Source organism: Ixodes scapularis, unplaced genomic scaffold (assembly GCF_016920785.2).
Source record: "Ixodes scapularis isolate PalLabHiFi unplaced genomic scaffold, ASM1692078v2 PGA_scaffold2__306_contigs__length_199485367, whole genome shotgun sequence".
Lineage (NCBI taxonomy): Eukaryota > Metazoa > Arthropoda > Arachnida > Ixodida > Ixodidae > Ixodes > Ixodes scapularis.
The window spans coordinates 113763113-113834996 of NW_024609857.1; the positions used below are offsets into that span (position 1 = coordinate 113763113).

The 71884-nt window shown below is 47.3% G+C and overlaps 2 protein-coding genes across 2 annotated transcripts; both read left to right on the forward strand.

Annotated features, from left to right (window-relative positions):
• The first annotated feature begins 1493 nt into the window (after positions 1-1493).
• Positions 1494-22157, forward strand: LOC121836574 (long-chain-fatty-acid--CoA ligase-like). The gene is made up of 5 exons (XM_042291509.1): positions 1494-1622; positions 4107-4308; positions 10470-10573; positions 21336-21538; positions 22094-22157. Exons 1-5 carry the CDS (start codon positions 1494-1496, stop codon positions 22155-22157), a joined length of 702 nt encoding a protein of 233 aa, XP_042147443.1.
• A 4707-nt stretch (positions 22158-26864) lies between these two features.
• LOC115309253 (4-coumarate--CoA ligase-like 6) lies at positions 26865-33711 on the forward strand. Its single transcript, XM_040499422.2, has 4 exons — positions 26865-27026; positions 30890-31162; positions 31591-31735; positions 33434-33711. The coding sequence occupies exons 1-4, from the start codon at positions 26865-26867 to the stop codon at positions 33709-33711; spliced, it is 858 nt and encodes a 285-aa protein (XP_040355356.2).
• The last annotated feature ends 38173 nt before the right edge of the window (positions 33712-71884 follow it).

Sequence of the window (71884 nt, forward strand, 5' to 3'; positions counted from 1 at the left end):
CATTCAAGTTGATCGAAAAACGATTTCTCAGCCCCTGAAGCATGACTTCCAGCTGAGTGAATATCCACTCTACAGAGATTAATTCAAAACTGCAATTGAAGTCGTGCGCGAACACAAATAGAAAAACAAACACTACAATAGAAATACAGGCTACGACGCGCCGTGCGGGGAAACAAATTCATGGCTTCGAACTGCACTGGAGCGGCTTGATTCATTGGCTTTCAAATAATTACGGCATGATCGAGCGTTTACCTTTTAATAAGAGGTTCATCCCCTGAGCCATTCCAAATACTCTCAGGGGTATGGTATTGCTGGAAAAAAGGCCGAAGTTGTTTGTTGCCTCGCCGGGTGGGCCCCGAAGGGATTAACAAAGCCTACCCCGGGCTTAGTTCAACAACTAGGATGCCCTTTTATAGCGATACCTGGCATGGGATCTTTCCACCACTAGAATTTACATTCGTTGTTGATATAGTAGTAGTTGTTGTTGACATTGTACATGGCGTATCAGGGCGTAGGCTGTCCGTCGTCGAGGTTTCCAAATCTTTGAAAAAGAACGTCCGCCTCCAGCGGGATTCGAACCTCGGTCCGCTGCGAGCGAAGCGGAGGCGTTCACACAGAGCCGGTTTTTGCAGTACCCGACGCCCACTTCACGCGTTGTCTGAAGAAAAAAAAAAAGAAAAAAAAAAAGCTGATAACGAAACGCCGTTGTTGCACTGTCGATGCCAAGAGCTCGGCCAGGGAGTCGCGCTTTCATGCGCTTTGAAACAAAAGCGTTCGGAAGAAATTGGTAAGATGTCTATTTCATTTGAACGCTTTTGTTGACGCACCCCACGTTGCGTGAACCCGACGCCGATTGTCCAACAACTTTGCCGAGACGTGTCGCAGCTACTGCTGGGACTGTACGGCGAATTAACACAGCGCTGCTAAATTTTTTTCCCGGACACGGGAAAGTCGCGCGCAGCCAGATGTAGGTGGGTAAACCCACATCGTTTGGAATCCGCGGTGAAGTCGCTTAGCAAACACCTACACATGGAGGTGCCACCTGCGGGGTTTTGCGCAGAGAAATGCTATGGAATTTAAAACGCCACAGAAAGCGGATTTTAGTTTCAGATCTGCGGGCCGTGCGTCACAAAGCACTCTACTCAAGGGCTATCAGTTTTGGGATAAACTGCTGCGTACTTGTGACTGGTGAACTAACAACGGTACATTAGAAAGGTAAATATTATTTTGAAAATAGCGCAGTACCAAGCGTCTCATGCAGTGAATTAAAACAGGATACGGCGGCTGTAGAAATAGGAAAAATGATCTTCCTCCGAGGAGTATAAATATAGACTCGTGAGTTGGCAAGCCTTTGAATAACAGACCTTTGACCTGACAAACAGGCATGGTTTCTAAATTGGTGGATGTCTTGTCATGCTTTCATCTTTTTGGTCTTCCTTTCAGATTAGAGTCGCTAAACATAATAACCGGAGGAACCCTAAGATATCAGAGGAATGTCGCTGAAAGCCCGCATCGAAGACGGCATTGTACATTCACCCTATCCCGGTGGTTCTGTACCAAAGATTTCAGTCTGTCAGGCCATAAAAGAAAGGCTGCTTCTACAAGGTGAACGGACTGCATTAGTAAGTATGCAGCATCAAGCGCAGTGCAGGAGCTGTTATGTTTACCTCTGTATGCATACCCCAGCAATCAATGATGGTGCACTCTCTTACGTGTGTTTGAAACCGAGCACATTACAACTTCTCGTGGTATTTTACGATGAGAGAACACCCTGGCGCCATCTATCGGGTAGCGGAGGAACACTTGAGATTACCTTGCACATTTCCTATTTTGTCGGGCATCATATACTCTTTTCAGGCTTGAAAACTTCACAATGTTATGAACGACCATTTCTATCGATAGTGGGCACATTTTATCTCGCAAATACTGCAAAACCTTAACTCTAGTGAAATGCAGTTACGAGGTCATATTTTGGATGATGGCGCCAGAGTGCCAATCTGTTCTCTCGTCCTGAGAGATCCCAAGGCTGCACAGCGCACTCGGTTGCAACTAAACTCACTGTGTAAACCAGCTTTGAGCCAGAAGCCTGCTGAGAAGGCTTGCGGTTGCCGTGATATACGTAATATATACTCGATCGTTATCACCATCATCTTGATTGTGTAACCAAGACGATAGAGGCAAGTTACGATGCTAGCATGATCCTGATTAAAGGGCTCAAAGGTGCAATAATTTTTCAACAAGTAATTTGTATTGCAATCGATAGGAAATGCCAAAAAAGGGATAGCTTTTGTAGAGGTGCTCGCATTTTTGCGCGCCGCCGAGACGGCTTTTTCTTTAAAGATTTCGTGTAACGTCCCGATACGTACTATCGCTATAGTTTTTCCACCACGGGCGGGGCTGTGCCTCTCCCGCGGCGCGTCATGGCCGGGGGTCTTCCTCTCACCCGGGGCAGGGGGCCTCCGACAACACAAATCTACGCGGGCGCTCGGGGCGCTGGAGTGCTGCTATCAACGACTGGCGCGCCTTTTCGAAAACTTGGCAACGTCTCGAGCTCGAACGACTTCGTCGAAAGCCTCGGTTCAGGTTCCAGTGGTTCGTGACGTTGGCTGGAGGGGCAACGGGCGCGGCAGGTGTGTACGCGCCGGCGTGGACCCAGCATCCTGGGGTTTTCCGCCGAAACGGTTTCCCCGGACGCCCAAATTTATCTGGCGCGCCTTCGTTGAGACTCCTACCCGCGCTCTCTGGTGATGGAACGTTTGCTGGTGAGGCACGTATCGGCGATTCTCGGCGAAATCGAGAATAAGTATATCTTCCCTAGAACATAAATATGTCGGGGGTTTAGACTCTCAACCACTGTGCCCGGTCTTAGTGCCCCCCTCGGCAACAGCAATGGCCTCTGGTTTAATTGTTTGAGAATGCTTCGGGGCCTGTACCCAACGGGGTTGGAACTAGACCCTTAATGGATGGGACAGGTTTCGGCGCACTGTCATAACCCCGACCGGACGAAAATTGGTCGAGTTTGAACGGGCCCCTGTGGCCCGTTAGTTCTCTCCCGCGGCTCGCCGCGTTACCTCTGTCGTGTGCGACAGCCCCTGCTCTGCGGCTTCGCCGCCGCCCTCACCGTGCGCGGGAGGCCACTTGACGCCAAGGCGTCCGTTTTTGTAACCGTCTAACTACGTAGGCCGTGCGCGGCCGTTAGTTGCAGTGTGTCATTTCATTTTCCGTAAGTGTTTTTTTTTTTTTTCAAGTAAATTTTTTTTATCAGTTGTATTCATTTCAACTTCGCCTCCGAGCCTATTGACTCTCCGCCGTCGGCCACAACAAGAAGAAGCAAGAAGTCTTCTTCAACTCCAACCCGCATTTGGACCATATCTTCCACGATCTCCTCTCTCGGTTCCTGACGGTAGCTAGGGTGCTCCATCGAGGTCCGGGAACAAAAACAACCTGATATCTACTGCTTCTTAAACGTTTTTATTGCTTGTGCTCATCCACAAAGAAACTGAAACGCAACGGTTCCTACGACATATAAAACGAGGGTTATCTTCTAATAATAAAAAATGCTTAGGTGAAAGAAACTGACCTTGTTGTAAAGAAGAAAACATCTCCAAAAGTTTTCAATATCACGGATTCATATCCTTCGAACAAGATAAAAATTGTTTCGGCAGCTGTTTTGATTTGTTGAGTGACGGCGAGTAAGAGACAGCACAATTCCGGTCGCCAAAATGTCCACGACAAATCATACTGAATTGTACGGTAGAATACAAATACCCATCTCTTCTCGTCAGCAGGACAATTCGCAAGTCCCTGGGCAACTTTCACGGAAGGTAGGAACTAAAAACTCGGATGCCATTCGAAGTAAACATGCATTTGCAGGGGTGGACATACTGGTAACTCCAAAGCCGCCAGAAATATACTCGTACATTCCCCTTCTGGGCACTTAACCTGCATCTAGAGTAGAGACTAGATTGTGAGACGCCACGCATGGCGTCCTGAGTCACAGTATTACACATGCTCATAACCGGCTTTTGGTAGTTCCAAAATAGGCTTCCTGCCATTACGGTTATGACAATTAAAAATAATAATTATTCAACCTTCTGCCGTTGTAGATCTACAAAGCAAATAAAGTAACGAGTTCAGAGATGCTGAAGATGCTTCATCAATACGCCGCCTGTTTCCAAAGCCACGGCGTAAAGCCAGGCGACAAAGTGCTCGTACATGTGGACGATTCGCTGGCAAGTTTCATTGCCATGTACGGAGTCGTGTTTGCTGGAGGAGTCGTCATACCATCTGAGCTGGCATCAGAACAAGGTACGCAGGTTCAATCAGCCTTTGCTAAGCTTTTTATTTACAAAGCATCGATACGTATACTGAATAAGGTCAGCGTGCATCGCTACTTTCCCAAAAAACATAAGTCTGATGTTGGTGCTGCTTAACCGAATGTCCCGCTCTTCCGCAAGCAGAAGACGACAATGACCCTTTCGCCGTTCGTTGTTTAAGATACGAAGACAACTCTCACCGAGGACGACGGCGGGTCACCCTCTTTCAAGGTGCAGTGGCGGACGGCGGGGTGTTGTATCACTGGGCCGCGTGTTAACCCAGCCGACCCCCCTCCTCCACGCCGCTTCGCGGCAACAGTCTGCGGCGCCACATTACAAGGCGACACTAGCGGTGCGGTTGAGCGATAGGTATTTGGCGATAAACAAGAAGCTCGCTGGGGGCACGAGTTAACTCACAATGTGACACGATGGGGCACAGCGCGTGATAAATATTTGGCGACAAACGAAAGGTGGCTTGTTGTGGGGAGATACAAAGCCCCAACACAATCTCTTCCCACGTAAATCTTTTCCACCTTGGGGACTTCCCCTAATGTAATTAATTATATTTAGCATTTACGTCTGGTCTGACCCTGGGAAATGCATAACATCCGTTTGCTCCCCTGACTGCTAGCTTCTGGTCAGCTCAGTTGCTGAGGGTTCCCCTCTCTTGAAGAAGTCCCGGGATGAAATCTCAGACCAGGCTGATCTCTTTTCAGCAGCTCACTCGCCTAGAGGGCGCGAGATGGGGCTTCATTTGCGGTGGAAGTCACCTTATTTTCACGCAAATTCTCTTAAAATTATTTAATTACTCCTTGAAAACACAACATTTTCTTCCATCACTGCCTATTCCCTTTTCTTCCTTTTTTTTTCTTCAAATTTCCGTGCTGCTGGAGTTCGTGTCATCAGGTCCTAACAATTCTAGGTATTGGGAGCGTGCTTGTTTATTGAAGATTTTACAATACAGGATTTCCTTGGAGCAGAGGCAAAAGGCGACAGCAAATATCGCCTGACTGGCCTCTAGCACCAGACTACACTCGCAACACAAGCAAAAACTACAACACAGCAACATAAATACAACACAAAACCTGCAAATACACTAGTATATACAAAACATGTAACGCATCAACACAATATGATATAGAAAAAACATTAAAGACACTAAAAGCCATTAAATGCAATTCAGTAAGATTTAAGAAATGCATCTTCGATTGATTCCTGAGGGTCTGTGGAGAGGAAGTGTGTTCCAATATATCAATTAGGGTAAATGTTCAGGAAGTTTGGAATTTGCCGATTCAATAGTTGTGTGCCGCAGTTAGTTCTGGTTCTAGTTTTTTTACAAAAATGTCTGTGTCTAAGATTGTCATGCGAATAAGAGCTTGTATATATATGCGACACCTATACTCAGTTCACCCCTATGCTGAGACCGCAGTGGAGGCTACGTCCTCGTTGGACCAGTCATACGCCTCTCTTTCGCCACGTCATCGCGCTCCCGGCCATACCCACGCGCGAATAGCCGGGTCAGGTGATAAGAGGGAGGCGGCTCATTGGTCCGGCGGCAACGTAGCTCCGACCGTAGTCTAGCATAAGGGTCAACGGAGTATATAAGGCTCGCGCCGGCCTAGCTTCACATAAAGTTCCTACATAGGCTCCCGGTAGGGAAATTGGGAGCCAAAGTAGCGCGTCTGTTTTCCACGTGCCGCCGCGCCGCAATAAGTTGCATTTGACCACGTTACAAACAAAAATCCAGTGCTGTGCAGGAAACCCTCCGCTACGGCCGCTCCGCAGCTACGATAGCCATTGGCCGCTAACTAGCCACTAGCAAACTGTGCTCATGTTCTTTGCTTTTGAATGAGGCCGTTTATCATCAAGTTCTCTGATGTTCGTGTTCGTAATTCAAAAATATATACAATAAACACTCAAGAGCACATCTGCTTCCAGCGCCTGATTTAGCTAGCGTACGAACACAATCACGCGAAAACAATGTCCCCATAAAAAAGCACTCACAACCTGGTTCGCTTTCACTTCCGCTGGCATTAGAGCATAGAATCATGGTATCCAAGCTAATTTATTACATAAACTATTTTTAATGCGTTAGCATCAGGACGCTCGTTTTGGCGGAAACCCTGCAGCGTCTTTCATTTGTCAGTCCTCGCGTGCGACGCTTCCATTAGTCCGTAGCGCTGACGTGAGCACGCGTGAAACCCCGGCACTGACAAACAGACAGACATCGCCAGGGTCTCGTCAAAACGAGTCCTTTCGTATTCGGCAAAGTCTCGCGCACAGTTGCCACGTTGCCAGAGATGAAACGGTGCCGCGCAACACCTAGATAACCAAGCCGACGTGCTGAGTAAGATAGCTTAATCAGAAAAGGCCAACGATGGACACAAATTGGGAATGAGTGCTGCGTCAAGACTCGGCTTCGAATCAAGTATGAGCCGAACGTTGACGGAATCGTCGTGTCCAATCTGTGTCCAGCGTTTGCCTTCTCTGATGACGACATATCATTCAGCACAACGCTTTGTTGTCTAGAAGGTGTTGCGACGCGACGCGATGGAATGCGGGCGTGCTTAGTTGCCGCCATGCTGTCGTCGGTTTTCCGTCGCTCTGGGTTTCCGTAGAAGCAATGAGTAAGCTGTGCTCTGTTCGTGCACTTACAACGATGGTTTCAGTTCACTCCACGAGTGATATGGATCTGGTTCTTCCATGAGTGGTATGGGTGTGGTTCTTTCCGCGACGGATATAGATGACCGTATCCATGGGCGTCGACGCATTCTCGCAGACAGAGTACAAAAGAATGTTGAAAAAAAAATACAGGAAGATATATTGGTGAATTCTTGGGAGATCCGTTAGCATGACCCTTGGGAAACGCCACACACGTTCGTGCTTGTGTAACGCTAACACTGACCCCGTAACGAGGTCAAAGAGATGCAGCAAAAAAATAAAGGAAGTGAAAACGAAAGCTAAAAGTGTTTGAAGTTTTCAAGGGTCATGCTAACGCCTTTCCGAAGAATTCACCAATGGATCTTCATGTATTTGTTTTCTTTCGGCTGGTGGAAAAACTTGTTACGAAGTGTTCATAAATTCGCTGATACTTCAAAAAATAAAAATAAATAAACTAAACAACCAGAGGTCTTTATGTACAGAATTTAGGCACTCAACTTTTTTTTTTTAAGCAGACGACTAGTAACACGTTTACATATATCCGATTAACAAACCTTTGTAAATGCCAAACGGCACATTAGTTAGCATTCAACGTACACTGGGGCACCAATGTCACAACACCGACATTTGTGTGCATAGTGTAATAAAAAGTTTCTGATAATTGGTTAGCGTCGGCAGCCCAAAACAATACGCGGGCACTTTTTCATGAAACTGAATTCGTCGAGAAAAAGTTACTTGAAAGTTTCTTTGCATGCCGTGTCGCCTGGCGCCTGTGGTTTCTTTGCATGCCGTGTCGCCCGTGGTTTCGCCTGGCGGCGAAACCACGGGCCTGAAGTTAGGTGGAGCTACACGCTTCAAACTTCAGTGCGCTATTTTGGAATTGTTCTTCAGTGACAGAGATGGGAAAATTACCTTTGAAAAGTAATTAAATTACATTACAAATTATTTTCTGAAACGGCAAAAATGTAATTAAATTATATTACAAATCCCCGCAGACTAAAAGTAATGACCTCCCATTACAATTACTTTCCAAAAGTAATGAAATTACTCTGACATAACTTTTCAATACCTTGAGGCAGCAATCCTGCTAATTTCGTTTACAGTATACCTACCAAAACACAGATCTTCTTGTTTACACCGCAACAGCCTGATGCGCCTCAAGTGTACATACTGAAAAGTCGTCTTTCTGGCGCACACGACCTAAGTGTTAAACATGATAAATAGCTTCTTCTTTAGATGCAACTCAAAAAGAGTCGACTCACTGGTTTCGCTGATCATTCAACGTTGAAAGTCCTTAGTAAAAAGGTGATATGTTTTTGTCTTCCTGATTTAGAAGGTTATAATCCCTGCTAGTCTGTTAAGTCGGGACATGGGAGCTCGTTCTTACAAGGATTCGTCACGTTAAACATTTCCCTTCGGACTCGGACGCAATCTAATCATATTTTCCCAAGTGCACTAGCTGACGTATTCCGATCATTCCTCTCGAAGAGTATTGCTCCCAAACAACCTAAGAGCCCAGGTTATAGCGCGTTGTTACAAAAAGGGGCTGGATATTTTTTAGGCAGAAGCGTCTCCAGGTGAGGAAAGGGATGGCGCAAGCTTCCTAAAATGTGTACTTTCCCAACGAGCGTGTGGAAATAATGAAGACTTTTAGGGAACCCTTTTTGCGCACACCGGTACGGTACGATAAGCCCTCCGATATAAACTACGCATGCGCTATCGCAGACGTCTCCAATATGCGCAGTGCATACCGGAGTGCCCATCGTGTCGTATCAGGTGCTCAATAACGGTTCCCTAAAACTGTCTCTTTGCCCGTTGGCTTATTCCTGCATAAACTTCCGAAGGAAAGGCAGCGAGGCGTACCGCGAGCGGCACTTGCTTTGCTCCATTCCTATCTATCGTGACTACAAAAATCGGGTTTACTTAACAAGGTCAAGGCTATGCTCGAAACGTTCTGGGGTCCTGACAAGGTATTTGGGATGCACTATTTACGCCGGTCGTTTGTTGTTCACAATGGTCAAACCTTACGGTTTGCCCTTGCTTGACGAAAGAGAGAAGGCAGAAGATCTTTTTGTACTGTACTTTCAGGTTTTAAAATGTGGTGACTTCACTGGTGATGTGCCCTTCGCCTTGTTGCATATAAGCGTTCATCCCTAAGCTGCCACTGCGGTGGAAGCTACATGCTCCTTGGAACAGTAACACGCCTATGTTTTGCCACGTAACCACGCTCTACTTCCCACACGCACAGAAAGGGGCGGGTAAGGTGATCAAGGGAAGGTGGTTAATTGGTTCCGGTGAGCTCGTAGCTCCCACCGCACTGTCAGCTCAGGGATGAATGAAGTATAGTATCGTCCTGATGGCGTGACGTCATGAATCTTTCTTGTCTGGAGTTCATGGGCAGTGGCCTTTCAGCGATGTCTTTATACGTAAGCTTTTCTCCGCTTTTCGAATCCGCCTTTGTGTGTCTGTCGAGTCGAGTTCTTCGTACGAGGTCTCGCGGTCAGATGGCCATCGTTTATTTGCTCTGTCTTTTTCTCGACAATTCACTATTCAAATCACTTTTTTTCTATTTTTTTAAAGCTCGCGTTAACGGTATTTTTAATTTAGGACAAAGTAATTTCAAATGTAGTGATTAATTTTCTTGAGATTACTGCCTGAAAGTAAGTCATAATATTACTAGGTTACCAGCGTAAAAAAAAAGTAAATCATTAGATTACTCATCATCACAGAGTAATTTAATTACTGTAATTTCATTTCAGTAATGTCATTACTGCCCCATCTGTTCAGTAACCACAAGGCGCTGTTAGTTCGTGTTCAATAGCATTGCATAAGACGTTCAGGCAGCCACACCAACGACAGGAACGGTTCATGCATATACATGCAGTTTTGTCGTTTCTTCGATTTCAAATTCGGCGGCGCGATTTTCGAAGTGTACTTCAATAACCCCAAGGCAGTCCTAGTTTGTGTCCAGTAAGGTTGTTAACATGTTCACGAAATTCTCTCTAGTTAATACACCCATTGGTTCCAAAAAGCCACGGATTTTTCGTCCGTTGTGTTACTCGGTTTAACACGGAACGGCCTATGCTGGCTCCATGGTGCGCGCTTGCACTCTTACCGCTCATTCAGCCCATCTGCTCCGAAATGACACCATTGCGGCCCCAACGTCACACCGCAGCTGTTGCAGTGCTTCACCTTACGGGTAGCGTAAAAGTTCTACATGCTTAATTAGAGAGTTAAACAAGGTATTTGTACCTATTTTGCTTTAATTCCTTTGGTCATTACCTCCTTCGCGTGCCAATTTTGATTTAGTCCCAGAGCAAGCGTGTAATACCAGGCCTCCGGCGGTGTTTGCCTTTTTCATACGCAACTGTTACATTTTAAAGTAGTTTGAGGAGAGTACTTAGATCTAATTAACCGAGTGCAGTCTTCACGTTTGAAATTGGTTTGCGTAAAAAAAGAAGAAATCTTTGGCATTTTTCAAAACTCTCACAGGCGAACTGCTGATGAAAATAAAGGAAGGAAAGGCCAGTCACGTGCTCACCACACCCAACGAAGCCGACCTGCTGAAAGAGTTAACTCAAGACACGGATATTCGGGTAAGTATACGTATATTAATACTGTAATATCACGATAGATGTCCCACCCCCGAAAGATGAAAGAAAACCCACGCCTAGTCATCGTAGAGTTCGGATCAATGATGGCGTCGGCGTTAATGCGGCTAGGTAGCTATGACAAGTTATAAGCGAACATTGCTGACTGGAAAATAGAGTCGTCGTTGCTTTATTGTCCCTCACCGCGATAACATGTTTGGCAGGAAAACATATTCTAAGCAAATAGCGTTTTTTTTTCTCCAACTTTTCTTGTTTGTACATTAAGAGTTCACCCACTCCATATTTTCACCCTACACACTAAACATCATTACACCCTTCAAGGCCTAAATGACTTGTACTGTAACTAACACCCTCTTTGGTGTAGCAAAACGACCTTAAAGGAAGGCGCTATTCCGAACACCCTTAAATTAAGGTTACACCTCTTTATTATGGTGTGATGACTGCGCAGCAGGCCCTCTAAGTTGGGTGTACCACCGCCAGAAAGAGAAGTAAAAAAGGCGCAATGACGAACACCCATAAGATAGGGTGTAATAACCCAAAAGACTGCACGAAGAAATAACTGCGAATGAGTCAAAACATGCCTGGTTCACCTTTTATTTTTCGATCAAGATTCTACTAGGTTCTACTAAATTCTTTATAGACGACTGCCAAGACTGAAAGAAATAGTTCCCTTTGATCCTCGCAATTTCACCACAACCATGACGCTTCTGAGTCAGTGCGAGTATTCTTAGGCTAGACTAGGACCAGTACGCCTCTGTAAGGTCCTGAACATTTCAACTGGATATTGTTTTACGGCCCCTTTAAATTGTACAACCGAAGACCCTATTTAAATCTCCAACTTTAATTTTCGTGCAGCATTTATTCTTTCTGGAACTGGTGACGTAACCAAAACTCGGCAGGCTTTCCAAGACGGAACGAGCGGGAGTTGCTTGGGACGTAAGCGACATTTCATGTTTGTAAACAGCAAAATGGTTTATTGAGACGGAAACAGGACGACTATCAGAGGCACGCTTGCAGAGTACTTACCAATAAGAGAGCGATATCAAGTAATCCGTGATAGATGCATAATTCGATTCGGGCAGCACAGAACAATCCGCCAACATAATGTCGAGGATGAAGGCGGTCGCTTACATTCAACGGAAGTCTCGCACTCACCGATGAGCAGTTCTCTGTCGTGATAGATGCATAACCCGATTCGGGCAGCACAAAACAACACAAACACAATGCCGAGGATGAAGGCGGTCGATCACTATCAACGGAAGTCTCGCGGCCGCCAATGAGCAGCTCTTTGTCGAAACGCGTACAACAAACACAGCACAATAATTCTATAGATCTGACAAAATAAACGGCCATTACTAGAAAGTTGGCATGGCTGTATTCCGGCCGTTCACGGCGAAAAGCTACCGCCGCCTGGACGAGAAACCACAGTCGCAAAATGGGACTCGTCAGGACCTGCTTGCACGAAAAACAGGAGAACACTGACGAGCGCTTTTTGGAAACGGGACCTACGTGGTCCCTACAACTCACGATAACTTGGCAAACGGCAGTTTAAAGCGAGAAAACGGCACCTAGTTTCCCCGATCCTAAAGGTTCCATTGGCTGGCGCGCGTCGCCGGGGCTCCCATTGGCCGCTGCGCTCGTCAGTTTCCACGACCGCTCACCCCATAGCACAGCGTGTCCATCAGCGCGCCGTTAACACGGAGTGTCCAAGGTCAGCGTGCCCGGGGGAGCACGCGCGCTGACCGGCGACGAAAAGTACGCAGCAGACGAAAAAGGGAGCGGACCAGCGGCTTGCTTGCTTTCGCATTCACAACTCATACGAAGTGCTTAGGTGTACCTCGAGCTTTTTTGTCCTGCGGAGAGCGGTCACGTGTTTCGCTCCACCCCTCTATTTCGCTAAAAGTGGCCTTCGCACTCCCACACAGCCACACGAAGACACAAGAGAAGGTGTGGAGGCTCATCAGAAGACGAGATCAGAGGGGGTTGGACAAAGCAGCTAATCTCCCTCAGCAGCTTTGTATGACCACCTGCACTGCCCAGGGAGGGTCGCGAGAAAATCGTGTCTGCTCTGGTGCGGACCGCGAGATCACAAGATAAATACAAAAACAAATTCGAACGCCGTCAAAGCATGGGTCAAAGCTAAGACGCTGAGAGCATGAAACAAGAGACGAGGTTTCACGGGTTCAAAAGAAAATCCTAAAAAAAAGAAAGCGTCGGGGCGCAGGATATTTTGGTGTCTAAACGCAGAGATATGGATCGCGTACCCTAACGGGAATGTGATGACTCCGGCACTTGCGGTTGCCTTGCGGCGTTGTTTTTTCAAAACTACACAGAAAGATAAAATCTCAATGAAGGTGCTATAAGTAGTGCAAGGTCCAGTCACGTGAGCTTGTACTACCCGAAATGAGGGCACCACAGTTTGTACAAAGCTTCGGAGCAGGAGGTCTTTCTCGGGCTAAAAGAAAGCAGATTCCGTTTTGTTTAGTCTTGTTTTGTTTTTCTTTTTTAGCTTTCTTAATTTTGGAGGTCAAGAATTTGAAATGCCTCGCAGGCATAGGCGATTCACGCAGGACACTATTGACACTCAATCAAAAACGACGTCGCATACGGTATCTTGGGATGGTGTTGGCGGGACCCATCCCATTCGTGATCTATTCGCTGGACCAAAATGGTATGAGCACGATCTTTCTGATTAGTTCAAACATCAGCGCAATACGGTGTGCTGCCTGGGCTGTATATTTAAACGTCTTCGTTAACCTTTTGCGAGCGGAGATGGTTTATCAAGTCGAAGTTAGACTGATAAAACGCGAAAATTACACGTGACACGTCATTTTCGGCTCGGGTCGGACGGAGAGTTCGATCCGAGTTGCAAAAATTGTTCTCTAGACCTTTCTAATCATACGCACCTGCGTGTGGCGGTTAATTATACTCGTTGTTTGTACCACCGTACATCAGCAACAGTTTCACCGAGGAAATAAACATGAACGCCTATGAGATCAGGGGGGTATACTGCAGCATCAACATTACGCCCCCTTTACACCGCGTGAATGAAGGGCGTAAAATCTGCCTATACAACCTTTTTTACTCAATTTCAGACACCATATCTACAAGTGGGGCACAAAAAGGGCGTGTAGGGGGTGAAAGACGCCAGCACACCAGTCAACTTTCCGAGGGAGGGCCTGGACCTGGTGGTGTAGGGATGGGCGCGTCCTGGTCCGGATGGTGACGACCGATGACGGTGCTCGCCCGCGATGACAGCCCCCGGGAAGTTGATAATAAAAAAAGAAATACTAAAAGTTGTTCGATCCCGCTGAACACATTGCGACGTTGGTTGGCTTTACGGTGGCCAGTGTGGCCACGCTTATTATGAAACAAAACAACTCAACAGTGAGTAAAAAAATCCCAAAATTAAAACCCCATACTTTAGTCCCCAGTCTCAAGAGCCGAATTCCCCGAGAACCCTCTCGGCAGTCCTTTTCTAACCTCGTAAATGCCTCCTTTCCCTCCAGAGATGGACCAATCACTTCAAATTTCACCACTCCCACGTGGTACACTGTCGTCCAATGGTCGGCGAGCTGTCATCCTGTCGCTGTAACCGCCAAACCTAAATTCCTTGTAGGGTTGTTCTCTGCAATTTTTCCAGTCTGACTGGCGCCAACCGCTAAGTTATTGCATCGGGCAAAAAGCGACAATTTTACACTAAGCGGCGAAGCCCTCTATATACAGGCGCATTCGGCTAAAAGCCACAACCAGCTGCAAGAAGGGATCTGTCCGAGCAGACTACCGAAACCCGAGACGTTTCTTAACGACCGCGGGGAAGCCGCTCCCCAATCCCGGCCGCTCTGCCCCCGCAAATGCTCCCTCCAAAACGCCGACCCTCACAAAGAAAGCTAAAAAAAAAAATAAAACGATGCCGACGCAATTGTAGAAAGATAGACTTTTCTAAAACAAATCTTACTTATTTGTAACAAAATCCTTCGTTACTTAACACCTCCCCACCAAGAATGTTGCAAGTACACTTGCTGTTCGCGCAACATCTGTCCCCCTTTTCGAGACAGACGCGTAGCATACGAAAACAAAACAACAACAGAGGAGCTATACCCCCTGACAAAAAAAAATAATCTGTTGGGCGACAGGGAAAATTAACAACACAAAAAAAAAACACAAGCAAACACAGTCCGGTGAGACCCAAACCCGTACGTTCCATATTCCACCATGACCAGTATTTACCTAAAGGAAACCGTAGACGCAGGCAGCCAATTCGGGACCGCTAACCGAAAAACAAAAATCCACAATACCTTTACAACACTGAAAAGTCAGAATTCGCCGTACTCAATGCGGTCGAGCCTCGACAAGGCATCTGCGCAAGTATTCAGAGACCCTTTGATGTGGGATATTTCAACATCGTATTTCTGTAACTCCAGAGTCCACTTCGTCAGACGAGCACTCGAGGGGGCCGAGTAAGTCAAATAGGTTAGCGGGTTATGATCTGTCCTCACCTTTACCTTTGAACCGAACAGCCACGTGTCCAAACGTCCCAATGCCCACACCACAGCGAACGCTTCTCTCTCGACAGCTGACCATTTCGACTGAGCGGCAGTAAGCTTCTTGCTCAAAAACGCTATTGGTTTCTCCCCTTCCTGCGACTCCTGGGAGAGACATGCCCCCACGGCGTGTTCGGATGCGTCGGTCGTGAGGATAAACTCCTTGCTCATGTCCGGGGCGGCCAGAGTCGGCACAGTAGCCAGCGTTTCCTTTACCGAGTTAAACGCCCGTTCTGCTTCTGTGCTCCACGGTATCGTGTTGGGAACCCCGCGGTTCGTGAGGTCAGTCAATGGGCGCACTACTTCCGAATATCCTGGAACGTATTCTCGATAATAGTTGAATAAGCCCAGGACACTTCTTAGTTCCCTCTTTGCCTTAGGCGCCTTGAGTGCTGCAATGGCGCTCATCCTCTCCGGGTCTGGAGCATGTGACGATGACCCCACCACGTGGCCAAGATACTTTACCTTCGGCTGTGCGAACCTACACTTTGTCGGGCTTACAGTAAGCCCCACAACCTGAATTGTCTCCAGAACCTTCTGGAGATGTTCCATGTGCTCCTCCCAAGTCTCGAATATACCGCCACATCACCAACGTACGCAGAAGCGTACCCCTGGTGTTCTTTTAGTACCTCATTCATGACGCGTTGAAATGTCGCAGCGGAATTTTTGAGCCCGTACGGCATCACTTTCCACGCACACAGCCCGCGCGGGGTCGCAAAGGCTGTGTACCTCTGCGAGTCCTCGTCTACCGGTACCTGCCAATAGCCTCGCGTCATGTCCAACACCGATATGTATCTGGCTTTTGCCACGTCGTAAAGAAGTTCTGTGACATTCCCCATCGGGAAGCTGTCTGCCTCTGATATTGCGTTCAAACGTCTGTAGTCTATACACATTCGGATCGACCCGTCTTTCTTGGCGACACACACGACAGGGTGCGCGAAGCTGCTATCCACAGGGTAGATAAAGTCCCACTCGAGCAGCTGTGCTACCTGATCTTCGACCGCTTTTCTGACGGCGATCGGCACCCTGTACGGATATGACTTCACGGGTTTCGCTTTGGCAACCAGCGCTATCTTATGTACCCCTACCACACTTCTCCCTGGTTTTTCAGAGAATACTTTCCTGAACTTCCTCAGCAATGTCGCGAGTTCCACCCGCTGGTCCGCACCAAGATGTGACGAGTCATGGGTGATCTCCTCGATGGTCGCGTGATGCGCATTGTTTGCCGGAACGCTCTCTACATCTCCGAATTCTTCATCGGATTCAAAGATAACCCCAACATTCTGTGCCCGTGCGACATACCTGCGCAACTTGTTAGCGTGTACCCACCTGTCACCCCTCTCCGGACAGTCAACGATGTAACTGTCCGCGCGTTTTCGCTCCTTGATCACTGCGGGCCCCGACCATTTCGGCTGGAGTTTACCGGAAACCCCGTCTCGAGAACAAGCACCCTCTCGCCCACCGTGAACTCTTTCGGGCGTGCCCTCAAATTGTACCAGTGGGCATATGCCTGTTGTTTCGCCTTAGCATGCTCGTCAACAACGCGGGCTGAGTCTACCATTCTTTCTCTCAAATCTTTCAGGTACTTGGCCGCTGGCCTGTTTAGTCCTAAAGGCGGCGTCCATTGCCCCGTCCATGTTCTTTTCAGTATAGACAGCGGGCCCTGAGGCTCTCTACCATACATCAATTCGAATGGGGACCTCCCCGTGACCTCACTCGGGACCTCCCGATACGCCCAAAGAAGGCACGGCACGTACTGGTCCCAACACCCTCCCCCCTCACTCACCACGTGGCGAAGCATTGCCTTAAAGGTGCCATTCCAACGCTCCACGATACCATTACTCTGGGGGTGATCAGGCATAGAAAACCGAATTTCCACGCCCAATCGGCTGAGGAGCTCCTTGGTGAGCTGAGACGTGAAATTCGTCCCTTGATCACAACAGATCAGTTCGGGCACCCCGTGTCGCGAGAACACATCAACCAGTGCCTGGCACGTGGACTTTGCTGTGAGCGAGCGGAGAGGAATTACCTCGGGCCATCGCGTGCAGAGATCTACGACGGCCAGAGCGTACCTATGCCCGCGAGCTGAGCATGGCTCCATGGGACCGATGCAGTCCATAAAGACAGTCTCGAAAGGTCGCTCAGGTCTCGTCAACGGAGTTATTGGGACTCGGTCCGTCGCCATTTCCCGCGCGAAAATCTGACACCCATGACAAGACTGACAATATCTCTTGACATCCGCCGCCATGGTTGGCCAAAAGAACGAATTTCTAATCCTCTGTTGTTTTTTTTTTTTTTTGTGAGAAGTGCCCTCCACATGGCATGTCGTGCGCCAATTGTAACACCTCTTCCCTACGGGGCTTCGGGAGCACCAGCTGTTTGCATTCTTTCCCGTCAATTTGTTCCGTGTGATACAACAAATTACCTTCAATCAACATGCCATGCGTGCCGCTTCGGGCCTGTTCCCACGAGCCCTGCAAAGAGCCGTCGTCTCGCTGTTCGCTTACGAACCCCGTTTCGGTCGCGCTCCGTTCTGTAACTGTCTCGACCAAGTCTACATCACACGTGCTCCCGGCCGAATCAATACCCTCTACCACTTCCTCGAACTCCAAAGGGGGATCGCCGGAGACCTGGTCCTGTTCCGCTCTGATTTCTGCCTCCAGCCTTTGCACCTGTTCTGCCTGCTCAGCAGACTCAGCGTTTGCTCGCGTAAGCTCCTCAAATGCGTCCGGCGTCAGCAGCGCGTCCACCCCCTGCGCGAGTCTTTCCGTTACCGCACACAGCACGGCGACATGTTGGCCAGTCCCGCCGTCTGCGGTGCACAGCCCCAACGGCACATACCTCAGCCCTGCCGTCACCGTCTGGCCGAATGCACCTCTGAGCATGATTTCTCCCCCTCCCCGCCTGTCGGACTCCTCGGGCACCACCTCCCGCCTCACGACAATTATGTCAGCGCCCGAGTCCAAACAGGCAGAGAAGGGTGTGCCCCCTGCCGTAAGCTGTACCCAGCTTATACCCGAACCTGTTTCCCCATGCCTGCGCGTCCCCGCCGTCTCAAGTGTCTCGCGTGACTGCGGCAAAAGCGCTGCCCTTGCACTCAGACCCGCGGAGGCCGATTTATTCCCGGAGTCCAGGGTTCTATGCTCTAATCCAGGACAGTTCTGCCTAAAATGCCCCAGCTTCCCACACGCGAAGCACCCCTGTGGTCAGGGTTTCTCAATCCTTCGCTGGTCGCCCCCAACTTTCGCAGGCCCACCCCGCAAGTTCACCTGTGGCTTCTCAGCCAGTCTCTGGGGCCTCCAGTTTCGATTGTGTCTACTCTCCTCAAATTTCTCCGCAAGTCCCGCCACTTCCTTTGGCCTTAGCCATTCTTTGGTTTCGTTCTGAAGGACATAGGCGCGTACATCATCCGGCATGGCATGCTTTAGGCGATCTGAGATGGTCAGCTGCCGTAGATCATCTAGTGTCTCTACCTTGCGGCTCTCCATGTAGTATCCATACATAGTATTAAGATTTGTAGAGAACTGTGCCCACGACTCGTTCTCTTGTTTGCGCGCGGCATTAAACCTCCGCTTGTACTCATCCGGAGTCATCTTGAGCTCGTCGAGGATAATGTCTCGTAGCTCCTTGTACTTCAATACCCGTCCCTCTGCTCTGTTTGCCACAACGGCGCTCGCTTTCTCATTTAGAAAAGGCAAAAGGATTGCCCCGTGTAGGTCCTGTGGCACCTCACAACTCGCCAACATTGTTTCAGCGCTTTTAAACCATGCAGGCACTAATGTGTCTGTCACGGGCATTGGCGCCAGCACCGCACGTAGCTCCTTTGCATACCGTCCGACTCCCCCCGCACCCCGAGTGCTCTCTTCATGAGGCTGCCCCGTTATTTTTAGCTGCTCTAATTTTATTTTCTCGAGATATATCTTTAGTTTCATGAGTGTAATCTCAGCACTAAGGTCATCCGAATCCGGTGACTGCCCTCCCCCACTGTTGCCAGCATCTGGTTCAGAGTTGGCCTCACTTAGGGAAGACCCTGGGGTCTTCGATCTAGTCTCTCTGGTCATGATGAGCCTCGGAGAAAACGGGAAAGGGACTCACCCACTGTTGTTTGGCAAAATCCAATTAGCTGCTGCTCCAGTCCCCGCCACCCACTTGCCGCAGTGTCCCCACTCGGCCTGGCGATCGTGCCCGTCGCCTGGAAGTCTCAGCTCCTTCTTCGTTCACCGAAAAAAAAGAAGAAAAAAAAATCACACAGAAAAAAAAACGCACAATTTTCTGGCACCACAACGAAGTTCAGCACTGCAGCGACGATCTCGTCTCTCCTCTTGAGGCTTGCCCCGATATTCTGTCGCCGCTCGCTGAAGATGCTTCGCCGGTCCGCAGGTGAAGCCACAGGTCCTCCTGTTCTCCGACGTAAATGACGCCCAGGACCGCCTGTCAGCTGCCACCACTCCTTTTGAGTAAGTGTACCCCGCCGGGCTTCTCGCGTAGATATTGCCACGGTCCTCACTCCGGCAGGAGCGAGCCTTGTCCGCAGTCCAGCAGACGGCTTCTTGGGGTAACTGTACCCCCCCGGGCTTCTCACGTAGATATTGCCACGGTCCTCACTCCGGCAGGAGCGACCCTTGTCAGCAGTCCAGCAGACGGGACCCTTGTCTGCAGTCCAGCAGACGCGACCCTTGTCCGCAATCCAGCAGACGAAACACTTGTCGCATAGAGCCCAGGTACGCTCCGCCTGCCTCCGTTGATACCGTCGTTTTCGCTCACCGCCCGTCGCAGGAAGTCAGCAGGATCCTGTCGACTGCGCCAGTCAACTTTCCGAGGGAGGGCCTGGACCTGGTGGTGTAGGGATGGGCGCGTCCTGGTCCGGATGGTGACGACCGATGACGGTGCTCGCCCGCGATGACACCCCCCGGGAAGTTGATAATAAAGAAAAAAACTAAAAGTTGTTCGATCCCGCTGAACACATTGCGACGTTGGTTGGCTTTACGGTGGCCAGTGTGGCCACGTTTATTATGAAACAAAACAACTCAACGGTGAGTAAAAAAATCCCAAAATTAAAACCCCATAGTCCCCAGTCTTAAGAGCCGAATTCCCCGAGAACCCTCTCGGCAGCCCTTTTCTAGCCTCGTAGATGCCTCCTTTCCCTCCAGAGATGGACCAATCACTTCAAATTTCACCACTCCCACGTGGTACACTGTCGTCCAATGGTCGGCGAGCTGTCATCCTGTCGCTGTAACCGCCAAACCTAAATTCCTTGTAGGGTTGTTCTCTGCAATTTTTCCAGTCTGACTGGCGCCAACCGCTAAGTTATTGCATCGGGCAAAAAGCGACAATTTTACACTAAGCGGCGAAACCCTCTATATACAGGCACATTCGGCTAAAAGGCACAACCAGCTGCAAGAAGGGATCTGTCCGAGCAGACTACCGAAACCCGAGACGTTTCTTAACGACCGCGGGGAAGCCGCTCCCCACTGCCGGCCGCTCTGCCCCCGCAAATGCTCCCTCCAAAACGCCGACCCTCACAAAGAAAGCTAAAAAAAAAAAAAAATAAAACGATGCCGACGCAACTGTAGAAAGATAGACTTTTCTAAAACAAATCTTACTTATTTCTAACAAAATCCTTCGTTACTTAACAACACCCTTTTTACACACTCGGATATTGAATCATCAAGTAAAAAGTGTGTAAAGGGTGTTTTTCCTAACTTGCACCCTTCTTACATCCGCTTTACGCGAGGATGCGTGTTACGACGTTTAGTCTATATTTAAACTCAATTTCGGGTGGGCTATCTCTCGGGATATCACGATAGATAGGCGCAACACTTCACGCGCGGATCATAACGTTTATGTGAACGATATTGATCTTCGCATTAGCAAAAGCGACTGAAGAAATCTCTTCACGTTGATGTTAAAGTTAGCTTTGAGTTTCCTGAATAGTAGTTAGCACGGCTTTGTGAGGATTTCCATTGTGTACAGTTAGTCAAGTTTTTTTTTTCTATTATTTTGTAACACTGAAAAGTCTAAAGCCCTTCAATGTGTTAAATATGTCTATCTACGTTAAATATGTATATGACGCTGTCGTTTCAATATACTTCTCGTAAAATCAATTTGTGAGGATGGCTAGCTGTGGTTTCAATGTTTTAAGTTGCCAATATTCCTAGAAACTAAAAACGCACTCTCTTCTGATACTTTTTGTTAATTTTCAGGAACGCTTTGTTGTGGGTGAAAAGCTTGGATTCACTTCGGTGACAAATTTTAAGGACGTACCGGAGGAAAGCTTTATTGATCTTCCAGTGGCCGATGTTGAAAGAGAAGTGATCGCTCTCTGCTTTACATCCGGCACAACGGGCCGTCCAAAGGCCGTGGAAGAAACGCACTACAGTTGTGTTGCTGGGCTCCAACTATACAGGTACGCAATATCGTCGATGCAGCAAAAATCAAACAAGCAAGGATCTACTTATTATTATTATTTTTTTTTACAATTTGAAGAAATGATGCGCAATTTAATTACGAACCATTATACTAAGAACTATTTCGTAGACGAAAATTCATGAATGCAACGTTTCCACTAAGAGCGATACAGTTAATGCGCACAGAAATCTGGGTTTGTCGCTTCGACTGCGTAGTGGATATCGGACAACTTTGCCGCGTGTGTGGCGAAGTTAGCAACGCACGCATCGTGCGTTGGCCGGTGGGAACAGGCTTCACACCCCACTTTGACGGCTTGTTTTTCTTTCTTTTTGTTTTCCGTACTTTTTTGGAATGTTTTAGCCCATTGTCGGCTTTCATCGTGTATTCTGGTTAGGAAGACTTTTGGACGTACCGCGTCGATAAACGCAGAGGTAAAGCGCTGCTTTGGGAAAGTCGCTCTTCCGTCGCCGACGCAAGAGGAGTGGCAAATTCCCTTTAAATTTGTAGGCACATGTTCATCTCATTAAATCATTATTTTTATCTCTACATTCAGGGCTGAGAACTACCTATCTTATTACCAATTTTCAATAAGTGTAGAAGGTTTTCGTTACCTCTAGAAGGTAGATCAGTTCCCGAAATAAACAAAAAGCAACTAGGCACACCGGATAACATGTGACTCAAGAATTCAAATAGGGAGCGATGAAAGGATAGGGCTATCCGAAAAAGCCACCTTCCACATGTTCTGAAAGCTGAGTGGCCGCTTGGCACCGAGGCTGAGAAGCGGCACTCCTGGTGCCGCTTTCGCCTTTTGATGACGGGAGCAGCGTTTAATCATCATTCGTAATTTATTGTGTTCCATTGAACAAGGTGACGAAACTTCAAGGTTAAAGTGCTCGACGTGTGCTATTCGTACAGCCCGTTCCCAGATACGCACGGAGGGTGTGGAACAGGGAACCAGGAGATCGTAATGCTTAAGATGGTGACAAATATTCAAACACGATAAAAAAATTAATTGTATTTAGATGGAGTAGCCGATTCTGCACCAGCCAGAGTAAAAAAGTGTCTAAACAAAAAACATCAAATGACGTGCGAAAAAAAAACAAAAAACGTGAACGTTGCGGCAGGCCCGTCCACTTTAAAGGGACACTGACAGGGTATTTATGCTCGCCAAGGATTTTATTTGTACATGACATATGAAATCTCAACTACCCAGAACAGAATTGGCGGCTCAAAATTCGTTTTATTTCTGCCCAGAAAACGCCGATCGAGAACTAGCCGGTTTGAGTCGCGCTCACTCTCTTCTCCGTGGGCATGTGCCGTTGTCTATGGTTTAGACACAACCACCAAAGATAATCAAAGTCGTGGGTCATCGGAGGCACACACTCAATATTAAAAATAGAAAACAAATATGACATCTATTTTTTCGTGGCTTCTTAAAGGGATTCTCTGGTAAAATTTTGTATCCGAAAAAACAATTGAATATCATTGTTATTGCCCCGAGACGCATCGTACGTGGAAGCTCTGAATTTTATTTGCCCCCCCCTGCATTAGTAATTGATTTTATACTGCTCCAATCGCATTCTAGCGTAAACGTTGCTTTCGTTGGCAACATTGAAGCTCTGACGTCACAAAACACAAAGCGAGCATTTTTGTCTCGTCCTTTTCCTGCGAGGTGAACGCTTCAGCGTGCTTCGTTTTTGTTGTTGTGCTCGACTTGTTTCTTGGTTGGGTGAGATTTTTGCTGCGCGGTTTGGTACCACAACCAAAGTGGATCGTCGTCGTGCGTAGGGACTGGGTTCCCGTCAAGATCGAGATCCCGCTTATGCAGCAATCATCTCACAGAAGAGAGCTACGAGCTGAGCTCTCAGCGGACAGACGGCTTGTAAGCTGAGGTGCGATGCTGTGCTAACGATATTAAACTACGTCCACCCACTCCTCGCCCAAATCGGATCAGTCCATTTAGGTCTGTTCGATTCGCCTGAACTGCCTGAACTAGTTCAGCAGTGCAGGAACTGATGCATTCGATTCAACCGGAAGTTGCACGACAGCTGCACTGGCGCGTTCGATTCATCCCAGTTCTGAACGAGTTCAGACCCAGTTCCTCAAAATCTTGCAGCAGCTCCGGACTCAGTTCAGCGTCCGTGCACAAGCAGACGATAAGAGCAGACGGCGATAATAGACGACACACCTCGTCCGTCTCTGCTCGCAGTGCCATTTTTCGCAGCTCTTGCCGATACGGAGGTTGCATTTCCTCTCATTTATGATAATAACGTACCCGCGGTGGACGCGGAATTGAGATCATAACAAAGGGTAGGAATTTACTTGATTATGATAATCTGAAAGCGTTTTAGGCACCTGCTCGCGTAGGTTTTGCTCCCTGTGGGTGAGTGTTGAAATATTGGCTCGCGTAAATTGTTCCTTTTTGATGCTATATGGGGATCCACAGTGTTGATATTCTTACTGCAGACACGGGAAAGGTATTGCCCTCTTGATAGTCACCGCCTTCGGTTGCTCTTGGATGCATATTAACCACTACGGTACATTAAAGAAGTCTGGGATTTAGTACGTTGGCACTCGCATGTCCCCGTAGCGGAACGTAATAGTGCATGCTTTGTCCGCTGGTATCTGTGGACGCCCACTAACCGGCCTGGGAAAAACGCCGAGAATCGCCATTTTTGCCGCTTCTCGCTTTAACTTGAAGGCAAAGTTACGGTCGATAACTATATTGGTCAAGACGCTATCGTCAGGCCTTCGTCTTCGAGGTGACCGGTATACCGACCGCGCGCTGCCGCCAGTGACTCCCGACGCAGAATGATCATGATGCCGCGAACTTCGTCGAAATGCAAAGATTCCCTTTGAGGGGCATTTGCCGCTACCTTCTTGACTTGGTTGTAACCGACTATAGTTCAGAACTTCCTGGCCGAATCGAACAGACCTTGATTATGCAGCGAAACCGAAACCAACAACTAGGCCCTCTCGAAATGATACAAGAGGTTGTATTTAGCACGCGTGTAGCCCGATATCTGTTTGACCCACGTGTGAAAATAGAGCGTGACTACGACTCACCAAGCTCGTCCAAATCAAGTGACGACATGCATTTGAACGGTTCGCCGTTTGCCTTCGACCCGCGGACGTCGCCTCTGAGGGAATGACTAGCAGCCTCATCACCGATCCTGTGGATCCGCCGAAATATCTACCCAGATGCCGCTTCGTGTACCTAGGTGCCGTTTCAGAGGCGAAATCTGCATCCTTTGCTTTGCAAGCGACCCTAGTTCGATCGGCGTCCGTCGCAGTTGTTTGCGCAAAATGGCATATGTTTGCTCGAAGCTTATGGCTGTCTGCGAGTAATATCCCGCTGAAAGGCGTGACTTTTTTTGCACGTACTTGGGAACTGCATTAAAAGAACCGTATTTCAGTAGGGTACTGCCTAGGAGACTATATAATTCGAAACAAAATACAAGACGTCCATCGACCAACGCTTCTTATCCTCACCATCCGTCAAACCTTTGCGTTTTGTGACGTCACGAAGCACCTACGGATGTCAGCCATTGACACTGGCGAAATTCGGGGTGCAGTTTCGTACATAGGCTCATGAAAGGTTTAAGTAATAACGGGAGATCATATATCAAAATAAAAATGACGTTTGTCTATATGAATGCTCCCTCAACGTAACGAGCGCAAGGACTTAAGTACTTCCGGTTTCGACCGTACAATCTCTTTAAAACTCCAAATACGTTGATTGAACAAAAAAAAATGCTATTGAGCCACCTGACTTTCGTTAACATTCTCCTCCTCTCTATTTCTTCTTCGTTCCCAGTCCACTTTCGGGAATCGGTTTCGATCATTTTTTTTTACTTTATTAAAAATATAAGTGACGCTGTAGCAAAAACGTGATTGGGTAGTCTTCCGACACCGTAAAAAATCGCCTAGCCATGTGTTTTTTTTTTTTAAAGGGGGGGGGGTGTTGTCAGTGTCCGTTTAAGTGAGGCCATCAACCAAGCAAACAGCACGGAGTTCCTCCTCCCGTCCCCGCTGTCGTATCCTCCTTTCTTATTTTCGGGAGGTTGGGTGCTGTTAACATCCACGGAAGCCTAAGGCGCGTTAAGCCCGCACTCCTTTACTCCTACTCCGACGTTCCCAGTTTCAAACTCCGAGCGCAGCAAATAAACGGAGCACAGCGTACAGGAGCGCGACACCGAAACTATCGACGAGCCGCATGAGCCACTTCCGACAGCACGGTTCTGATGAACTCGGCATCTCGTAAATACGAGTGGCAAAAGCCGAAATTATTTCCCAGATAAATTAATTAAGGCCTCTGTAAAACGGCGGAATGTAAATTTAAAAAAAAAAAACAAAAAAACGGCACGTTAGGAATTTTTTACGAATATTTCAAGTATCATGAAAAGTTGAAGACTCGCTTCGACTTTAAAGATAGCTTTCAGATTCCTGAACCCGCTTATCGATGCAAGAACTATAAACGTATGGCTCCACTGAAAACCTTGCTGAGCATCATCGAAAACCACGTAATAAACTTTTTTTAGGAAGATATAAGGCAGCGAGCGGGCATTTTACTGCGTTCAGCAAAAACCTTCAATTTGGATGCGTTTCTAGGTTACGGTTTCATATCGGAGCGCATCTCTGCGGCCGCGGTCCTGCTCCCCGGTGGCCGAGACGCGCAACACACGTGCGCGTCTCAGTGGCGGTGGCTTCGCGCCGCAGGAGCTCGGGCTCGAAGATGCGCTCCGATAAAAAACTGAAACCTGGAAACACATCCAAACCGAGCGCTTCTTCAGAACGCCGTAAAATGCTACACCTGTTGTTTAGAGCGCTGCTCAGCAAGTTTCTCGGTGGAACCACATGTTTACTTTCCTACCTAAAAAAAAAAAGGATGAATTTTAGTTAATTTCATTGCTAAACTGCATGATTTTCACAATTTAATTCTTGACGTCAGCCAAGAACAATAACTTGTTCCCGAAAGTTCTTATTCTTTATTTTAAATCTCGAAAAGCATATTTTTAAAGATTATTGCAGAAATACCCTGCATATATACCCCGGGAAACTTTCCTCTTTTGATTCCCCAAACGTATAACTAGCAAGGTTGCTCAATAGTGCACTATGTATGTCATGTTTATTTTTAACTGGAAGGTAGATTCAACTACATATCTTAGAATTCTTATTGCAAAGCAAGAACTCTGAATTTTGATTTCTCCTTTTTCATAAGTGGCGATTTGCTATACTGTTAGCACGTTGTATTTCCATGTTGGCGTTCGGAGCTGCACACCAGAGTGACCTATTGAATCGCTCCAATTTAATTCAGGCTCAACATGATGTTTGACGAGACAGAAACCGTTGGAGCGCTGTTCGCTGTCACACAGACGGTTGGATTCCGAATGATCATGAGGGTTGTCTGCTCCGGCGCCAGCTGCGTCATTATTCCCGGAGGAACAAGCTTTGACGAAATGGTGGACGTCGTGCGAAAGAACAAGGTAAAACAGTTCGTCTCTTTGGGAAAAAAAAAACTGAGTATTGTAGTATCTGTTATTATTGCTGCGGGCGAAATGGAACCGCACGCGACTGCCACGCGGAGAAACGAAGTTCAAACCCGCTTTGCCGCGTTCTTCCTTTTACCGATCCGTGCTCTTCCGGAAGGTTCCAGTCCATTTTCGGCTGTTCCAAGCGACATTCGATGGATATAAAAATATTTATTTGTCAAAATTCTAGAAATGCTTCTAAAGTTTAGTTGGGCGAAAATGATGCTTTTAGTTTAACATTTGAAGCCTAAATACCATTTCATGGTACTTTTCAATAACCACATGAGTGTTGAAAAACATCGTTTCTTTAGACGCGATTTCATCATTGTGAAGAAATCACAATCAATTCATGAACAAATACTCGTTACATGTTTACTAAACGCCTGTGCCGGTATTCTGAGTATGTCATTCATGCAGGCATGTGATATCACAAAATGGTCTGTATTCTTCCTCGAGTTATAAATCGAATCCACACTTAGTCGTCGTTTGCTTGTTTCCTTCTCCACGCAGCTATAATGAAGTGTTTGAGTGCTTACGATTAAGTGAACGAATAGGCTCCATCAAAAGCGAAAAGTCGCGGTGTTGAGCGGCTTCTCTCCTTCTTCGCCGTACAGCTCTTTTTAGAGCGCAGCTCTTAGGCACCCGTTCCCGGCTTGAGCGGCGTCGGCGTCGCCGTCGCCGTCGGCGTAACCGCGCGGTACATTATGGGTAAATTTTCCCGAAGGTTCCTTCGGGAGGACCTCGGATTCCTTCGGAAGGACCTCGGGAGGACCTCGGGTTTCTTCGGGAGGACCTCGGAAGGACCTCGGGTTCCTTCGGGAGTATTTCAAAAGGACCTCGGGTTTCTTCGGAAGGACCTAGGGGGGGGGGGGGGGGGGGGGTCACGTGGCGATGACGTCATCAGTGATGATGACGATGCGGATGCCGATAACGTCATCAGTGACGTCACTGATGACGTCATCAGTGATGATGACGATGTGGATGCCGATGACGTCATCAGTGACGTCACCGTCACGTGACCTCCCAGGTCATGTGACCCCCTTCCCGAGGTCACGTGATCTCCCAGGTCACGTGCCCCCCCCTACCGAGGTCAACTGACCCCCCAGTACCCTTCCCTCCTCCTCGTCCTCAAGAGCTGCGCTCTAATTCGGCGTTACAGGGAGTTGTAAACGGCTTTCATTTTTTTTAAGATTCCTGAACATGACTAACAATTACCTCTTATGGTCCTGGCAGTTTCTGTTTCATCGGCACATAGTTTTTCTGCACAATTCAGAAAAGAAACGGCTCGATCAAGCTTGGACGCTGGAGAGCTAAAACTGCAGAACGAGATTTTATGTTCGGCGAGTATGTCACTGGGTAACTCTCTCAATGAGCAGTTTGCTCAAGCCATCGGAAATTAATAACAATAATAATATTAATAGCTTTAATCACCACGTAAGCATGATGGGAGCCGAGGAAAGAAACCTACCCAAGCAGCTTAACTGGTCCTCATCCGGCCCATAAGTATGGTCTGAACAAGCTTTAAGATTTCCATTTGAACGTTTTTGATTGGTGACCGAAATCAATCAGCGACACTCATTCGAAACAAACCAATTGCAGCACGTCCGGCATGCAGGCCGTGGGTCGTATGTGGTAAAAACCTGATTTGCAGAATCAGCATTTGCTTCATTGTCAACAGTTAGCTCTTCCTAACCTCTCCTAAGAGTTTGAATAGCAGAGCGCTTCGAATAAAATCATTGTCGCAGCAACAAAGGCATCTTGAATGAAATCTTGCTTCAACAAACAGCGACGAAGGAGAAGATTAAAGGGCAAATTTTTTGTCCGTTTTGGTCATTATGAATCTTATTAGGGAACAACCACGGCCATTTTAAATGAATAACTACACCATGCTGTTAAATGCGAGAGCGGTTCTAATTTAAGAAAGGAAATAGTAATTGTTAAGAAACGCTCGATTCTGGCAATTTCTTCGAATTTACTTCCAAATTTATACATAAAACGTGGCACTCCGAGGGACACCGCAAAGACCACAGAGGAATCAAACCCAGGTGTGAGGGCAATCTGCTATTTATGGTTCCCTCTCCACCACTTAACTGGCTGGTGCAATTCCATTACGCTAGCTCCTGGATGTATCAGTAACTAGGAGTATCAGTAACAACAAAAGTAAATTGAGGTACAGCCTTCTCAGTTCTTTTGGGGCCATATCGTGGATTTCTGAGTTTACAAGAATATAGTTTATTTATTTATTTAATAAAAATACCTCAAAGTCCTTTAGGCATTAGACGGAGGGGGGGGGGGGGGGCACTACACTCGGATACAAACATGAGCAATAAATTACGGCCCGTACCGCACTGCATACTAGCACCAGTACAATATCACAGATATCAGTATAGGTCATAGTTATTACACAAGTAAGTATTATGCAAAACACGTAAACTTAGAAACGAAACATAAATGTATACATTATTATCTCAAATCTTGTAAACAGGGACGTACAATATTCTGTTAATATTCAGTTAAAAAACACAATCAGCTGGCTTTAATTTTCAAAAAATGAATGGATGAACGGATCTGACGCTGTTATGTATGCTAAAACAATGGCTGTTATCTCTGACCGAAAACGTTCATGATCAGAAATACACCATGGCTTCGGGAAGATCGTTCTAGAGATTGAAGGCACGTGGAAAGGCAGAATTGATTAATGCTAATATTGTACCAAAAATATGCTTGACGATCTTAGTGTTAAAGTTTCGTGATTCTTTATTAAGTAGTTCTAGAAGAGAGCAGTAAGTTCCATGAGGCTATAGCATTGTCTGTGGATTAAGCATAGAAGAGAAATCGTACAGGGCGTTTTCAGCAAGGAAATCGAATAATTTTGTTTAATTAATGATATGCTGTCGAAACGCGACTACGATGATGAAATGAAACGAGCAGTTCGATTTTAAAGACATTCGATTTGATAATAAGATATGTTTGGTGAGGGGACCAGACGGGCGACAGATATTCTAATTTCGGGCGGAAGTTGTTTCGTAAGATAATTTACGAAGGTGAAGGTGAGCAGATTTTAGATTGCGCTTTAAGTAAGCTAGTGTACAGGATGCTTTAGCGGTAATCGTGCTTCTATGGGGTACCCAAGAAAGGTTAGAGGTGAGTTAAATACCGGGGTACTCGCTAGCAGAAACGGTGGCGACGGGCGAAATGTTAAGTGAATATGTGAAGTCTAAGTTCGTGTAAAGGTGAATGAAACAAGTTTGTTTTTAGCACTGTAAGGGCAATTTGCCATTTAGAGCACCAGCGCACTACTTGGTAAACATCGCTTTGAAGACGCAGGTGATCATCAGGATTGTTAATATTTTTGAATAGCACACAATCTGTTAGCAAATAGACGCACACCTGATGTTAGTGACTTTGGGAAGTCGTTAATCTAGATTAGGATACAAGGGGGGCGAAGGAGAGTACCTTGCAGAACCCCAGAGGTTACACCTAAAAGCTCAGAAGTGAATTACCGGCTACGGTAGCGTGTTGTCTGAGGGAAATTAAGTTCTGAATCCAGGAAAGGGTTAGGTGGTTGATGCGGAGTGGGGAAAGTTTAGATATTAGACGGCGATGCGGCACGCTATCGAACGGTATGGAAAAGTCTAAAAAAATGCCATCTGTTTTGTTTGGACATTTTAGGGTGCAGAAGCGTGTAAGAGAGTAAAAGGAGTTTGTAAGAGCAACAGGGATGGAACGGCGACGGTCATTTCTAAATACAAGTTTTAACAATAACACTGTATTTATCACTGCGGTTAATGCTTTTTTTGTTTTGTGTTTGCCTGCAGATCACGACGCTTTTTGCTAGCACCACATCCATACACCGGCTTGCCGCGCACATTATTGAGAGTGGAATACGCCTTCTCAACGTAAGGAACGTAGTAGTCATTGCCCTTCGCGTAACAGAAAAGGCCGCAGAAACGATATTTTCAGCGTTCTGCCTAAAAAGCTTCAGGAGCATGTACGGGACAACGGAACTCTCGAATGTGATCTCCTGGATGCCACGCGACACAATGGAATACAAAACAATCGGTTTCCCGGCTCCAGATGTGCAAATGATGGTAGGTGAATCCCTGTTAAAAAGAAATAATAAAAAATAAAAGAGATCGCATGATTTGTATAATAAACACATCCGAATTTAGGTAAATCATATTAGGGCTCGATTAGTTCTTACATTATTAAAACAATATTGTCCCTTAATGTTTAGTATTTTCTGTGGCGAACACAAAATCAGGAAACATTTCGGGCCTGGAACACTATCGAATGGTCTAAAAGGGCCGAAAAGCGTTTCCTGAATCTGTGATCGCCACATCTAACCGTCTAAATTCACTTCAGCTTTTGACCTCATTTCTTGTAAGTTCTTGTATTTCCTACCCTGGTTAGTTCATTACAAAAAATGTAACGAATTAATGCATGCAATAGAGATATTCTTTTATGTATATAAGCTCATTGTCCTCTAAACAATAAAAAAAAAAAAAAAAAAAAACAGGTTGTTGACATAGACACTGGAAAAGTTCTCGGACCTAAGGAACACGGCGAGCTCTGGGTTAAGTCACCCACAAATATGAGAGCCTACCACAACAACCCAGACGCGACTGCTGAGGTGATCACTCCGGAGGGATGGCTACGAACAGGTACCGCATTGAATACTGGACATTTTTTTACAATTTAATAATGATTTAATATCTACATCAATGTAGAAATCAGTCTAAACGGACCGTAATATACTCGTTCACCTTATTTTGTCTCTAGGGATATCCGAGTATGTGCGTCTTGTCCTAGTACATCATCAAGAAAACAACGTTGAGCCTCCTCAACCAGCCAAAAACAAAAAAGGTCTTTTCAACGAGGGGTACTGGAGAAGTTTGCTCGAGCATCTAAAACAAAAATGACCGCATCTCCACGTGGTGAATGATGTTGATACGGGCGAAGCTCTAGTGGTGCTGATGATACTGATTTTGTTCATAGGTAGTGCTGATGGCGCTGATTTATTTTATTGCTCATAGTAAGTGCTGAGTTCCGGGATGCGTTTCGACTTTATTATTACTGCTTCATGGTCGGTGAAATGCAGAGCCAGTGGTTCTTCTAGCGGATCAGCTTGGATCCGCTAGAAACCGTGGGAACGCATCTCCACCGCTTAAGTCACCGGTCCATGTCAGAAAGATATTGTGTGGTATGGAACGTGGTTATATACGCATTTGAGCATTTGACCGCAGCGCCCTCTCGCCTATAAACGTTGAGCCGATGCATGCAAAGTTGAACGCGATTATTTACGCATTTGACCGCAGCGCCCTCTCCTGTATAGACGTTGAGCGGCTCCATACAACGTTTCATCCATGACATCCCCAGCTCTTGAGTTACTTTTGGATACATGGTTTAGCGCAAAATAGACGGACACAAGAGAGAGAGAGAGAGAGAGTTACTACCACATCTCAGAGCCCCCTACTCGTCCCGCAGTCGTGGCCGAGTGGTTAAGGCGATCGACTAGAAATCCATTGGGGTCTCCCTGCACAGGTTCAAATCCTGTCGACTGCGCAAAGATGTTTTCCTTTTTTCTTTTTTTAAGAAGACAGATGGAATGGCAATCGATGCGAGCACAGACGCCGGACGGACAAGGCTAGACCCCAAGGAACTTCGCGCCTAAAAGCTTTTTTTGTTCCTTTTCTCGGCGTGGAACAATAGTTGTTTCCCTTGCAAGTGGGCCACGCATTTTTGTTTCGTGCTGCTAAGATGCAGGTGCCACAAGCGTAAGCATTCCCTTCTTCCACGAGCACCGACCCCGCAAGGTGGCGACTAGTCGCGATTTTCGTGAGTAGTCCAAGAAGCAGACAGAAGGTACAACAAAGAAAACGACAAGTATATAGAAAATGTACATGCAAGTAAAATCGCATCACCACCGTTCGCACGTTTGCATTCACCGCGAGTCATAACCCTCTCTCGAAGTGATAGATTTCCGGATCCTTTACTGGTTAGAAAACTCCCCCCTCCTTCCCTCCCCCCCCCCCCCCCGCCCCCTTCAGGTCCAAGAACGCACCCGCGTCACGCTGTCCGCATTGTCCAGTCGTGGTCCCGATTCGCCGAGACAGTCAGAACGGCTGTCTCGACTGGCGGATTGCCCTTTCTAAAGACCAACATATTTCTCGAAGGGTAAAAATGATACCTTTTTCTTATTTAGGTACCTTTTCTTCCTCCTCCCTCTCCTTCTTTTTTTTTTATTTTTGGTTCTCTATGTCGCTAAACTATCTACAAAAGAACATTACTCAACCTGTGTAGATATCCCTGTTTGAATGAACCAAGCACGTCGGGGCTAGCGGCTGCCATTCCATTTGCAGGGGACATCGTCTATTACGACGAAACTGGAAGGTTCTACGTCGTAGAACGTATTAAGCAATTCTTTCACTGCATGGAACGGCTAGTTGCCCAGTCGGAAATCGAAGCCGTTCTGTTGTCTCACGAGGGTGTCGAAGAAGCAGCCGTGATCGATGTTCCACACCCGGAATACAGCGATGTGGCAAAAGCTTTCGTCATCCTGAAGCAGTCTTACAGAGGACCCGGGAGAACCAGTACCCAGGAGCTGCAACAGTTCGTCGCAGGTAACGGAATTTCGTGATTCGAGCGTGTTACAAACGCCGCATACCAGTTGATGACCTGATCGCCCCCTTCTTAAGTCCAACCCCAGTCGACACCGCGATCTATCGGGGCCAATCAAGCGGCGCAAAAAGTGCATTATCACGGCGCTCATCGCCTTTATGCGCTGCCTATCACAGACTAAACCAATCACGCGCAGTGATTGGCTAATTTATATTCTAGGTGGCGCGAGCTACCACCCGTTATAAATGGTACAGCCGTTTAGCAAGCTAGATTCGTTTAGTCGGTAATTGGAAGCCCACAAAGACGACGAACACTATGACGAGGCACTTTTGGTGCTGCTGGATTGGCTCCTCCTGATCGTAAAGCGCCGACTGCGGTCCGACTTCAAAAAGACAGTAGGGCGTTTTAGTGAGTCGTTTCTACACAAACGGTTCGTCCTGTGCCGAACGGGTTGTTCGGCACAGGTCAGTTAGTACCAGAGCCATATATGGGGAGAGTTTGGCCAGTCTATGATCTCGCCGCCGCAACGCTCTCCTCCCGAGTGAGCCAACCAGCCCACGGCGCAGAGCGAGAGGCGTGAGCGCATGGGCGTAAACTCCCGGCTGCTCCCAGCTGAGCGGGGAGGGCCGCCAATTTCATTGATTCGCCCGGTGAAATGCATGGGATCGGCATCTAAATTACGGTTATTTCCTTTTGTATTGCAGGCTATGGCAAGAAAATGATATACTGTTATTCCTCGGTGGGTTAACAAGCTAACGAATGAAGTTTACTCGACGTCTGACCGCAAACTTTTATACAGGCGAAAAAGAAGTCGACCCGCAGCAGACGACGCGTCACTTTAACAGCGCTCTGTACGGAAAGCGTGTTGCGTCAAAATGGCGGTCGTCTCCTTTTTGCTCCCTTCTTTCTCTCTCGCTCCTTCAGCACTCTCCTCCCTTTCGTTCACTTTTCTCCTCTTCGGCGCCCTCGTTGCCACACCCACTGGCCGAACTTTCCCCATTTGCGGCTCTGGTTAGTATGCCACGTGAGTTGTGTCACAACAGCATAATAACAGTCAGGATGACACCGCAATACGGCACAATGGTTACTTCGGTACGAACTGCGCATCCGCTACCGCAGAAGACTCGCACATGCGCAGTTCGTACCGGACGGCCCATCGTACTGTGTAGGATATGCAAAAGGGGTTCCCTTAGCCGCTCTAATTTGTGTTTCTATGACGATACGCAACGACAATACCATTTCCGCGCCAAGGTGCTGGAGTGGTATTGGGTATTTTCATCAAATCAAAATAGTTGACTATAACACCTAAAATAGTTACCAAAAAAATGAAAGCCGAATTCGAGCGCAGCTTTTGAGGAGGAGGAGGAAAGGCTACTGAGGGGAAGGTATATTCCTCCTCCTCCCTCGTGATCCTGCCTGCTAGTCCTCCTCCCGTCCTCCTCCTCCACCCCCTCCCTCTCCTTCACCTCCTACTCATGCTTCAAGCTCCTTGCCTCCTCCTCCTCGTCTCTCCTCCCCCTCCTCCTCCACCTTCCTCCTACTGCTGTCTTCCTTGCCGCTCAAGCGGAAGTGGTCGCCTAAGAGCTGTGCTCTGAAATATAGAATCGGAACAAATATTTTGGCAGGTTGACATTTTATTGATAGGGGAAAACCCGTCTTGTATATTGGAAACTGCGTTGCATATCCAGCCAAGCTTTACGCCAATAACGTACAAAACCAACGTACGCACTTGTTATACCAATGTACCTTAAAGTTTGCTCCGCGAGTTTCCAATTTACGTCCTGGATGAAAACCCCATTATTAATTCAACTAAAACACCATGACCAGCAGCCGCGGTACGATGTTCAGCAGCCTCTCCAGTGTAGCAGGCAACCAGGACATGAAAGAAAAAGCATGTAGTTAAGGAGTGGGCAAAGTTTCCCATGGCTCATGCTTGTCACCCATGCTTAGACAGTAAGAAATTAAACTGCTGCCCACCTTTTTGTCTGCTGTGCGTGAACAGCAATACGTTTCACTTCTAAGCTTACAAGGGTTTCAATGTGACGTGATCGCCAGACTAAAACTGGGATGGTTTTCTTCGTTCTAGTAGATGGGCACTCGGCGGAGTATAATACCAAAAAGCACTTACAGTAAGTGAAACAAGCGTGAAAATAGACACTTTGGAGATGCTACAGGCAGGCACACCATTTTAAACTTGATAAGGGACTTACCCAAACATGGTATTGTGATTTGTTTAGACCTGACGCAAGATGAACTTCAATACTTGATGATGGAACAGGGTCATGAAAGTCGTCACATGCTTGGAACACACCCACAATAAATGTACCGAAGCCGGTTTGAAACGTGTTAATGACGTTTACAACGTTATCGTCGGACGTCTTAACAACGCTGTCGGCCGTCTTCAATTTCAATGAAAAATGTTCAAGCTCTAGATACTTAGACTGTGCAGGTCCAGTAGCAAAGGAAGGAACAGGCCCCGAGCTATGACATTCCCTAAATTCCAAATGCGCTTCAAGCAGGGGGGGGGGGGGGGGGAGGGAACGGAAAGGAGGGTATGCCCCTCCTCCTTATTCGAAACTCTCTCGTCCTCCCCTTCTCCTCCTCTCCTCTACTCGTGCTCCTCCTCCCTTCGTTCCCTCCTCCTCCTCTCTTGAGGCATTTCGATTTTGCGATATACCGTACTAAAGTATCATATATATGTTTATATTTATTTATATATATATATATATATATATATATGGGCAAAAGTAATGTGCGCAAACACAGCAGCCGTAGGATGAAAAAAATAAAATTCTAATTTAATGGCGAAAAACGTCACGCAAGAAAAAAGGGTGAAGTGCCGAAAAAAAGTTGTATTAGTTTACGGGAATAATGCAGACTAGGCACAAGAACGCTAATTACGCGGAAAAGAAACTTCTAAACAAGACGGAGTAAAAGTAAAGGTTAACACACAAGAACTTACAAAAATAAATTGTTAAATGAAAAATAAAATGAAGAATTAAAAATAAAAAATGAATAAAAATAAGAAAAGGGCCTGACGCCCGTCGACGTTTCGGCAGTGGCACTGCCTTCTTCAGGACGGGAGCCCATATGGCGTGGTAGGTTAGTTTACCTACCACACCATTACCTAACCTAACCTAACCTAACCTAACCTAACCTAACCTAACCTAACCTAACCTATCCTAACCTAACCTAACCTAACCTAACCTAACCTAACCTATCCTAACCTAACCTAATAACCTAACCTAACCTAACCTACCACGCCATATGGGCTCCCGTCCTGAAGAAGGCAGTGCCACTGCCGAAACGTTGACGGACGTCAGGCCCTTTTCTTATTTTTATTCATTTTTTATTTTTTATTCTTTATCTTATTTTTCATTTAACAATTTATTTTTGTAAGTTCTTGTGTGTTAACCTTTACTTTTACTCCGCCTTGTTTAGAAGTTTCTTTTCCGCGTAATTAGCGTTCTTGTGCCTAGTGTTCATTATTCCCGTAAACTAATACAACTTTTTTTCGGCACTTCACCCTTTTTTCTTGCGTGACTTTTTTTGCCATTAAATTAGAATTTTATTCTTATCATCCTACGGCTGCTGTCTCTGTGCAGATTACTTTTGCCCATATATCAACGGAAGCATTTGTCAACATTCGTCACTTTTTATATATATATATCAGGGTGTCGAGCCGGAACCGAACCGAAAACCGGAACCGAACCGGTATTTTTTCCGGAACTGAACCCGAACCCGAACCGTTATATTGTTATCGCAATGAACCCGAACCGGAACTGAACCGGAAAAAAAAAATAACCGTTACCGGCTCATGTCAAAACGGTTCGGCCACGCGCTGTTGACAATGAATGTGCTATCAATGCCATTTGTTTTTTAAGTGCGTCAACTGACACACACCTCGCTTACATATTTTTCTTCTCCACTCAAACTTAGGAATATAAACGCTGCATTCATAAATCTTGACAAACGCTGCATCCATGAATCTTGACAAACGCTGCATCCATGAATCTTGACATAGGAACCAGTATTGCGCTGGTCGCGGCTTGCCCGGAAGAAAGATAATTAAAAAACTGTGCAAAAAAAATCGCGTCACGGGATTTTAATTTTTTACAATCTCGTAAATCCTAAATGCTGCTGTGTGCTCATTTCATAACACGTTTCTAGAAGCTTGCTTTCATCGGAATCAGAAAAGAAAAGGCTGTGGAGTTTGATAATAATGCATCCGGTTTCGTGTAGGCACTTAAAAGCTAACATATTTGTGAGACAGCGCATTCTTCTATTTTAATATTTATCCTATTACGTCCTTCTGCCGTTGCGTTCGGTGAAGTGTTTTTCATATTCCGTATCTTGTTTAATGAAAACTTCTTTAAGGGTCTAATTTGAGTTACCGAAGGCTAGTTCAAATAAAGAAAGCTGTATTTTCTCCCCACTGTTCTTTCAATTGCTTACACGCCGAGGTGGCGGGATAGTTAGCGAGTTCTACTTGTAGGTGGGTTTGTAAAAAGGTCTTGGATTTTTCAGCTACTGCGTCGGACCCAATTAGATGAAGTCCGAATGCGTAAACGTCGGTGAGGTAACCTTTGAGTGCACATAAAGAAACCATTCCTGGTAGAGATCCCTGAGCCTTACACTACGATGTATCCCGTTTCGTATGTGCTTATTTCAGATGTTTTATTTGTATTTTATTTTGATGTTGCAATTTGTCATTTATAATTTCCGAACCGGTTCGCGAACCGGTTCAGCGCCCCGAACCGGTTCGCGAACCGGTTCGCGGATCGAATTAATCGAATGAACTGAACCGGAACAAAATAAATTTACCTGAACCTGAACCATAACCGAACCCGTATTTTTTTCGGTTCGACACACTGATATATATATATAAATAAATTTTCCGCGTAATTAGCGTTCTCGTGCCTTAAGAGCTGCGCTCTACAAGTGAAAGCCGTTTACAACTCCCTGTAACGCCGAATTGGAGCGCAGCTCTTGAGGAGGAGGAGGGAAGGGTACTGAGGGGAGGGTAGACCCCTCCTCCTCCTCCTCCTTCTCCTCCTCCTCCCCTCATTCCTTAATATGCTCCGGGGGGGTCACCTCACCTCGGGAGGAGGGGGTCACGTGACCCTGGGGGGGTGTCACGTGACTTGGGGGGGAGAGGGGGTCACGCGACCTCGGGGAGGGGAGCCATGTGACCTCGGGGGGTCACGTGACCTTGGGGGGTCCCGTGGGGGTCACTTTGGGGGTCACGTGACCTTTAGGTGACCTTGGGAGGGGTCACATGATTTCGGGGGGGGGGGGGGTTACGTGACCTTGGGGGTTCCATGGGGGGTCACGTGACCTTGGGGTGACCTTGGTTACGCCGACGGCGACGGCGACGCCGCTCAAGCCGGAAACGGGCGCCTAAGACCTGCGCTCTAAGACAATGCCAAAATTACGTCACGTGATTTCGTCAGCGTGACGGTGGTCGATCGAGGTTATCAACGAGACAAAGGTCACGCGATGTTATGACACCAATACGTCACGTGGTTGGTGTCACGTGACCATCGTCTAGTAAACGACGTCAGCTGACCACCGTCATATGATGGCGTCACGTGAACCCTTCCGCTAAATTTAGTGGCCAATAAAACCTCGTACGTCAGATTTAGCATATCTGCATGGTCGCAATTAGGGGGACGGAAGTTGGCAAAATTTGTCACCTTAAAGGGGCACTGACACCCCACTGGTCGTATTTATTTTTATTGTCTAAAACGATGCAAGTTGCAGTCATAGAAACGCAAAAAAAAACCGCATCGCGAAAAAAAAATTCCCTGCGCCGCGCCTTTTTATTTTTTGGCGTTTGATTTTCCCGCCTCTCGCCTCCTCACTTCTTTTGATTCGTGACGTCAAGAATCATGAGCTTTGTAGGCGACATCTTTATAACATTTAATAACGGCAATCCTAAAACATGTTTTTTAACGCAATTGCGAACGCACTACGGCCCTTCTTTTTGAAATACCAAAAATCGGGAGTTCGTTGTGGTGCCGTCTCCTGGATTTGTATCCTCCAACGGAAAACATGCGAAGTGAAGGTTCGTTTTCTTCTTAGGATTGCGTCAGGGACCCGATGACTGGGAACGCCGATGGTGTGCGGATGTTGATGGTCAAAAAAAATGACTGAGAGGACTCCATTAGTGAGAGAGAAATAAAAAGAAACGTCTATTTACAGTACAGATCGAATTGTTGCCCGACCGACGTTCTTCCCGGCCCTCGCGCTTCTCCTTTCTTCTTCTTCCTTCTTCGTTCTCCATGTCTCCCTCGAGCCACAGTCGCGTCGCTCACTTTAAAATCATCCTGAGCGAAAAGAAAGACGAAACCGAAACTACAGCCGCTGTACCGAAACCCTGCGCATGTCACGCCTCTGGATTTGTGGTTGTCATTTACGTAGACCTTCACACCTCCCCAACAAGTATAAATTTGGGGCCTCAATGTCACAAAATTATCACACAGAAAAAAAATGTCCGCCCGCCATACACTGGTCGCTCTGGTAAGGTGATTTGAATGTGCCCGCCAAGGCTCTAAACACCCCGTTACTACCAAAAGTGCCTTAAGACTTGCATCACATGGACTGAAACGTGCTTTTAAAAAAAATTAGCAAATGCGTATGCGTAACAAATGCTCTCTCTAGGTCAGGCTACTTTCCTAACGCACGCAACTGCCCGTTCAGTCATACAAAGAAAAGACAAAAAAAAAAGCTCACCAGCTTAAAATATACAATTCATTTGAAAAAAATACCAAAACTTCGGTTCGCGTATGCGGCGATCCAAAAACTATTCCTATCAGTCGCTCCTCATAAGCCTCGAAAGAGCGTCCGCGTTCGTGTTGTTGCTCCCCTTACGGTGCTTAATTGTCAAGTTATACCGCTGCAGCGCCAACGCCCAGCGAGTCAACTTAGCGCTGTGAGGTGTGGTCAGAGTCAAGTACCTTAAGGGGTTGTGATCCGTCACCACCTTAACTACGGCCCCAAAAAGCCAAGTATCCCAGCGACTGAGAGCCCACACGACCGTAAACGCTTCGCGCTCTATGGTGGACCAGCGTCGCTGCGTGGGGGTCAGCTTTTTTGACAAGAAAGCGATGGGATGCTCGTTACCCTCGTCGTCGCATTGTGATAGGCACGCTCCTACGGCGTGATCTGAGGCGTCCGTTGCCACGATAAACTCGTGCTCCAGATCCGGAGCGAACACTGCGGGGGCTCTCACCAGGCTTTGCTTCAAGGCGTCAAACGCCGCCTGCTCCTGCTGCCCCCAGGGTATGTTCGGCACTCGTTTCCCAGTCAGCTGTGTCAGAGGAAATACGACGTCGGAGAAATTTGGCACGTAGTCTCTGTAATAGTTACATAGCCCCAACACACTACGAAGCTCTTTCTTGGTGTTTGGACGCTTCAGTTGCGATATCGCCTCAATCCGATTAGGGTCAGGCGCATGCAGTCCGGAACCCACCACGTGTCCCAAGTACCGGACCTCCGATTGGGCGAACTTGCATTTGTTGAGGTTAGCTGTCAGACCCACTTCCCCCAGAGTCCGGAGAACCGCCGTCAGGTGCTTGAGGTGGTCTTCCCACGAATGGGAAAAGACGGCCACGTCGTCGATGTACGCTCGGACATACTGCCGATGCGGTGACAAAACTTCGTTCATTGCCCTCTGGAACGTGGGTCCTGAATTCTTCAATCCGTAAGGCATGACCCGCCACGCATACTGGCCTCCATGCGTCACAAAGGCCGTGTACTTCTCTGACGCAGGGTCCATTGGGATTTGCCAGTAACCCCTCAGCATGTCCAGCGTTGTAATAAAACTTGCCCGAGCCACTTGGAGCAGAGTCTCGGATGCGTCCGTCATGGGGAAAGCGTCAGGCAGTGTTAGGGCATTCAACTGTCTATAGTCGACGCATAGACGCATGCTGCCATCTTTTTTTCCAACGCACACGACTGGGTGCGAGAAACTTGATTCCACGGGGGATCGGTGGCCGAGTGGGCTGAAGCGCACACCCAGCTCGACGCGCGTGGAGCGAAAGCTCGCGCTGCAGAACCCAGGGATCCTGGGTTCGAGCCCCACCCCTGCCCGTTTCGATCTGGATGAGCATCGTACCGGCGTGCGGTCGTGTATCACTACTGCGTGGTGCACGTTAAAGACCCCAGGCTAGCGGTTGTACCGCACTGGCTAAATTGCTCATCTACAGCGTGTGACTCGTCGCAACTTTAATGGCAGACCAACTACACGCTGTATAAATATCCCCACAACCCCAATTATTATTAAACTTGACTCCACGGGATAGATTAACTTCTTATCGAGCAACTCGTCAATCTGGCGCTCCACTTCACCCCGATAGGCCATTGGTATCTTGTACGGGTAGCTTTGCTTGAGCTTCACCCCAGGTACGAGTTCGATCGTGTGTGCGCCGATCTTGCATCTCCCAATCTCGGAGCTGAACACCTCCGCAAAGGAGTAGAGCATATCTTGTAGCTGTCGCTGTTGTCTCTGATCCAGGTGGTCACACGCTCCGAGGACGTCTAGAGAGTTAGAAATCACCCGTCGCTCGAAGGGGACGTCCGGAATGTTTCCGAAGTCCTCATCTTCTTCACAAATTACCCCCCCCCCCCTTTAACAGTCTCTCGTGATATGCACGCAACTTGTTCGCATGTATCACCCTCTGTGATTCGTCGTCGAAACTGATGAGGTAGCTACTCGGTCTCCTCTGTTCGACCACACGTGCTGGGCCCTTCCATCTCTTCATAAGGGCGTTGGTTGAGTCGGGTTCTAGGACCAGCACCGCTTCGCCGATGGCGAAGCTCTTTGTTTTCGCGTTCTTGTAGCCATACCTCGCGTACGATGCTTGCGCTTTACCCGAGTGCTTGCGGGCGGCCTCAGCAGAGGCGGAAAATCGCTTCCTCAGCGCAACAAGGTAGTCTTCTGCTTACGATGTGAGTCCGCACGTTGCGTCCACTCCCCCGTCTACGTCTTCGAAAGGATAGACAGAGGCCCGACTGGCTCTCTGCCATACATAAGCTCGAACGGTGTTGCTCCTGTTGTCTCGTTTGGCACCTCACGATAGGCCCAGAGCAAAAAAGGAACAAACTTGTCCCATTCACGCCCGTTCTCGTGCACCACATGGTGCAGCATTTTCTTGAATGTGCCGTTCCACCTCTCCACTAGTCCATTACTTTGCGGGTGGTCGGGAGTCGAGAAGCGTGGTGTAGTACCCATCTTTTCCAGAGACAGTCTCGTAAGCTGTGCGGTAAAGTTGCTGCCCTGATCGGAACAGACGGTTTCGGGAACGCTCATCCTCGAGAATATCTCGACTAAAGCATCGCAGACGGCCCGGGCAGTTAGTGATTTTAAGCCAACCACTTCCGGCCACCGAGTGCAGGCATCGACAACGCATAACGCGTACCTGTGTCCGCGAGCGGACGGTGGGTCCAAAGGACCGATGCAATCCATGAAGAACGTCGGTCGGGCAACGATTCGATCTGTACTGTAAATAGACGTTTCTTTTTATTTCTCTCTCACTAATGGAGTCCTCTCAGTCATTTTTTTTTACCATCAACATCCGCACACCATCGGCGTTCCCAGTCATCGAGTCCCTGACGCAATCCTAAGAAGAAAACGAACCTTCACTGGCGCAGTCGACAGGATTGCGTCAGCGGGCCCCGCTGGCTGGAACGACTCAGCAGATTCAGCGGACAGCGACTCCATTCAACAAGAAGAGAGGCGGCAAGTTCCTGGGCCTCGGCAGCCGTGTTTAACGAGGAAGACTTAGATCGTCGAGACTTCGCGTCGACGCGGCTTCGAGAAGTGCTGCAGACCCACAGCCCTGCGAAGCGTCTACACGACTCGGACACCGTTATCGGGCCGGACTGCTCCGATCGAGAGACTGCGGGTGCTTCCCATTGGGACTTGTCAACCTTCAAGGGTAAGGTGATTATTTTGACTGGTGTCCGCCATGGAGCTACGCAGTGGGGAACGGCTTAGGCCGGTTACTTCGTTGGATCGGGATGGAGCTAATGATAACGATGTCGACGAGCGAGGTGAACCGTCACCTCACAGTAGACCAGCGGCGACCGTGGGGACGCACGAGGAAGGGGTCGGGATGGCCGATCGAGTAGCTCACTTATTGAAAAAGAGATTGAGCTTGTTAGAGAAAAAGAACGGCTAGTGCGTCTAGAGCTTCAACTAGAGCGAGTTCGTGCGGAAAACAGACCCAGAACCAGTGGAGGCGGCGCAGAACTCAACCTGAGGGAAGAGGTGCTTAGCTTTTCCAGGCTCATGAAGAGTGTGTTGACACAAATGCCGTCGTCCGAACTGCTCGTACCAAGCTGGTTCGTCGGTGTCGAAAATGTCTTTGCGACATATGAGGTGCCTGAGCGCCTGAGGGGTTCGCTCGTGCGACCTTATTTTACGGAGCGCATGCGGGCGCTGGTGAATAGGCTGCCTGTCGGCGAAGCGAGTGATTACGGTGCGGTTAAGGAGCGAGTTCTCTTGGAACTCAAACTGTCGCCAACTGAGTACAGGAGGCTTTTTCTCAAAGCCACTAGAATGGAGAAAGAATCCTGGACTCAGTTTGCGACACGGGTTGAGAGCTGCTTTGAGTATTATGCTCGAAGTCGCTCGATCGACTCTCTTGAGGACTTGCTAGCATTAATGGTTTCTGACCGCATTAGAGATTCCTTGCCCGTCGACATGCAGACCTATGTAACGCTGAATGAGACCGGAAAATGGCTTAAACCAGCAGAGGTGGCTGCGCTGGCTGACCGTTTTGAAGAGGGAGAACGATGCAAACAACGCAACAACTCTGCATATGCGAAAAACCGCGAGTCTGAAAAGAAAAGAGGTTTCCAGTCCTGTCGGGAAAAAGCATGATAAGGTAGGGCCGGGCTCAATTTCGAACCAATCCAGGGTGAAATATTTCAATTGCAAGGGTATGGGACATTTTTCCCGTGACTGTCCTAGTAAACAAGCTCGGGACCGAGATTTGAAAAATAGCCCAGTGGTGCGAGGAGTTTCCACGAATCTGCAACCACGCCAACAAAAGGAGTCCCTAAACGCAACGGCACTTTCCTTCAATCGGGAAGGCGGACGCGCTGAGTTGTGTAAAATAGAAGTGAAGTGCGGTTCGAAGAACGTAAACGCTATTATTGATTCTGGAGCGGTGATTAGCGTAGTACATGAGGGGGTTGTACCCGAGATAGAAGGGTCGTCTGGAAGGGTGACGCTGACCGGAGCCTTTGGGGACAGCGTGAGTGCTATTTTACGGCATGTACAATGGCTCTTCCAACGCGCTATGTTGAGTGCATTCCTCGGGAGGTGCCAATTTTATGTGCCGTCACTGATCGCCTGGTGGCCGGCATTGATATGCTCCAGACACCTGACGACTACGACAACCTAAAGTCGGGATGCGGGATGTTCGACTTTGAGCCATTGGATCTTGAACCCGAAGACGAGTTGACGGAGGTGGACAACGAAGATGCCCTGATCACGCAAGTGACCATCCACGACGGCGGCGAACCGACTCTTGAGCTACCAATCTCGTCACCAAGCTTCCAAACCTTACAAAGGAACGACGACACCCTGAGGACTTCCTGGGAACAAGGTCAAGCGTCCACTTATGGCATGCTAATTGAGGGAGGGCTACTGTTCCACAAAGAGGATGTAAACGGTGTGAGGTCGAAGCAGCTGGTACTGCCGTTTGAAAAAAGACAGAGGGTATTGGAGCTGGGGCACGATTCCGTATGGGCGGGTCATTTGGGAGAGCGAAAGACTAAGTCACGGATAAAAATGTCGTTTTACTGGCCAGGCATGGCTAATGACATCAAGAAACACTGTCAGTCGTGCACTACATGCCAGCTGAGAGCGCCGGTTACCGCCGCTGACAGAGTCCCTATTACGGGCCCCCTTGCTCGTCCCGAGATGCCCTTCCAGACGGTCTACATGGATTGCATCGGTCCTTTGGACCCACCGTCCGCTCGCGGACACAGGTACGCGTTATGCGTTGTCGATGCTTGCACTCGGTGGCCGGAAGTGGTTGGCTTAAAATCACTAACTGCCCGGGCCGTCTGCGATGCTTTAGTCGAGATATTCTCGAGGATGGGCGTTCCCAAAACCGTCTGTTCAGATCAGGGCAGCAACTTTACCGCACAGCTTACGAGACTGTTTCTGGAAAAGATGGGTACTACACCACGCTTCTCGACTCCCGACCACCCGCAAAGTAATGGACTAGTGGAGAGGTGGAACGGCACATTCAAGAAAATGCTGCACCATGTGGTGCACGAGAACGGGCGTGAATGGGACAAGTATGTTCCTTTTTTGCTCTGGGCCTATCGTGAGGTGCCAAACGAGACAACAGGAGCAACACCGTTCGAGCTTATGTATGGCAGAGAGCCAGTCGGGCCTCTGTCTATCCTTTCAAAAACGTGGACGGGGGAGTGGACGGCAGGTCCAAAGGACCTGCCGTCCACTCCCCCGTCTGCAAAACCGCTCAAAACCGGTCCGCCGCAACGCCGGCGCTCGCTCCTTTCCTCCTCGCTTTGGGTCGCCATGGCAACCGCAGGGAGTCGTGAAAGAAAGTGGACTCTTAGGACTCCGCAATATTTGACGTCAAGGCACCGGCGCCGATCGCGCGGGAACTTCGAATTCGGCATTTGGGAATTGTTTTTTTACTTCACAAATACTGAATTCCGAAATTTCAAATTTTGAGGGTAATGTCCCGGCAGCGTTTTCAATTGTTTCGGATAATAAAAAAATATATGATTTTTATGCGTCAGTGCCCCTTTAACCGTAAAATCTGGTTCACTCTTACTTCTTAAATTACGCCTCGGATGTAAAGTTTCATGATTTTATGTCAGCAGTTTCGTGTCGCACGACATTGCATGCCACCCGTATGCTTAAACGCAAAAAAAGACTTCAATAGACAGTTTTAGTATAGCGTTGCTGGATCTTACGTACGCAATAGTATAGCGTACTCTAAAAATGACCTGCTCGGACCGAATTTAGTTGTGCGTTACGTTTTCGGGTGAACACCGCGCATGATCTTGGTTGAATTTGCTAGAGCCGTAGAATTGCGCGTGCTTATAGCGCAACCATGCTCCTGGAAAGAAATAGTGAAAAATAAAAGTGTCCCATCATTTTATTTAAGATAAAACCAAGCCAAAGCTCCCTCGTCAAGCGCGCTTTTCCGCGAGGTACAGAGGCTACGAGTACGAGTGCGTAGCCAAATTCGATCACGGAGCCTCCGTCAGTCTTCCCGTGGAAACGGCACATTTTTGTCAATGCTGTCGCGGAATGAAATTCATGACCCTGATGTCCAGTGCATAGCGAGAACTTCGGTGATTTCATTTAGAGTCGTTCGTCCGTCGGCGATGAACTATGGGAATAGGCTTAGCGTTGAGCAGATCGCAGCGTCGACGCACACTGCGAGCGGCGAACATTTCCACTGTGCACTCCTTCAGCTGCAGGGCGATTTGATTCGACCGCTGTAGGTCCCAGAAAAAATCGCCGAGCTGAACACCACGCAATTTCACGTAACACAGAACTTCGAAAACACCACGTCGCCCTTGCTGCTCCAGTCGAGACAATCGCCATCTTGAACCTGGCGCTCTCGTTGGGTCCGAGATCTCTCGAGAGCGTCCCGCGAGGCCCGCTAGCCAGCAACGCAAAATCCCCAGCGTTGCGTGCGTACGCAATACGCTAGCCCTTCTATTGCGTTCTGCGCATGCGCACTCACGACCCGCAATCTCCTTGCGTACGCAAAGCTATAGCGTGCGGTCCACTAAAAGTGTCTAATGTCTCTTTGAAATACGTTCGAAGTGATGATGGCTCGCGATGTATATTACTCCAATGGAGAATTATGTCCGAAGCAAAAATACCTGCGCAGTAAAATATGTCGGATATTGAACAGAAAGCGAGACATGCTAAAATTATTTCACGTTATTTTCATTAAACCAGCCACGCAAGGTAAGTTACTACACGGAATGATAAATATGCTGTTGATTTTTGGCGAACATGCTTGCTAGCTATCACATGTTATAAACATAAAGAAATAAAGATTGAGCTGACGCGATGACGTTTTTTATTCCAAGGATGCATTCTAAAGAATAGAACGCACGAACTTCAAAACTGGGCGCTGCGCGTCACTCGCAGCTCGCCGTCCGCCGCTAGGCGCACCACAGGCGCACCCCGCGGCGTTTAAAGAACCGTCCAGATCCATAAGACACGGCGCTGCGAGGAAGTGACTTATGGTGAATTCCGCTCGCAGATCTCGAGCGCTCCAAAAGCGCTCCATTTGGAGCGCGCATATTCCGCTCGCAGATCTGGCTCAAGTTGGTCATCTTCCGCTCGTAGATCTCTGGCAGCGCCCGCTCCACGGAGCGCCCCAAACTCCGCCGAACTTGCTCTGCGGGATTTCACAGATCTCTCCGGAAGTTGACAGAGCGGCCCACGTGATTTCCGTCTAAATCGGCGATGCGCATGCCCGGCGAGGTTGGAGAGATCGGCGGGCCGGTCGGGTCGTGGAGTTGGATTTGTTCGGGTGCGTCGGTTGTTTACTCTGGATTGTGACGGCTCGAACGCTTCTACCTCGCGTAGATCAGGGATAAAAAGCCGGGAATGTGGAGCGTGGAAAATCGTAAGCGCTGACGTCTGTGATTGTGAGAGGAAGAACGACAGAAAATCCGGAGGCAGACGCAAGGTTAGGCCTATTCATTCTGCAGCCAGTGATTGTTTGCCTTTCTACACTGCATTCCGTCGGCGTTTTCCCGTGAAATAAAGCAAGAAGTGGTTAGGCAACGACCGCGCAAGTGATGGTTTCTTACCTTTGTGTTTATTAAAGTCGTACTACAAATCTGAACTCCACCGCTGGCAATCGCTGTCCGTGCCCCGCCGCTTCGAGGCGGCCGAAAGGTATGTGACGGTGCCGAACGCGGACGTCTTCGTTATTTGTGACATGGGCGCCATGGTACGTATAATTTCGCCCGGCCTGTGTCGCGTGTTAATTCTGCAGCTAAGTGGTGACAGTCGTCACTGGTCGTCGGAAAGATCAGCCGGCTGAGTTGTTGGTGGGCTGGTCCAGTTCGAGCAGCGGCCAGTTGTACGGCGGAGGGGGAAGGGGTGGGGAGGAGTTGGGGGAGGTCGCTCCAAAATGCAAGTTTATCTTCCCCTCGTGGATTCGGAGCGGGTCCCACGGAGCGGAATTTTGCCTCCCTCGCGGATTTTGGAAAGCGCTCCAGATCTACGAGTGGAATTCACCATTAGGGTTGCCAGCACCGGTTGCTATGGGAACTGCCGCGCGGCGACCGTTTTCATCGCTCGTGTACCTTCGGGTTAAAAAAGACATTGACAGCTGTCGTTGTGGCTAAACGAGGTCAGTGCAGAACACAGTCGTCTACGCCGCGGCACACCCGGATCGTAGCTACCCGTACATAGGAAACGAGGAACTCTCGACAGCTCGCTTCCCATGCTATAATACTGCAAGAGTTTTGTGAAGTACAAATCAGGTATGATGGTTATCTTCATGTTTACACAGATGGCGCCAAGACTTTTTCTTTTGTTGGCTGCGCTGTGTACTCAGAACACTTCTCTAAAGTTAAGCGACTTATTTCGTTTGCCAGCATTTTTACTGCATAACTCTATGAAGTGTCAATGGCAATAGACTACATTTGACATAAGAAAATAACTAGGGCTGTTCTGTTTGTTGATTCTCAGAGTGTGATTGTTGCAGTTTGCTCTGTTAAAGACACAAAACAAATGCTTGTACAACAAATTCAGAGTAAACTCAACGCTGCTCTACATGACGGTCAAAGCATAATATTTTGTTGGGTACCTAGTCACGTTGGCATAGAGGGCAACGAGAAGGTCGACAGGCTTGCAGGGTCTGTGGGAAACCTTGTCCAATCGTCTTTCTGTTTACCATATCAGAATATAAAGCCTTTAGTAAAGTCATCACTTTTTCGTTGTTGATAGTTGGAATGTGACAGGGAGTGCGAAAACAAGCTCCACGTTACAAAGCCTGTTCTTGGAGCCTGGGAAAGCTCTTGATGCAAGAGTCGTCTTCATGAAACCTTGCTGTGCCGTCTGAGAATCGGGAATTCTTTTATCACTCATAAGTACCTAATCTGGGGGGGGGGGGGGGGGGGAGATCCTACTACTTGTGATCAGTGTGGTGATACTCTTACAATCTTACATATCTTGTGGTCCTGTCCCGCTCTGGAGCCCAAGCATTGTGTTTATTTTTCCGAGTTTTTTCGACAAAAGATCCCGTTTCATCCGGCCCTCCTGCTGGGGGGAATCCCATAGTCCCTTTTAGCAGGGTAATAGACTTTCTTACTAGCATTGGCATTTTATACCAAATATAGCTTTACCAAATCCTAGGTTGCACTTTGGTAAAACCCTCACCAAAGCATGCTGATTGTTACTATCGTTTGGCACAGATGGCCTCGTAGCTCTTGCTCCATTAAACCCCCAAAATCATCATCTCGACAGCTCGGCAGTTAATATGTCGCCGAGCGCGTTGACATCCTAATCCTTCTGGTATCTTTTTTAGTTGTTTACGGGTTCAAAAGAGTGTCGAAGGTTGGAGCAACATAGACGAGGGACGCACGGGCACAGAAAGAGATTTTTTTAGCTAAAACAAATCTCAGTTCAACAATTTTAGTTATTTCGGAACAATATCATCGCTTACTTTTAATTGATTGAATAAAAATAGCAATTGAATTACAGCGAAGGTTACCATCGAAAAAAAAGTAATTAAAGCGTTAAAAAGTTACAGTAAGATGTGATTGATTACAAGTAATTAGTAACCGTAAAGTACCGGGCAAGCGTCCACATAAAACTTCGAGATAATCGCAAACAAATGGGAGATGGACGCTTGTCCGGTCACCGATTTTGCATATAAATGTTTTGTGCGTACTTTCTCAGATCTCGGAAAGTTGGGAATGGCCGCTTAGGGTGGAATGAGCGGGTGCGAGGTATTCTACCGCACGTGTAACTCGTTACGTACAAGTCTGAGGAATACGTGTAGACGTACCGCAGCGAAGGCAATAAAACCCGAGATCATAGCTTTGGCATTTGCTCCTGCTTGACAAGAGTTCGTGCAGCCGAGGTACTTCCTTGAGGACGGACCTGGCGGCAGTAACCTTCGCCGTGGCACATGACAAAGCCGGTCCACATGGTTGCGTGTGTGCGTGTGGTCGACTTCGCCGTAACCGCCTGTAGCCGCTTGCGGCGAGAGAAGAAACTGGCGTCATCTATGGGGTTGTCCTAGAACACTCTAGATTTGCCGAAATCTTACGCGACATTCTATCACCACGTGCTTCAAATGAATCGCGTAGGTTTGATCTTGCAAAAACGGCGAAACCTAGCCGATAGATGGCGCCACTGCGTTGTTCTCTCGCCGTCGGCGGTTACAAGCGCTCTCAAAGCAGTCGAAAGAACACAAATACGTGAGTAAGACTTCAAGGTGAAGCAAAGCATAGGTTAAAGGAAAGTCAGAGTACAGAAAACTGAGCCTGTGCGACCGGCGGTTCACCTGTCCGTGTGCTTTAATTTGGTATTTTATTTCAGATCGCCTCGCTGCCCACAAGCATCTCTACGGAGGGGTTGTGTTTGTTGATTCTATACCAAAAAATTCACTGGGAAAAATCGACAAGCGGAGCTTGAAACGTAGTGCATGATTGTCGTTGTGTTAGGCGTTGGGAGAAGAACAACTGTCCCAAAATAGGGTATGCGGTCTTCAAGAGAACAAATTTACAGCCACAAGGAATAAAGTGGAAAAGAAATTTATAGTTGTATTGGGGATTCTGTAATTTATGTCGGTTCTGCTTTGAATAAACAAAATAAAATTATATGGGAATAAATAGGTATGGTTGTTGAGTATGATGTTTTTTCCCTTTATTTGAAATGGATTCTTTCCCCTATATTTAATCAGGAGGAAAACCTACAAAAACATTATTGAACAGAATAAAAAAAAATCTATAGCAAAGCACTGAAGACAGATACTGCATAAATAAAAACAAAAATGCAGGAAAACTTGGAACGCTGCAGTTTCATGGACGATATCTTTAGGGAATAAATAATTGTTTGAAATGGCAACTTTATTGTCTCCAGAAAAAGAAAAGACCGAAATTCTAGGAAATGATGAAGACTTGTGAACGAAAATTGAAACCTTTAAAGATACGAGGTGCGATCAAAACCTTCCGATACTAGTTTTGTAGCGCAAAAAAGGTCAGCACGGTGATGAGCGCACAGTCGTTGAAGGCAGGAACCGTCCTATGTTACACTCTAAAAAACAAAGGTGTCAAAGGAGACTACGTGCGCTAACTTACTCTACTTTAACTCTCTCTTCATCAAAGTTACTCTTTCGCGACCGCTTCTTTCGATGATACTTTCCTTAACCCTCACTGGAACTCGAGAGTAACTGTAGCGAGAGTTAGTTTTTCCTCGCGATATCACGGGCTGTCAAAAGAAGGCGCCGCTATTGTGTCGGCGGTAGAGTTCCTCTATAGCTACCTACGGTAACAGAGTTGCGCATTCAGCCTCGGCGAGTGGCCGTAGCGCCGGCTTCCCCGCACGCCCTGGATGCTTTGCTCCTCACGTGACTAAATTTGGCGAACAGCGGCGCCGCGCGCGCCGCCGCGCGAGGAAAACAGGAGAGGAGAGAAAGGAGGCGGAAAGCAGGGAAACATACGCCGGGGCGCGAAAAACGCCGGCGGAGCGACCGTAAAGGTGGCTTTCTTGCACGCCACCGGATGCTTTGCTCCTCACGTGATGGATCTCGGCGAATAGCGGCGTGGCGGCGCGAGGAAAACAAATGCGCAACTCTGGCTCCCGTAGGGAGCCTATACAGGAACTGTAGTCGGCGGTAAAGCCCCTCGATGTGTTTGCGCTTGTTATGCAAGTAGCGTCAAATGCGCGAGTGTACGAGGTCCCTTTCTCGAGCGGCCCTTGGAAGCAAATGGCGGCGCAGCACTGAAATGAGCGGGCCTTGGAAGCGAATGGCGGCGGAGCATTTGGGCCCGTTTGCTCGAAGCCGGTTAACTTTAACCGCGGTTAAAAGTTAACCGCTCTTCCCTACTAGGTACCTACAAGTACCTAGCCAAGTTTGACGAGGGCTGGATGAGCGATAGCTCCGTGTTTTATAATGGGGTGGTAGCTGGTGTCACCTACTGGCTGTAGCGAATGTAAGTGGCTTCCATGGAAAGGTTCCCGAAATGGGGGGACCCAAAAATGCGCGCTGCCTGGTTTTCGCGACGCAGCGCGGCATACATTTAAGCTTAAGAAACAATTTTTATTGCTCGTGGTACAAATAATCGGCAAGGTAAGACTAAATTAACTCTTGTTTGGAAATTTTCTAAATATTTGGCTGTACGAAGTGAAGAAAAGCCTCGTTGAAATTTCCTTCCGAGTTCGAAAGAGGACGACGAAGTTGAGTCCTAGAAACGATGAGAAAGAAGTGAACGGTGAAAGGCGGGCGGTACACCTGCAGCATGGTTAGCCAGCATGTAAGAACTGTATATAACACCGTCATAAATTGAAAAACCTATAATTCGGCTCCACTTAAAATTGACCTATTAGTAAATTACCCGAACATCGAGAAGGACGCTGGAAGTGTAATTGTACGATCCGCGCGCGCTGGCCTTCCACTTATAAAAGATTTGAAGTAAATAATCATAATAAATATTTGACGAACGCGCGTGCACGGCAAAATTTGTTTTAGGCTTTTTGCTTCAGGACAGTTGTTGCTGCAGACGCCAGCAGGTGCAGCGCGTGTAACTACACTCGTAGCATGCACCTCGGTGCTTTTGAAATTTAGCAGAAGGTCTATGGGAACGCTCTCTGCTTTTGTGTGCTATCAATAGACCCGTTGCTCTGGGGCAGGGGGCGCGAGCGCATCCACAAGACGCGACCATGTTATGATGGCTGAACCTTCCAGGTGTCTCTGTAACATTCGATTTTGTACGTGCCACGTTCGAATGCAAGCATCTGAAGATTCGCGATAAGAAAACCTCTAAAAAGATAAGAATTAAAACAAAAGAATTATGCAGCTTGCGGCCGGGGCGTCCCATTAAACATTCCTTTCATTTTTGCCTTCTTTTATAGCTTCCGCGAGCACGTAAGTTTCACTTTACGTGATAGCGAAGCCGAAGCTACTCGCAAAAGCACGTCCTCCTGAAAGATGCTCGCACTGCACGAGCGCGCGTGCTTGACAGGGACGCTGAAAGCTCGCAGCTCGCTCTTGTAGCCTCTGCTACGCTGGCACTTAGAATGGAACGGAGTGGAAAAAAACTCAAGTGGGGAAGCATAATGAGGCATCTTCGAAACGCAAGCCAAATATTTTATTTTGCTCACCTGGAGCGCTGCTCAAAACTTGAGAGTAGGGTGCCTACATGTCTGTCTGTCTCAGGGTGAAGACATCCATTGTTGCCCTGGATGTGTCAGCGCGTGACGCTCTCGAGCGCTCGGTGCGTGACTTGGGCGGTAAAATGGCGTCTATGCGTTAGCCAAAGCTACGCGCTCGAGCTGACTGACACCGGATTGCGCGCACTTTAAAATGCATAAAAAAACGACTGGGCGGAAAAATGGCTGAGATGTCACCACTCAAGCAAAAGCGCGCGTGTGTATGAAGGCACTCTACTTGAGAGCTACGAGCCCATACCCGGCCGATTGAGTCAAGGCAATCTACTTTCCAAAGACGTTGCCATGCCGACAACTATCGCGTTCATTTAGGCTTAGGAATGGCCAGAGTCAAAAGTCTATCTAAAAAATGCGGCGAGGTCATTGCTCATGTTTTGCGTTTTAAGTGAGGTAAGGCAATGCGAAAACCTCGTGCACCATTCATTGATGACTAACGCGCCCGCTACTGCAGCTACTACGACGTATTAGTTCCAAAGCGAGCGGCGCTCACTTACCGGGGCACCGCCATGTTTCCCCGCCGTCCTTACTCTGCCCGGTCACGTGACCCAACATTCCCCTTCGTAGGGAAATCCGGTTAACCGCGGTTAGTTAACCAGCTTCGAGCAAACGGGCCCTGCTCATGGCACGTGTCTCGCGCGCTTCCACAACAATGGTTGGCGGTACTTGTAAAAAACGCTTTCATCAAGGGGCTTTTGTCGGCGGTCGGCGCATGTTGACGCTGCTCGGCGCAGATTTCTTTTTTTTTTTTTTCATTTTTGTGGGGAAGGTTTTTTTTTTTCTTTTTTTCCCCTACACGCTTCTTTTTCTTTTTTTTTTTTTTGTTGGGGGTAGATGGGCAAGGATGTTATAATAAATGAGTTGGTCCAGCCTACCTTTATTTAATTTTGTCGACGCGTAATTCAAATGTTTTTCTGCAAAGTAAAAAAAAAGTGCAGAATTTACAGGTGATGCTGCTCCTTTGTGCATATGCTGCTCCTTTGTGCATATGCGTCGCCAGCGATGTGAGCTCATAAGGACCGCCAAATGGGGCCGCCGATGTCCGCGTCTGCATCACCCTCCCGTCGCGGCCAAACGCATGGGACTTTTAGCTTTAGTTTATTATGTTGACTCTGTGATCTTGATAGAAAAGCTTCGTACCCTAACTATAGGTTTATGAACTGCACTTCGTGTCAGGTGAAGAACATTTTTTGCCTCCAACGTGGTGCCAAGCCACTGATAGTAGACGACAGTGTTGGTTTTGACGTACAGTTGAGCCAGAAGTGACGTCAGCTGCAACAAACCTATATTAGAAGCGCAAGAAAAAACAAACAACCAAACTGAAGGAAGTAGTAGTGCAAACTCGGAGCGCTACTGGCAACTGAATTTTATTTGGAAAACACGAACATATTTGCACACCAGTGGCGTAGCCAGGGGACGGGGGGCGTGTTTAAGGGTCGGAGCACCACCAAAATTTCATGGCTGTCCTCTTTACCCCCTCCCCCTTTCTGTGTGTTTCGTTTCGACATTCCACTACGGCGAGGGGCTGTGCCCACAACATACCGATGCAAAACAAAGACGACGCTGTCCGTCAACTGTGTGAAAAACACATCTCCGGCTCCGGCTCTTCGAACAGCTCTCTCCAAACTCGGCCATGTTAGTAACCGAAGCCTTTCTTCAAGCTCGCAGGTGCGACTCGCTTAGCTCCCGACGTCACAAAAGCCGCGAAATCCCGACCTCGAAGGACGCTGGCCTCGCCTCGGGGAATGCAGGCGGCTTAACTAACGTTCCCTTAACCTTTGAGTGTCAAGGACTCGACGGCAATTTCAGGGCAGCGCAACAAAATTCCAACATAGCAATACTCTGACTCTACGAACCCTACAATGACGAGAAAACCGGACGACAAAATAGAAAACAGCTTAGCTTTTTTTTTTTTTTTGTCTCGTCTTTTTTTTTTTTTTTAGGGTTTACTTGCCTGTTCTTATTTAGCTTCAATAATACACAAACAGAAATGCGAAAAAACAGAAACACAAAAACATCCCCATCATTAAAAAAAAAAAGAAAGAAAAGAAGCAACAGAGAAAAGCGGCAGCGTATGCACTGTTGAAGAGCTTTGGAATGCTCATAATCACTTGGTTTCAAAGTGTACCTAGTTGACATCCTTAATCGCTGAAGTGGGTAATGCTTACTAGCTTGCGTTCAGCACGTGAGTCGTGGAACTTCCTCTACGTATAAAATCTTTCAAAAATGAGTTCAAGAGCCAAGCCGTTCTTGACGATTTTTTTTTTTTTTTTTTGAGAATGATTATTGATTTACAACTTCAGGCGTGTCATCAACGTCTCCAACAGAGTCGGCACATTCACGTCAGTCAGCATCGTCCGCCCTAGGCGAGAGCGATGTTGTGCCCAACGACGCCGGTCTCTATGTCGCAAGCATTGATTTCAAGCAGAACTCCAGTTTGTGCTGAGCATTCGTTTTCTTAAATAAACTTCCTGGGGAAGTACTGGTTTGGACACACATGTGGAGGGGCCGCACCGCTTAGCGCGTCTCGGCGGTACAGGCAACTTGCATTTGCCGAGAGGCCTTGTATCCTAACCTAACCTGCCTGCTGCAAATCCTGGCCACCATGCTCGTTAGCAGCGCTGAAGCGGAACGTTTGTTTTCGAGACTCCGAAGACTGGGGCGTTGAAGCACCTGAGTGCTTCAACGTCCCAGGGGCGCTTGCTACTCCGTTCGAAGCTGAGACCAGACGCTCCGCCTTCAACGTGGGCTCGCTGGCTTCGGCAGTGCTTTGGTTGCGCGTGCCTGGGTGATAACACTTGTTTTTGCAAGGGCAGAAAGATGGCGACGTGCGCGATCAAAAGCGTCGCTGTTGTCGGCCTTCCACGATTTGCCGAATGGTGACTATGACGTCAGCGAAGGTTTTCTAATCGACAGAAATATGAGTAATTAAGAACTTCAATTTTGACGGTGTTGGCAATGTCGGTTTCAGAGCGCAATAGCTTCCACCATGCTAATTATAAACACCGTCGAACTTGTTCGCAAGGTAATGACGTCACGAGAGGAAACCATAGGAGGGCGCCACCAAAACATCCCGCCGCTAATAGGGACTGCGCTTTTGAACATTCACCGGAATATGCAAATCAGCACCGAAAGGGTGCTCTCGCTTCTTTTTATCGACCGACGGCGGCTTCCACTAAATGTGTAGACACCACAAAATGATAATAACTGGAATTTTTCTCTTCCACTTTCTCGTAAAACGACAACGAAGAACGGAAATAACCTAAAACTTGACTATACAAGGATAATTTCTGAAAAATGTGATCCACACAGGAGCAATGAGCGTGACGCTTCACTAGCTCATTGCCCCTGTGCGCATTTCAGTTTTTGTGCTTAATCGTATTCTAAACTTCGCTATTCCCTGGCACTTTTCCGCAGTTTTCAGTCATTGGATACCCGAGTGCTCCGCATTGAAGTGCACACACCGCAATTTTTTATGAGCCTGTTTAGACGTTTTTGCTCAAAGCCAATTATAATGCTTTATGACTGCGTTCCTCCGTCGTTTAACGTTAAATTTCTTTTTTTTTTTTTTAATACTGGACGAACGAGATGTGGAAAAGAAGGTTGGACTTTTGTCGTCTAAGAAACAGGAAAATAGTAAACAAAATTCTGTTTAAGCAGTTTCTTTTCCTCTCTTTTTTTTGTGTCTTTCAAACAGCTTAAGCAAAGAAAAACACCCCCTGAAAAAAATGTCCTGGCTACGCCACTGATACGCACTTTATTATACCTCAAGCCAAATTAATCTGAATTTCTTATTTGATGAAACGAGTGACGACGCACTGATGCAACTGACATCTTTCTTTACACTGATTTTGAACACATCGAAAATTTTCCCCTCTGTTTTTGTTTCCTACTTGCCCGGAATCAGCGTTTAAGACAGCAAAAGGTCATACGAGCACTTATCACAGTGGACTGCCAAGCTCCCTAAAAAAGATCACTTTACAGAAAGTTCGTGCCCTATGTACGATCGGGTGGTGCACGAAAGCACCCAATGTCAAATGCCCCACGACTGACTGACACCAGTCTTTTTGCCCTGCCTTTAAAAGGCTATTTTTATCAGAAGCCCATGACGCGAATTCACAGATAATGTGGCCTGGTCCTCACCGTGAAGGCGGAGCATTCTGCTTTTAATTAAGAGACAGTTGCACGCGAGCGTGTGCAACGTAATCATGCCGTGATTTGTAGACCCTCAAGGTATTAGGTTAAGACAGGGAACAATGCTGGTTGCAGCGTGCACACGGATTCTGCACGTGCGGCTATAATGCTACACCCGTACGATCGCCCACATGTCGTTGATATTTTAGACTACCGATGTGGCGCATTCCTCATGTTTGTGTGCATGTCTCTTTGTGCGGATGCTCTCCTGTTTTGTTTATTTTGAGGCATAAGCTAGTTAGCTTCACTGGTGCTCTGAGGGAACGCCAAAGTGGCCGACAATCTTCTTCAAATTTATATTGCCCCTTTTCTTTTCGTTGGGAGATATTTGATTTGTCATTATCGTTTCAATCCCCGCAGGGGGCACCTGTGAAAGCAGGTGTTTGGAGAGTGGCGTCTCCACGGACCCCGAGCCCCGCAGGGGGCGCCTGCACCTTAGGTGCTAGGTGCTTGGTGAGTAGCGTCACCACGGACCCCAGCCACAGTGGCTACATTATGGACTCTGAGTAACAAGTGAATAAGACCCACCCACGTTTTGCTGTGCGTGGCGAGCCGGTGTCCAGGGAAAAGGGCATCCTGGTGATGAGCCGAGCCCGGGGTAGGTTTGGACCCTTGGGGGCCCCCGGGCGAGGCAACACACCACTTTGGCCCCTGCTTCCTGTAGACGGGAGTCCTGGTAAGGCCCGGCCAGGATGATTCAGTCTAGTCGCCTTTTCTACTACTGTCCCCTCCAATCTTTTACCTTTACCTTTCCTGCTTCTTTTATTTTTCTCTCATTTCTCTTACTCCTTTTTCACCCCTCTTTGGCGGCAAGGGCTAACCTTGGGTGGCAATAGACCTCTGTCTTGACCCACACTTGGGTATAGTTTCCCGGCAGCACTGTTAGCGTAACGTCTCCAGCCAAGCCCTTCTTGTTATGGTGCGTTACCTAACCCTTTGTTGGGCTCGGTGGTGGGCGGTGCACCGCGGATTCTGAACATTCTTTGCCCTCTTATGGCACCCCTCCGTACTAAACCCTCTGATCGGCCCCTGAAAAGGGGTCGGACCGAAGTAAAACTGAATAATAAGTCTTCACCGGTACATAACACTTTTAGCCGATTCCTGGTTATGCACTCTGAACAAGAAAAAAAACCTCTTGCGAAGTTGTCACCTTTTCTGATCGCAAAAACCCTAGAAACCCTTGTAGACAAAAACTTCAAAGCAAAGAAGCTAATATCTGGTGACTTGCTTGTTGAAGTGGAAAATGGCACACAGAGTGCTGCCCTCTTGGAGCTAAACAAAATTTTTGAGTATAGAGTCTCCGTCACTCCACATCGAACATTAAATAGTTGCCAAGGAGTAATCTCCGAGGATGATTTGCTAGAGTCAAGTAACGAGGAGATTTTAGAAGGTCTTTCTAGTCAAGGAGTAACGGCAGTACGACGAATCCTGCTTCGTAAAGAAGGAAACGAGTGACCAACAAAACATATAATACTTACATTCTCTTCCACTGTGCTGCCACAAAGTATCAAGGCGGGCTACCTTCATTGTAAGGTGCGCCCATACGTCCTGAACCCGAAACGCTGCTTCAAGTGTCAACGGTTTGGTCATGGCTCTGCCACCTGCCGCGGAAAAACAACCTGTGCAAAGTGTGCATGCACAGACCACCCAACAGATATGTGTGGCAGCTCAACCCCTAAGTGCATCAACTGCACTGGTGCCCATCCTGCTTACTCGCGATCGTGTCCAAAGTTTAAAGAGGAGAAAGACATTTTAACCTTAAAAACAAAGGAAAACTTGAGCTACCATGAAGCACGAAAACGCTTTTCGTTCCTTAAAGGAGGAACGTACGTGGAGGCGGCAGTCAGGGGGACTAGGTCGCTGTCAAAGGCGTCAGTGGGTACCCAGTATAGTCTTCGGGACACTGAGTGCCCACCCATTCCCCTCACCCCTACAGAGACTTCTGTGGGCTCTCAGACGCCTGAGGCCCCACAGAAGCTCACGAAGTCCAAGGCGTTCCCGCAACGCCTGGCCCCAAAGGTTCGGGTGGTGCTTGACCCCACCCGTTCCCAAGTCCGAAAGGGATCCCCTTCTTCCTCTACACAGGGGGTGGAGGAGGCCATGGAGGTCAATGTCCCATCCACCGAGGGTAGCATGGAAACTGCCACCACTGTGCCTTCATGCTCGAAGGCAGGCAGTGTTTCCTCTGAACCCCTAAAAAAACCAGCGCAGGCATCCCAGGTGCCTGCCGGCCCGTCAGGTAGAGGCCGGGCACAACCCACTCGCCTGACCGACAATCCGAGAAAGCCGGGTCACTCTGGCGAGGCAGTCTCGTTGAAGGGCCCAGAGGTATCAACGGAAGAAAAAATGGAAGAGGCCAGTCCAGCTTCAGATGAATTGCTTCCTTCGGGAGCGGAGTCCTTGTGGTCTTCCGCGGGTGAGCTCGCAGAACGACAGAAGGACAATGCTACAAAGAAAAGAAATATTTCTCGGATTTTAGCTCCGAAAGAAAATTAGCTGAACGATATGTAGGTATCTTTTTAACTTTTTTTATTCATTTTTAGGGGATTTCACTAAAAGGCAGCCACACCGATATATTTAAGCACTTTTGCCCACGACTTTTTATCGATTTTAAATAATTTTTATGGGTCATCTCTCTTTTATGCAATGGAACTGTCGAGGTCTCCTACGCGACATTGATGACATTAGTTTTTTTCTTAGTGAGCTACGACCGATATCTCTGGCTTTGCAGGAGACTCATTTGAATTCCAGTCATTCAGATGTTTTACGGTCCTATCACACGTTTCGTAAAGACCGCCCATCATCTCATTCAGCCGGTGGTGTGGCAGTTGTTGTGCAGAGAGGGGTGGCATGTGCCGAGGTGCCCCTGGACACTCCGCTCGGGGCAGTGGCTGTGAGGGCTCTGACCGACCATTTAATCACCGTTGTTTCATTGTACCTTCCGCCACAGATCACAGTGCACATGCGTGAGATTCAAAAGCTCATTGCCCAACTACCACAACCCTTTTTAATATTAGGGAATTTTAATGCTCATCGCACCATGTGGGGCAGTGCACGAGTTGATTCGCGTGGAGAGCTCATAGAACGACTTTTATTGTCATCGAATCTTTGTCTTTTAAACACGAAATCTCCAACCTTTTTTAGTGACGCACGTAACTCCTTCACCTGCATCGATTTATTTTTATCATCGCCATATCTGCTTCCTTGTTTTTCTTGGAAGGTTTTAGAAAAGCCATTCGGGAGCGACCACTTCCTGATTGTCGTAGAGAATTTTGCTGCTGTTAGTACTCTTTTAGAATGTGCGCCGAGATGGCGCCTTGACAAAGCGGATTGGGAACTCTTTTGCTCATCTGCAACATTTGATATTTGGGTGATTTCAGATAAGATCGACCAAAGGATGGCTAGTCGACATTTTCAAATCAACTGATGTTTTTATATGTTATTGTCTAGTGTCTGGTATGAACGAATCCAAACTTAGTTTTGACTAGAAAAAATACTTGGGGACAGGAAAAATCGTAAGGCATGAGGTGGTGGACAGTTGCATTAACGCGCACTGATGGAGGGGGCCCGTTTGAGAGTGAATAACTAAAGCGATAACATTAGGAGAACTCTAATACGTTTTAGGCGCAAACTATGGGTATAGCTTGCTTGTAATATAAAGTAATCATATTTATTTAAAATTTATTTATTTTTCTAAAAATTGACAAACATGCCTGCTCGAACGACAAATGGCAAACTTTGGAGGTCTGTATCTCATGAAATAATTTAATCATTATGATATAATTTGCAGATATTATTCTACTAATATATAGCTAATATTTAAAAAATAACTAAGGTATCTGTGTGATACAATAGTTAGGATATATTTAGTCAAACATGGAAAACAAATCAAACAAAGAAAAATTCCGATGCGAATAAAAAAAAACACCACCCTCGATTTTTTTTTAAATTTAGGTAACCTGTTATACTCTATTTCGGCATTCATTTCCATTAAAAACATGTTGCATCATTTTATTGAGAAAGAAGATACAACTCCCCAAAGTAGGGTCCTTTTTCAAAGCCTACACTTAGCAGTGTTTTATACAAGAACTGACTCTGAGTTCCAGTTTCATGAAACCAACACACATCTTGTATATATTTTTATTCAGATGAGGCCAATGATAACTAAAGAAATCGTTCACACACTTAAATTAAGGAGAAACTACTGTGTACAAAGAGGTATCATATTACGGACTAGTGATCCGAGAAAAGATCATGCAGCCATCGGCCACTAGGAACTTTGTTTACTTTATTCTCCTGCGACACTATATGCTATTCCCTCTTCCGCTCTACCTTCATCTCTCTCTCTCTCTCTCTCTCATATATATCCCTGATATATATCCAGAACAAAAACATGTTCAAGCATTCCCTTTCTGCGTGGTAGTGTTCTGTGGCTAGCACAAATCATTTCCTCGCTAAGCTCACGATTATGGCAAAATAGTTGCCGGAAACCGCAGACGACACTCGTCGCTAGTTCTGGCAAAACGGCCGATACAATCTTTTTTTCGCATTTCCCCGCTCGCTGTCAAGGACAAGGGGGTTCGCTTCAACCAGCAAAACATGGCCGCCGACGCCTGTTTACTGAGCAGTCATGCCTGTCGCCATCTCACTCGCTGGCGTCACGGGCGATAATATCAGGCACAAAGGGGCACACCAACCGGCAGCATTATCCCCAAATACTCGAACCTCGCGTAAATACATAGTGTGTAGACGCTGTCGCCATGTTATCGTAGTAAGACCGCCCCCCCCCCCCTCCCCCAACGGGGGACTGCAGTACGCGACGGCGTACTAACACAACGGCGACGATATCGACATCGCGGGCTCCGAATTTTCCCATAGTTCTACTCCACGGGCATTTCTCGAAACGCTTGATATTGTGTACGCCCGCCTGGAAGGATTTCAGGCGCGTAGTTAAGATAAGGCGGTTCTCCGCGGCAAAAGAAAGCAATTTCACAAAAGCTTAAAAGCGGCGGCGACGCGTGTGCGGTGAACGCTTGTAGTTTTGGTGTAGACAGGGTGTGTGTGTTCTCGTTGTTGACACCAGCCGGCGATAAGGCACTGCAGGCGGTAGCTCAGTACAGCAAGGGCTAATCCGAGTGACCATCAACGTAACCCCACCGCCAACCCCTCGCGAACCGGTCGCCGACATGGCTCAGGCTGTGTCATGAACCACGTGGTAGAAGCTCGGGTGCTTTCATATCAGCGCGTGGAGGGACGACAGTGCGATCCCGGAGAGTCTTTTTCGAAGGCCGCTGACCACAATTTTTTGTCTGGAGACTTTCCCTCTTTCTTCCTTTGACGTGGATCAAGCTTTGCCGACAGCCTCAATTGTGACCTCTCTTTTCAAATGTACGTTTGCAGTGAGTGAGCTCCTCAGCCTCAGACTTGTCACTTGTGCACCCAGTAGTTCTTTCACTTGGCAATTATATGCCATCAGTTGGGGTTTAATTTCTATTATTTATGTATACATTATGAAGACGTCCTGGAGCTCCGAACGAGTGTTTTGTGCAGATTACTTTTGCAAACACAAAAATACTATACCAAAGCAGCGGAATTTTCGAAGTGTTGGCGAGTTGGACCTAAACTCGTTGAAGCAAATTCTTCCGCCTGACTGTTCCACCAAAGTGAGTGCGACGGACTACCTGTGCTACCATTGCTTCATGCACATCACTAAGGAGATCTCGATGCGAAGCTCAGAGCAGTGCCCTGACATATTTGTGCCAGCTGAAGAAGCAATTGAAGATCTAAATCGCAGCATACTACCTACAGATGTGTCGCCGCTGAGACAACCAAGCGTCGTAAGAAGTCGGGACAGGCCTGCCTATGTCAAGAGAAAGCAGACAGAACTGGAGCAGGTTGCTGTCAAGAATATACGCTCAAGGCTACGTATTGCGTACGACAGGGACGCACCATCGGGGTCGTCCGAACCAACATGCTCCACATGCACTGAGTGGGTGGACAACTTTCGGCAGGCCTTTGAAACCGCCACCTCTCTCCGGGAACGTTGTCAACTGCTTACACTCCTGCCGTCAACACTGACGAAGAATGAGGTTCAAAAGATGATTCCACAGGCCTCAATGTACCTCATCAGTAAATCCCGAAAACTCAAGGAAAAGCATGGCGTGTGGTATGAGCCGGATCCTTACACGAGGTGCAAGGTGAGCCCTGAGAACCTGTCTGCTGCCCTAGAGTACTTCACGAAAGACGAGCTACAATGTTCGCGCCAAAGTCCCAACCAGAAGGACGTCATCTCTGTCATGCTCAACGGAGAGAAAACGTTCGTGCCAAAGCGCTTCATGACACGCTCAATACGAGAGGCCTTCCGTATATACAAAGACAAGCATCCCGATTCCGGCGTTGGGCTAACGAAATTTTATTCGTTGCGCCCTAGATGGGTCCAATGTATTCCACACCAGGAAGTGTGCGTTTGTGTGCGCTGCGCCAATTATTATCTTTGTATTGCCGCTCTAGAGAACGTTACAGGCTCAACATTCAACACTGGTGAAATGAACTCGGCATTTCTGTGCGACCCAGCAACAGAACTGTGCCTTCAAGGAGACTGTGATCACTGCCCAAAAGGCCAGTTTCTTACACTCCAGGAACTTGATATCCCGGAGGATGAAGAGATTGTGCTTGCAACATGGGAGTCCGGCGACCTTGTGAAAAAAACTTTGGAACCTGAGACTTTCCTAAAAGTCATCCAAGTGACGGTTGGAAGTTGGGTACTTCACAACCATATCCGGCAAACGCAAGGTAAAGCGATCTACGATGAAAAACAGTGCATGCAACGCGGGAGCATTGTCTTTCATTTTGACTTTGCTGAAAACTGGACCATCGCGCTTCCTGACGAAGTGCAAGCATATCACTGGAAAAAAAAAACAAGTTTCGATATTTACATGTGTAGTGACGACAAGAAAATCTACAAACAGCTTTGCCATCATCAGTGAGGACCTGTGTCACGACGCCGCTCACGCTTGCTTGGCTCTAGAAAAAGTGAAGGAGTGGGTTGAAGACAACGTTGCGGTATACTCGTACGTGACGTACGTAAGTGACGGCGCCGCCAGTTATTTCAAGAATCGCTACCAGCTTCACCAATTTGCAAAGGACGATTGCCCACAAGCCCAGTGGTTATTTTCTGCATCTCGACATGGGAAAAATGCATGTGACGGAGTTGGCGGACTCCTGAAGCACCAGGCCACGCTGAACAACCTGAGAGAACGTTCAGTAAGCGCAATTCAGACGGCCAGGACAATGGTGAGCGTTCTATCAAAAAAACTGAAAGGCGTGCATCTTCAGGGGTGGAACGGCTGCGCCATTTGCGCCATTTTGCGCCAGACGCATGTGTCTGCGCCATCCTGCGCCATGTTGCAGAAACTGCGCCAAAGCCAATACCTCGCGCCATTATGCGCCAAATCGCAAAACGTCCGCCCAAAAAAAAAAGTTTTCTTTTGTCTTGGTTTCGGTTTTTATCGACTCGATTGTCAACAATGAGGGCGTTTAGCCTGGTCGGCCTTGAAATCCCTTGTTCTGTTTATTCCCCTTGTCCATCCCGAGTCGGAAGCGCGCGAAAAAACTCGGATTCTAAGCGCTACACCACCTGCGACTGGATTGTTACTCTTCAGCCATAAGCGGTAGGGCAAGTAGGCCGAGGTGAGGTCGAGTCGTTAAGCGTCAGATTGCATGAGGCTCTGCGGCCCGGGATCCGGACGTCATCCAGTCGAAAGCAAATGAGCAAAATATTCCTTTTAGTGCTTCATCGTTAGGAGTTGGAACCGCATTCTTGCAAGATAAATCGTGATTTGATAGAACTGAAACGCGGTCCGATCCGAAACCTTGCCGGTCAGCAGCTCTACTTATCTGCTCGGCGTACTTTAACCTTGCTCCTGCTTATCGCTTCAAATACGATAACTTCGTTAATCGCAGTCTGCTGCTTCGATATCGAGTTGCACAATAAGATAAACTCGAAATTTGTTGCCCTGATCCTCCGTGCAACTGCACGTCCGTGGCTTACGCACGTCACGAGGTTCGCACATATAATTACTGTGTCGAGCACGTGTGGGTTGTGCGATAAGCAGAGCTGGTTTGCATCTTGAGCGTCTGAAGGCCACTCAGAAAATATCAAGGACGCTATCTTCAGAAACATAGAGTACTTGCTGTTTGATTCTCATTAAGGCTCACAAAGATTCAAGTTTTCGCATATATTACACTGTTATCCCCTCTACCTAGGTCCCTAACCGCTCATGTTCATCTCTGCTGCTAAGCACAATTGAAATTGCTTTCGTGCTTGTCTAAGATACAAGCTGAAGTGCAATGCAAACTGATCTGAGCTGCTAGTAGCCTGCTCCAGAATGTAGTTTTAGCTGCTCCCAACCTGCTCCCAACCTGCTCCAAAACAGCTGTTTCAGCTGCTCCCGTGGCTGCTCCCAAGTACATTTCATGAGTTCCACCCCTGATCTTGTATATCTGGACGAAAATGAGGTTGTTCGGTATCGTGAACAAAAAAAAGAAGAGTGGCTGACGGTGCGCGCCTTCCCTGGCATTCAGTCTTGGCACGCGTGGCGGCTCAGCAAGTCATCAACAGAAGGGACCTGTGACGTATATGTAGCACGGGCAGTCGGATCTGCTTGGAAGCAACTTTATTAAATGGGTACAGCGAGGAAAACCTTAGCGTAAAGTACCGAATTTGATTTCCCAAGGACTGCTCATTTTGAATGCAGGGACATCTTATTTATCACATTTTTCTTCACGGGGTATTTAACCTACTGTATTTGTTGGTGGTTACTAATAATTTTTATCTGATCACTATAAAAAAAAATCCCAAAATGTTATCCTCGAGCAGGATAAAATATATCGGCTTGCCACGATTCATTCATACACCGAGAGCATCGAAGCTGCTCCAGTTAGGCACTACGGCATCAGTCACCTGAAATTGTTTGTAATCGTAAATACACAGCCAACCTAAATATCTTACTATTATATCTTTGTTTTTGTGTGTGGAAGTAAAGTTATTTATTTTACTCTAGATGTAAAATATACCGGAAGGTACAACTTCACACTGCATCATCTTTTCTCAAATCATTAGTCTCTAATATGATACCACTTTGTACGCTTATGTAAAATGCTGTATATAGTTTCTCCTCCCTTTTACTGTGTGACCGATCGCTCTTTTTATCAATGACCTCATCTGAATAAATGTATATAAAAGATTTGTGCAAGTTTCATGAAACTGGAACTCAGAGTCACTTCTTGTATAGGACACTGCTAAGTGTAGGCTTTGAAAAAGGACCCTACTTTGGGGAGTTGTTTCTTCTTTCACAGTGCAATGATGCAACATTTTTTTAATAGAAATGAATGCCGAAATAGAGTATAACAGGGTACCCAAATTTAAAAAAAATCGAAGGTGGTGTTTTTTTTTTATTCGCATTGGAATTTTTCTTTGTTTGATTTTTTTCCCATGTTTGCCTAAATATATTGTAACTATTGTGTCACTCAGATACCTTATTTATTTTTTCAATAATAGCCATATATTAGTAAAATAATGTCTGCAAGTTATGTAATAATGATTAAATTATTTCATGAGATACAGATTTCCAAAGTTTGCCATTTGTCGTTCGAGCAGGCATGTTTGGCAATTTTTAGAAAACTAAATAAATTTTTAATAAATATTATTACTTTATATTACAAGCAAGTTGTACCCAGAGTTTGTTTGTAAAAAGTTTTAAAATTCTCCTAATTTTATTGTTTTAATTATTCACTTTCAAACTTGCCCCCTCCATCAGTGCGCGTTATTGCAACTGTCCACCTCTCCCTGCCTTACGATTTTTCTTGTCTCCAAACTTTTTTTCTGGTCAAAACTAAGCGTGGATTCGTTTATATTAGACACTAGACAATGTCATATAAAAACATCAGCTGATTTAAAAATGTCGACCAGCCACCCTTTGGTCGATCTTATCTGAAATCACCCATTTCTTTATTATCAGTCTTGTCTTCAGATGATGATACAGCCTATGTTACTGAGAAGATAATTGAGGCTGCAGAACAATCTATTCCTCGCACCTCTGGAAAATTACCAAAAAAGTGCAGGCCATGGTGGACTGAAGAATGTTTCACGACAATGAAGAAACAAGACAAAGCTTGGGGCATATTTCGACGGTACCCCACCGTAAATAACAAGATCGAATTCAAAAGGCGAAAAGCTCAAGCCCGCTGGACTAGAAGGCAAGCAAAAAAGAAATCGTGGACGAAATATGTCTCCTCACTGAACAGCTTTGTCCCCGCAAAGGAGGTGTGGGACCGCTATCGCAAAATCAAGGGGGATTACTGCTGTTTTATTATTCCTCCATTGTTCAAGACTGTTCCCACATCACTGAAAGACTTGGGCAATACTCTTGGCGTTCACGTCCAGAGCGTTTCGAGTTCTGAAAACTACAGTGCCAATTTTAAGCAGTTTAAAATGAAAGCAGAATGCGAGCGAATAGTTATGTCAGGGGCAACCTCTACACCATACAACCAGCCCTTTACGCTCCGTGAACTGGAGTTGGCTCTTGACACCAGGAAACAGTCTGCCCCAGGTCCTGATTTCATCCACTATGAGATGCGTCGTAAGCTGCCCCTACAACATCTGCTTAGTTTTTTCAACCTTCTCTGGGAAAGAACTTACTTCCCTGAATCCTGGAAAAGAGCACATGTTATACCCCTCTTGAAAGCTGGCAAAGACCCCTCTCTTTGCTCGAGCTACCGCCCAATTGCCTTTACGAGCTGTCTTGGTAAGACGTACGAAAGACTTATCAACAAACGGCTGGTGTTTTTTCTTGAAGAACAAAACCTATTTGATAACAATCAGTGTGGTTTCCGCCAAGGCCGGTCTACTCTAGATCACCTCGCGCGCCTCGAGACGATGATCCGGGAGGCTTTTGGAAAGGGGCAGCACTGTGTGTCTTTGTTTTGTGACCTCGAGAAGGCGTACGACACGACCTGGAGGTATGGAATCATGCGAGACCTTTATGGCCTGCGGAGTACGGGGCCGCATGTTACGTTGTATAAAAGCTTTTCTCACTGGGCGGACCTTTCAGGTTCGACTAGGCACCGCATTATCGGACACATTTGTTCAAGAAAATGGGATTTCTCGGGGGGGCATCCTGAGTGTCACATTTTTTGTTTTAAAGATTAACACCCTAGCTCAAATACTGCCACCTTCCATTGAACACTCATTGTATGTCGACGAGCTACATATATCATTTTCCTCTTGTAATCTGTCCAGCTGTGAACGCCAGCTGCAGCTAGCAATTAATAAGATCAGCAAGTGGGCCGACGAAAATGGCTTCAGGTTTTCATCCGGAAAAACGGTGTGCGTTCCATTTTCTCTTCGACGAGGGCTGTCTCTTGAGCCAGTGTTGGAATTAAACAGAGCACCTATACCAGTTAAAGCCGAGAATAAGTTTCTGGGAGTCATATTTGATAAGAAGTTGAATTTTATCTCTCACTTAAAGGAACTGAAACAAAAGTGCCTGAAATCCCTAAATATCCTGAAGCTTTTGTCACATAAAACGTGGGGCTCTGACAGACTATGCCTGCTACGCTTGTATAACGCCTTGGTACGATCCCGTCTTGATTATGGTGCCGTCGTGTACAACTCAGCGCGACCATCCTCCCTGAAGATGTTGGACCCGATACACCACCTTGGCTTGCGCCTCGCTACGGGTGCATTTCGGACATCGCCTGTTTTAAGTTTGTACGCGGACTCTCACCAGATGCCCCTCTCCAAGCGACGGCAGTACCTGGGCTTGAGCTATACTCCCAAGATTTTGTCTGATCCTCACCATCCAACCTTTTTTGCTCTCCAGCAATCTCAATTTGCTCGCCTTTTTGAAAATAAACCAAGCATTGTACGGCCATTGAGCTTTCGTGTTCACGGTGATCAGACATCTCTCGGTCTCAACCTTCATGGCATTAACCTTCTCCAAAAGGCCGAGAGTATTCCCCCTTGGAAAATGCTTCCAGTATCATGCGACTGGTCATTCACACGGTATAGGAAGCACAATTTCTCCCCTCTGCTTATTCAACAAGAATTTCTTGGCTTACAGAATAAATATGACAACTATACTCAATTTTATACAGATGGCTCCAAGACTTTTTCTGCAGTGGGATCGGCTGTTTATTCTGAGGTTTTCATACAGGCCCAGCGGCTTAGCTGCATGGCTAGTATTTTTACTGCGGAGCTATACGGTGTTCTCATTGCAATCGAGTATATCACCACCAGCAAAACATTGAAGGCAATTCTTTTTGTAGACTCCCAAAGTGTCATCGGTGCCCTCTGCTTTGTAAGAGATAGAAAAAACATGCTCGCTAAGCTAATACGCTATAAAATCAATCGCTGCTTAGAGCGTGGGTTCGTTATCAAATTCTGCTGGATCCCAAGCCATGTTGGAATCAAAGTCAACAAGAAAGCAGACCAGCTGGCTACCCCCACAAGCAATCTCCTAGAAATCCCACGGGGCATACCCTTTCAAAATATCAAACCCCTCCTTAGGAAAGCTCTCCTCGATGCTTGGCAATCTGAGTGGAACCTAGAGAGTGCAAATAAGCTGCGTGCTATTAAGCCAGTTTTGGGGTTGTGGGAGAATTCATCTCGTAGAAACCGTTTTCATGAGGTTCTCTTGTGCCGTCTTAGAATCGGCCACACCTTCCTGACTCACGGACATCTTCTTTGTGGAGAAGACGCTCCAAGCTGTGAGCATTGCGGTGAACCTTTGACAATTTTGCATATTTTGTGTGCCTGTCCAGGCTTTGAGCAGAACCGGCTTGCCTGTTTTCCAGAGCTTTTTACATATCAGATTCCTTTCCATCCAACACTTTTGTTAGGTGAGCATCCCATTATTCCATTGAATCGGGTCCTCAACTTTTTGCAAGCAAGTGGCCTTCTACACAAAATTTAAGTACTGCATTTTTGTTCACCATAAATATATAAAACATCAGCTTCATGTGTGCTCTCAATTACCGTTACTGTGAGTCGCATTAGTCTTGTAGTCTTGCGCAGCATGGCCTTCGTCGCTTTTGCGCCATTAAACCGTTAATCATCATCATCATCATTATCGTTTTAATTTTGACATGAGGCTTCAAGCTGAGTTCAGTGCTTCGTGTCTGTCAGTCCATTTTGTCCTCTTGTTCTAGAGTTATGTCTAAGACATCTCTGCCATATTGGTTTTTGGATACCCGGATAGCAGATACCAGCTGAGACAAACGGAAGAATTCGAGAGAGGGAAGAGCGCAGTGGAGAGGCGCGCTGATGACCTCAAAACGGGTTGCTTACGAAGGTCCCTCCGCTTGGCGCAAGAGCTCTATCTCTCCCTCAAAAGGGGCGAGAGAAGGTGATGAGAAAACAGTTTCCCTCCCGTTTTCCCTAGGGAGCCTTCATGTGCGCTTTGCTAGGGTGATGCCACCCTTTGTAATACCACTCGCCGACAAACCAGCAGCCATTTTGTTCCTCGGCGATAATCCGTGGGGCTTATAACCCTCCCGGAAACAAGCACCT

Bases quoted from the DNA above. Each gene is read 5' to 3' on its own strand.
- LOC121836574 (XM_042291509.1), top strand. From the start codon at position 1,494: ATGTCGCTGAAAGCCCGCATCGAAGACGGCATTGTACATTCACCCTAT. The intron at 1,623-4,106 runs GTAAGTATGCAG...CTGCCGTTGTAG, and splicing joins AAGGTGAACGGACTGCATTA to ATCTACAAAGCAAATAAAGT. The intron at 10,574-21,335 runs GTAAGTATACGT...GTTAATTTTCAG, and splicing joins CTCAAGACACGGATATTCGG to GAACGCTTTGTTGTGGGTGA.
- LOC115309253 (XM_040499422.2), top strand. From the start codon at position 26,865: ATGATGTTTGACGAGACAGAAACCGTTGGAGCGCTGTTCGCTGTCACA. The intron at 27,027-30,889 runs GTAAAACAGTTC...GTTTGCCTGCAG, and splicing joins ACGTCGTGCGAAAGAACAAG to ATCACGACGCTTTTTGCTAG. The intron at 31,163-31,590 runs GTAGGTGAATCC...AAAAAAAAACAG, and splicing joins CTCCAGATGTGCAAATGATG to GTTGTTGACATAGACACTGG.